This window comes from Sardina pilchardus, chromosome 10 (genome assembly GCF_963854185.1).
Source record: "Sardina pilchardus chromosome 10, fSarPil1.1, whole genome shotgun sequence".
Taxonomy (NCBI): domain Eukaryota; kingdom Metazoa; phylum Chordata; class Actinopteri; order Clupeiformes; family Clupeidae; genus Sardina; species Sardina pilchardus.
This window is the reverse complement of record NC_085003.1, coordinates 12,007,204-12,079,292: the sequence shown is the minus strand read 5'-3', so window position 1 is coordinate 12,079,292 and position 72,089 is coordinate 12,007,204. Positions and strand designations below refer to the sequence as shown.

At 43.2% G+C, this 72,089-nt stretch overlaps 2 protein-coding genes across 2 annotated transcripts; one reads left to right on the top strand and one right to left on the bottom strand.

Moving 5' to 3' along the window:
* Nucleotides 1-53,453: 53,453 nt before the first annotated feature.
* Nucleotides 53,454-54,817, top strand: LOC134094425 (leukotriene B4 receptor 1-like). The gene has a single exon (XM_062547937.1). The coding sequence runs from the start codon at nucleotides 53,454-53,456 to the stop codon at nucleotides 54,399-54,401; it is 948 nt and encodes a 315-aa protein (XP_062403921.1). The 3' UTR covers nucleotides 54,402-54,817.
* A 7,981-nt stretch (nucleotides 54,818-62,798) lies between these two features.
* Nucleotides 62,799-66,076, bottom strand: lysmd4 (LysM, putative peptidoglycan-binding, domain containing 4). The gene is made up of 3 exons (XM_062548280.1): nucleotides 66,002-66,076; nucleotides 64,805-65,097; nucleotides 62,799-64,393 (listed from the first exon to the last, which is right to left on the bottom strand). Exons 2-3 carry the CDS (start codon nucleotides 65,072-65,074, stop codon nucleotides 63,809-63,811), a joined length of 855 nt encoding a protein of 284 aa, XP_062404264.1. The 5' UTR covers nucleotides 65,075-65,097; nucleotides 66,002-66,076; the 3' UTR covers nucleotides 62,799-63,808.
* Nucleotides 66,077-72,089: the final 6,013 nt, after the last annotated feature.

The window sequence follows — 72,089 nt, the reverse complement described above, 5'->3', positions numbered from 1 at the left end:
AAAAGATTGGGGCGCTCTCTCCGTGGATTATTTTCTCCCCCCTGAATACATTCCTTATATATATTCACAGAACTCAGCTTCAAATGAGAGCAGAGTTTCCACTACAGATCTAAACTCCGCTGGGATTTCTTCCAATTCCATTGTGTACTGTGCGACGCTGCACAGCAGATACTCCACCGCACCCCACACCACACCCCACCCCACACCCCGTCCTGAGAGACCTAAACATATTGTGTAGACAAGGGAGGTGGAAGGGCCTTACACTTCCATTTAAGATGCCATTCCCTGCGCTGACAGAGCCTATCACTTTCAAGGGGGCCTATCTTCTTGGCATCCAGCTGCCGCATTTTGTCCCTGCAGAAGATGGGTTGGTGCGCGCTCCGTGACAAATGGCATTTTATATACCTTTATATCACGCCTGTGTGCCCCCAGGGACACACTCTCTTTAATATCTCTGCAGGGGGGAAATGTTTTTGATCATTGCAAGGGCACAAGCGTGCGCGCGCACACACACACACACACACACACACTTATACAAACATGTAGAATTATGCAGCCCAAATATTATTGTTCATCACCAACTTTATTGCGTTTTAAATCTCAAGCAATATTGCAAGTGTTGTAACAGCACTGTTTTTATAGCCTTTGAGAATTGAGCTGCTTGACATATATATCAAAAGGAAAGTGCGACATATTTTAACCAAGAGCTGGACTTCTCAGTAGTGTTATCTCTGGAGACCAGCACCTCCAGAGTAGGCGGAAAGCTCTGTGAGCAGAGGCAGGGCCAATGTCTGGCGTCTGGTCAGAAAGCAGCTCTGGATAGGGCAGACAGCGACACAGACCCCATCTGTATGATATTTGAATCATCATCCTGGTGAGCGAATCCTTTCTTTTTTCACTGTTGTCTGTTAATACAACCCACCCCCAGCTTAGAGAATCATGTTTTTATTTATATTGGAAAATTATGTAAATGTGAGAGGGCTGGGGGGTCATAAATAACTTGTTAGGATCCGTTGAGGCAGTGCATTTCAAAGTGGGGTAAATTTAGCAAATAAATCGCAAGTATTATGGTAGAGCAAGCACATGCAAATAATTGTGTTTCAGCCAGACATTATAGCAGAGAAAAGCGCTTGCAGATGCTTGATCTGTTTAACTGATGTGTTTCATATGCGATGGAGTTTCACTCTCTACGTGAGGAGGGGAGTTAGACAGTGGTTTTAGTATATGAGCATCAGGACACTAACACATTGGTTGACATCTGATATTATGACATGGAATCATTTACAATAATTGTCCTAAATGTCTGGATTGACATACAACATCTTGTACACAATCAGAGGATGGGAACAACTCGGAATACTGGAAAGAAAAGCTCATTGTTTATTATGAAAGAGAATATTCACCCACGAAATTACAGAATGTTTAAACATCAGAGAAGCCATAATAGGTTTTCTTTTGATGTTCTGTAACACGGGACTGAAGCCGGACATCTATCAAGAGAACATATTAAAGAGACGTAATTGTTTACCTTATTCATGACTTGGCCGGATCTACAAGCTCTCCAACTACAACACATATTCGTCAGTGGCTTGTCTTTTCTACTCTTTTACTATTTATTGACCATAAGGGCCTGTTGGCTTCTGCAGAACTTTACATGAGGACTCCAGCTCAGTGTTCTCCTCATGAGAGGTCAAAGGTCAGACGGGATGGATTAAACAGGTCCAGCGTAGGGATGTTATAGGATGTCATTCTACACCAGGCTCAAACGGCTGGCATGAAATCAGACCGCAACTCTTACACAATGACAGATCTAGACCTGAAGAGCTATTGCAATCCCAGTGTGGTAACTGAAATACACTTGAAATGAATATTCTGGTCTATAAAATGATGATATGCAGGATCAGATATCCATCTGTATTGTCACTGATTTATGATGCATGGAACTGAATATATTTAGGCCATTTTTTTGCCGGGGAGTATTACACAAGGCGTTCTCACAGTAATGGCCAGAGGGGTTGAGAACAGAGTGTAAAATATACAATGGATAAAGATCTATCTATCTATCTATCTTGTTATTCGGGGCTCTGGGAGAGCAATTTCTTAGTGAGATCAGCCCAACAACAAACCCCATGGAACCCACTTCCTGGGTTGAGAAGATGAAGGAGAACAAACTGTCGTATGAAGTCCCTTCATGTGAGGAGCCATTCACTCAAGGTCTCTTGAAAACATCTCCACAGAGAAGCACACAGCTGTGCACTGAGAAAAGGGAAGCCGGCGAGCATCCTAGTTTTGGCAATGCACAGCGTGCAGTTCTGGGTCATATTCAGAATTGTCTTCTGGCCAAGCCAGAGTCAGGTTCTGAGGACGCGGAGGATCACTGTGGTATTTCATTTAAAATGACTTAAGGGGTCAGGACCCTCCTAGTCTGCGGATCTGTAAGGTTAGGATCTGTTTTATGAGTTTGCTTGAGGTCAGCTAATCTGACTACAATCGGCAGCATTGCACAGGACCTCAGGTAACAGTGCTATGGCCGCTTCGGTAAACAGCAGGTTGTTACAGATCGAGAGAACAGAAATAAAATTGTTGTTATTGTTGTTTTTGTTTTTGTGCCCTATTCCAACATTAATCCCCAATGTAGTGCTGTTAAGCACAGCCCCCCTGGCGCATGTTTGAGTCCTTATCTTCAGGAGAGAGCCTACTGCCTACACGCTAAAGCCAAAGAAATGTCTGTACTAAACATGAAGGTGTTACTGAAGTCAATGAGGGTTAAGCTGCCGTGTGCTGTCGGTGTATTGGTGCCTTCACTGCAGCCTCCCTCTGGCTGTATCGAGTGTCTGCAGCACAGGATGTGGTAGAACAATTAATCCTCAGATTGATTCACTTCCTGTTGAGTTGCCTGTCAAAGCCGAGGTGTAATCCAACCTGTCCTTGTGAATCGTGGGCCACTGTTTTCAACCTGAGAGCGATGAGGCTGTTTTCATGTTGTGTTTTATTTTTGTTCCATAGTAACGCCACTGGGGGATGAGCATTTGCATAGGGTTTGGCTGTATGCAGTGTGATTCAGTGATGAAAATGCCTCTGCATTGTTATTGAGATTTAAGATTAAATATTCAATTTATATATCAGGTTGTGTCATTGCTTGTAACATACAGTACAGTATTGTGAAACAGAATAGTCAAACCAGCTAGAAAACCCTCCAGCACTGAACTCAGACTTGGGTGATGAAAAATATCAAACATAATTTGCATTCCCAGAGAATACACAACGCTTCCCATCACTGGCTTCGTTTGAGCTCAGAGAATGACCACAGACGACTGAAAATACATTTTTTTTTCATCTTCTTCCTCAATGAGGCTTCCTGCTGGGCTGGTTGGCAGAGATTCAAAACGGTCTCAGTTTCACTGAATGAGCAGGGTAAGCCCATAAAATCTAATCTCCTTAAGGCACAGAAGAGTGAGCCAAAAGTGTGTGCAGTTCATTGTAATTGCAAGCGCTTCAGCCTAGGGAATGTCAAATGCTGTGTCCTGAGCGACTCGGATCACCTCTCCATCAATAAGACTCCATCGTGGCTGCTGCTCACAAAGGTGACTACCGCTGGGACACGGTCAAAGCAAACATGCTCCACAAACGAGGACTACAAACAAGTCAATCCGTTCAACCTGACATACAAGCACCACAATCAAATCAACCCATCCATCCCTGAATATCAGTTCCAGAGTAAAATCAATCCATTCACCCCTACCTGAAATTACGTTAGAATGTCAAAGGCCAATACCGGTTCTGTTTAAAAAATCAATCTACATTTGTCATACTTGCTGAGACAAAAATACAAGACTTGCATTTAATCCTTTATTTTCACTCGTGTATCTTCTACAAATAATGAAAAAAAGAGATAACTGTTCACAGTTAATTCCATCAACTTCACATGCCAAACGGCATTCTGGAATGTTATTCAGTGCAAGAATTGTAACCAGGGAAACAATCCTCTTCAAAGGGGACGCATTTTTTCACACGTCCTTCAGAAGCCATTCATCCCTGGTTACATTGGCCCAGAGGACAGCCACGCCTGCTCTTTGATCTCCCGAGGTCCATCGCTTTTGATAAGGCTAACCAAGACAAACGCATACACCAAGACACCCACACAGCTACAGTATTGGAACTGTCAACAGTTACTGTACCGATAGCTCAATCTTTTGTTGGTAATCATTTGTCAAGTGAAGTCAAGTTTATATAGCGCATTTTATGCACAGAGGTCATTCAATGTGCTTTACATAAACAAAAGCAAGCAGTAATAGCAAATAAAATATAGAAGGACGATAGTCAAAGAATAGTTTAAAAGGCAAAGATCATAATTGAAAAGAAAACATAAAACCTACAGTACAAGGTAAAAGCATTTAAAAGAAAAGAGAAAAGATAAATGGCATAAAAGATGTCTGAGGTTCCAATGTTGGTTTACTATGCAAGAAGAGGCGTACATTGTGGTCTTTTTTTTTCATCCCTTGGAGTCAATTATCGCTTGTGATGGTAGAGGAAACTTCAATAACTGTGCATCTCCTCTACACAGTCTATTTAACTAATAATGCATTTCTAAAAGCCCTGACATTTGAGACAATCAGAGTCCTACGAACACTGTGATTTATTTACTAGCAAACATAATACTCCCAGTGATTGGTACAGCACCTCTGGGTCCAAGAGGAAATAGAAACCTGATTACTCTGGCCCCCACCGTGGTGGGTTTTGGAATAATGATAGGACATCAGTTTAATGCATCTTAAGATATCTCAATTCTGCACACAGTACACACTGTGATATTGATTCCCTGCCAACAGGCCACTGTACTCCTGCAGACTCTCCCCCCCCAGCACCCACCCCGCCTCCCCCTCCATCCTTTTCCAAGGGTAAAAAACAGGCACATCAAATTAAAATAGGGGCGCTTTGGGCCAAATGATCCGCATGCATCATTCTGGGCTGCCATTATAACGCTCCCTTTAAAACAACCAGGAAATTTGTTTTCAAATTGTGCGAAGACATCATTGGAATACAAAATATCATCTCAGCAGACAAAGAGCTATGCATGGCACTGAGTAGATTATAATGGAATATCCAGAAGCGAAATGAGTTTATTCCTTAATTTGTCTTCTTCACACATTGGTATTCATGTTGGTCTAAAAGAAAAATCACCAAGAATATTAAATACTTGCAGGTAAGGCTCTATCCTTTTACAGACTATTGTCTGCGAATTCTGCAGACTATATATCTGGTGTTCTGTTTGTGCCATTTATAGGGGCAATATCAATATGGGGTGAATGACACTCGCATCAGACTTAGCCGAAAGGGGGAGAGGGGAAAAAGCAAGTGGCAAATCTCTTTGGTATTGTTACAGCCTGCTCAGGACTGCAGGTATTGATTGCTGTTTGCCGGAGACGAGACAGTGTTGCTCTAAGCTCTTTGACGTGTGAAATGCCGTATGGATTTTCTTTCTCCTTCCCTCTGATCTCCCGGCCGCTTGCAGCACTTGCAGATGAGACAGTGTTACCGGAGTGGAGGCTCTTGCTCAGCTCCCCTTCCGTCCAGAGGAGACTAACATTCCTCCGGCGTGCACCTATACCTCCACACCTGCCCGAGGGAAGGAGGAAAGCTATAGGTCAACAAGGAAGACACAAAACAATACTCTTAGGGGTGCCACAGAGGTTTTCATAACCCACTGAATGCTACTGCTATTCTTCTTGTCTTCTCCAGAACAGCGCTCGTGTGACGCATAACTAAAAGGTAATGTTTACCTTCCAGAGCACCCCTATCTGCTATAATGTCTGTCATCATCTACTCCTATACGGGTGAGACGTGATCAATACCACTAATCAGTTTGTTGCCTCCATATTGAGTGGCTGGCTAATCAATTGATATCAACTCATGTACTATGCATTACGTTGATGTTGTGTGTGTGTGCGTGTGTGTGCGTGTGTGTGTGTATGTACATTTAGCACTTTGAGATCATAGCATTTTGAGATCATTTATTTGATGTAAAGCGCAATGTAAATACATTGCATTACTATTATTACATTTGTTTGTGTGTGTTTTTAATTATCTATTTAACACACACATTGGTTTGACAGTTTGACCTTTTACATCTATTCCTTCCCTTTCAGAGGTACTGTAGGTATGTTGAATGGCGTGAATATCATTTGTTCCTTCTTGAGCGAAAACAAAAAAAAACAAAATCACAGCAATGATGAATACGTCAGAACAACTCCGCCCGTGGAAAACAAACATGCTTAAGGGCCCCTCAGTGACAGAATGAGCAGGTCCCTCCATACGCAGACGGGCCTCTCTCTCTCTCTCTCTTGTGTGCGGTCTCTGGGGATGTTGACTAATTAAACAGAAAAGTGGAGCTGCTCAACCTAGCAGGATAACGGCTTTCACAGTAACTGCGTCGCAGAAACAAGACATGCATAGGAGGTATAGGTGTGTGTGTGTGTGTGTGTGTGTGTGTGTGTGTGTGACGTGGGGGCTCGTTCATCCTGTGGCACTACTTGCTCATGCCCCTGCAATCGAGCGTGCGCAATTTGCGGTAATTTCCTGCCGCTGTTTGTACAGTGCTTGAGGCTGTGTTTGGACGGCCATGTTGGAAAAGCAATACCTGTTCCCAGTGGGGGATCGCAGGGCGCCCACACAGGCTCCCCTCGTCAGACCAGGCATTATAGTAGCCAGACTTGAAGGCTTCAACTCTCCATGCCAGCTGAATGCTTGTTGGTCTTTGGAATTCCAGCGGTTGCCTAAATTGATTAAAGGATTGCCACAGGGCTAATAAGGGGGCAAGCTGGCATGGAAATTAAATGGCACTATCGCTCTCTGCCATGCGAGCCATAATCTATTTATAATGTAAAATGCTTCAAATAGTATAATTCGGGCCATGATTTGCATTGCAAATTATTTTTTTGCATGCTTTCAGAATGTGTCTCTGGAGCTAGCGTGACAATTTACACGTTCATTGCCTTTGTTCAGTTTGGGAAAATGGAGCACAAAAAAAAGAGAGAGAAAGAAAAAAATGTCTCTGTGTGTGACCTACATGTTGAGAAGTTTCCTCTCTGAAAAACAGAGCATGAATAGATGGGCTTGGACAACCAGCGCAGCTATCACAAAGGGCTTGGGCTAATCAATAATGAGCTTATGACATTGATGGACTGCCGGAATCTCAGGAGAAACCGGAGACAAAAGTGTGCAGTGCTCGGAGAGCGGTCCCTGTCCTTGTGCCAAGGTCACTCCGCGGCTGTACAATCACTGGAAATAAATGGTTGTGATAATGTTCCAGTTTTTTTTTTGTTCACTGTGTATTGTCATCAACCTTGACCTACGGGGCCGTATTTTTCCACACTGTGACATTTTCCCTAAGACCTTTCATGTCTACTTTGTTCATTAAGGCAATTAGGATGACAGTGCAGTCGTCTCTTGAATTATGTGCCCTGTGTACTTCCAGAGCATCACAATGCTGTCACAGGGGCTATAAGAAAGTCAGAGTATGTACTACGGGTTCTCCTCTGCACCGCACCACTTATTCAGTATCATTAGCTGTGTGAGTCTCGCTCTCTCTTCCAGACACGGTCTTGTCCAGGCCCCTGTGGTTTCGCCTCCACCACATTACCAAACAAATATATTGCATTGGTTTGACACTTGACCCTCTATGAAAACAAAACAAGCGGAGAAAGGCAGAGTTTAACTCACTGTGGGGCTGTAGCACTGAAATTTATTTCCTTTTGTTGGCCATAAAAATAAATTGGCTTCCTATCTCCTGTTAGATGGAGTCTTGCCGTATGAGGAAGTATTCTCCAGTGCCTACTCTCATCAGCACATGCCAGGTGGTATGGCATTAAAACTCACCACACAGCACTGAATGGCTGATAATGGAGCCCCCCTTAAGGGTCTGACCGCAAAAGCAGCAATATCTAAGATTATATTCCAGTTGGGTGTTGGAAACAAAGCAGCAATATCTAAGATTATATCCCAATTAGGTGTTGGAAACAAAGTAGCAATATCTAAGATTATATCCCAGTTAGGTGTTGGAAACAAAGCAGCAATATCTTAGATTTTACCCCAGACACAGTAGGTGTTGGAAACAAAGCAACAATATCTTAGATCGTACCCCAGTTACAGTAGGTTCCGGAAAGCAAATTTGCAATATCTAAGATTATATCCCAATTGGGATATTTTAGAGGAAGATGTGTCTCTGTTAAGTATCGGAAAGCAAAGCCACAAGATCTAAAATTGTCTCCCTGTTAAGAGTCGAAAGCAGAGCAGCAATATCTAAGATTATATCCCAGGGGTCAGGGGTTTGGTGCCGGAAAGGGCATTAATATGCAGATCTAAACTGCTCACCCAAATGGGACTTCAATAGTCCAGTTTTGCTGCTTGGTTTGTTCAAAACTAAACTGATAGGTCAAAGCAGCATGTTTCCTTGCATATAATGCCGTTGTGATGCTTAAAAGCTGATGTCGATAAAGTTCTCGGAACAATATGTTTTTTTTTTTTTTAACAATATGTCTGCGCAACAATATAGTGCCCATTTTGAGTTCCATCTTACAGTCTGTATGTGTGTGTGTATTGGGGAGGCTTGTCGGTATGTGCACATGTGCATTTGAAGGGGATAAAGTTCACGTTTCATCAACTCTGTCAAACAGTTCAACTCTAATGCTTGTCAAATTTTACTTTGAACTATCAAAACAAAGATCGACTGAAGTCTCTTCCCAGCTTTGTAGCAGCACACAATCATGTCTATCTGTCGGTATTTATGCATTTGTTCTGATTGTAGCTCACTTTAAAGTCATTCAGAATAAAAATCAGCTGTCAAATGAATATTTGAAAATGTAAAATACCACAAGTTGTGTGTCCTTACACCCTTCACAACACTATAAAAGGATTAGATTTAAGACATCTACTCACTGAAGTTGATCATATGAAAGACAGAGAATATAGTTTAGTATGGTCTGCAAAAACTAAAGCAAAACTTTCTCCAGTGATGTATTGCATTTTGAACACGACATTATTCATTGTTGCCTGCGCACACTAAACAACACAATAAATTGCCAGTTACAAGGTCAGGCAATTGGAGGGTGCCATTAACTTAATTGTTACTGTGAGTTGTGTCTGGTTGACGTATTAAACATGCATTCGTATTCAGGGATGTTTTCATAATGCTGCTCTTAAATTGCTAACATATGTTCCCAATGAGTGAAGCCAGACATGATAGATTATTCTGCCCAGTCTCTTAGCATAGTTCTCATTGTATAGGGAAGGGCAATGCTAAGAGGCCATATCGTAACCCAACAAGTCATCCATTATCCACAGTGTGCTGGTGTCTTCAGCTCTGGTGACTCAGGGGCGAGAGACAGAGTGAAATATGAAAGAAAGCAAGAGAGAGACAGGGACAAAGAGTGAGGGAGAGGGTGAGAGACAGAAAAAGAAAGGAGGGAGAGAGGGAGAGAGAGAGGAATTCCAGCCTGCAGGTAGAATTATTTCGCTTCAGGACCGAACTGATATAAAATATTACTCAAATCTTTGAACAAAGAGGACAACTACTTCAGTCTGACATGCACATTATTTCTGCTTTCATCCCCACCCTCGAAGCTCTTTCTCTCTCTCTACAGTCTAGACTGGGGGAGCGAGAGTCGTACGGACTTGAAACAATGAGAAATGGCTAAATGCTGAAAGCTCTTCCCTCTATAGCGCAAACAATGTGCACTTGGCTCGACAAGTTTGTAGCAGTAAGAGCAATAGAGTGGATACGCCAAGCGTTAACTGCTGCATACAGCCATGTAAACTGCACTTGGGAAGGATTTGGCATGTGTTTGAGGCGATAAGCGCTCTCTCCCTGAGCTGACATTCAGCAGGGGGTGTTGCTGTGGTCGCAGGTTCAGCTGCTACTGACCCTCAGTGGTTAGTGGTGTTTGCATACTATGTGTGTGTGTTTATCTGTCTGTCTCTATCTCTCTCTCTCTGTGTATGTGTGTGTACATGAATGCTTGTGTATTAGTCTGTTTAATTTAGTACATGAGAGTGTGTGCATATGTGCGTGAGAGAAAGAGAGAGAGAAAGAGAGAGGAGGGGGTAAAGAGATAGAGAAAACAAGAGTATGTGTGTGTGTGTGTGTGTGTGTTTGTTGGTGACACAGGGCAGGGGGTTTGGCAGGGAGCTGAGCACACAAGGCGACACTCGTAGCCGTGCTCTGTGGTGTCAGCCACACTCGAGCGGGTCATGAATCCTCACCACAGATATTAATCAGAGCGCCCTCTGCTCTGCCACACGTCCACACACACAAGAGAGACCGACGGATCCCTCGAAAATCTCCACCCCACACTTTTTATTAAAGCAATATTTCACACAGACACACACACACACACACAGATACAGAAAGTCTGGAGGTGCACCATGCATGAAAACATCCAAAAAGACTATTATAGAGGGGGGTGAGAGAAACTGAGGGGGAGAAACCTTGGACAGACTTTGGAAAAACACCCTCAGTCACAGCTCTAAATAAGAACAGTGGAAATCAGAGAGGAGCGTCTCGCCAGCAAGGAGTCGCAAATGCAACACACATGTTACAAAAGCCCCGGTAGAGCGCTGATTCTGCCAGGCCTGCAGACAGCAGGAATTTTGCAGAGGCCTAAACGACGGCATGGGTGACAACAGAAATTATCCTCAGTGCAGCTTGTTTGTTTGATCATAAGCCTTGGCCATGCAGGTTTGGCATCCTGGTAGAATGCCACAAACCTAATATCGCCACTTTGTATGTGGTGCATAGTCCTTGAGAGTCAGACAATGCCTGTAGTTCATGTCGGTAAAGCATCTGAAAAGTAATGAAAAGCCTCATAAAAGCCAAAAGATGGGACACCTACTCGCCTCTGATTATCAGGGGCAAGATGAAACTTGTAACTGAGTCCACCCAATTCAACTCTATTTTACTGTCTTTAAGTTTACTGTAGTCTAGTTGTATCACTTCCAACATCATGAGATGACTGTATTTAACCGAATAAATCTCAAGCGCCAATCAACTCATGTGCAGTACAATCGCTGGCACACTGATTACGATTAATAATTAAATCAATATGACATCTTATCTTGCCAACTGTATTGTGATCGACTAAGAATGTGGAGGAAATGCACGCTTATGTCTGGCATTGTTCAAGCCATCTAACTGGGCATGGAGAGATTTGAGTGATTTAGTGCTGATTTTGGGCTCCCTGTCATATTGGACACCGAAAGAGCCATGAGGTTATTACTGTCGAGTCTCCCCCTTTGAACTGTGGCCATTGTAGAGGAGCCGTTCGCTTGGAGACATGCCCCACTCCCACTTATTGCCTCCACTTTAATCTTCGCCATAGCCATATCCCTCACAAGATGATCCCCAGCTCGTGTGTGGCTCTACAATACGAAAAAAAAAAATGGATTCATTTTCGTTCTTCAGGTTGAGCTGCTTGCGAATCTTTCCAATTTGTTGAGCTTTTCAGAAAGTGCTCCAGCCCGACTATACACAATACACTTGGCCACGCTATTGTGTGTGTGTGTGTGTGTATGTGCGTGCGTGTGTGAGATTGAGCAACTGCATAAAAGAATGATTTGGGTGAAAAAAAAGGAGAAAGGAATCTGAGCCCATCTTTCACTGTTGCACAGGGAGGTAAATCCTTCGCCAGTGGATAATTAAAGTGACATAAATCACACTCGGCGCGGTGACGCAATTAACCACAAACACATTTTGTTTAGCATGACTGTTCTTCTGCGGAGGCATATGTGTGGGCCGTGAAGGACGTGGAAGAACTGTGGCTCACAGAACTCACGGCATCCTGTGAGAACCAAGGGACGTAGGTCACCTTTGTTAGGCCACCTTTGCGGCCTTTCAATTTCCCTGTAGACAAAGCAGACCTAGATTTATACTGGAAAATCACCTGCACTGCAGTAATGGCAATGGCTCTCTACTTTCCAAGAGCAGCTCTCTTGGCGTATTTGGTGGCAACATCTATTATCGATTCCAGCATCTCCTTTATCTTTTGCAGAACTGTATTAGACAAGACAGTTGTGGTTCATCAGATTCCCCCTGACGTGGACATGGAAGCAAACGCTGCGGTGGTTGAATCTATCTTCGCAAAATTGTCATCACAAACTACCACGAATACGAGAGGACACAACAGAAGACGAGGAGAGACTGAGAAATACCTATGATGCAACAAATGGCTCTCCCAAACATGGCTTGAAGGATATTTATGTCTTTGGGCATTGTCTGTCTTCATCTAAAAAGGCTTTGCCTGTAGATCCAGCGACACAACACCCCCGCCAAGCCTTGAATGCGGGCGCCCTGCTCATCTGCGTCTGGTGGACACTGTGTCTGGTCTCTGGGACTGGCGATGAGTTATGGAAGAATAAATCCCCCGCTCTCTCTCTCTCTCTCTCTCTGGCGCAGAGTCGGGGCAGCTTCACTGGAGGGCCGTCCCAGCAGACCGCGCCCCGGGCCAACATGTGTGCATTCCTCACAGGGCTGAAATCCCTGTGGCATGTGGTTTCAGGACCTCGTCCAGAACTCCACCCTCCCCGACGGAGCCGATTCGACTTGACAGTTTTCCCCCGGTTGAACCGCTGCCTCTCTTCTCCAGGAGTGAACATGATAAAACCCACATGATTAGGGAAAAAAAGGAGAACAAATGGCGAGGGAAAAAAAAAAAATGGCAAAATGGTAGAAAAATACCCAACGAGCACACTAAGATATGCTCCAGTGATAACATTCCATTTTTCAACTAAAGACCAGACAGAGCTGGGGTTGACAGATGGAGAGTGTCTGTGTTGACAGACTTCTGAGAGGTGGGCACAAAAGCGATGCCAGGGAGTTCACCCTCTCTGCTAGCTCCGATGGCAGCGCATTAACTCACGCTGTCTTTCAGTGGAAACAGAAGGCAGAGAGGAGCAAGAGACTCCAAGTCACTCGCTTAGCTTCAGCACCACAGCGTTTCTGTTAATAAAAAAACTGTCTCATGCTGAGAGAGGTGCTGCAGTTAGGCATGAAGAGAGAGCCTTGCTCAAACATGCACTGCACAAACAAACTAGGGTTCAGCCCATTTGGAGATGCTGTGATATGTTAAGTATAATTAAATAAGTAATATCATCCAAGTGAACAGGACATATTGTACAAAACATTTTAAAGCATGGATGATTAGATACTGTATGTTATAGAGGCAGAGGTATTTAATAGTCCACACATAATCAATTTATGCGGGTATAATAAGACCACCATTTAGCCTTCCTTCTCCGCTCCTGTTTAGAATAAAAGTCACATAATGGCAAAAGCGGTTTGCTTCATATATGAAACAAAAATCTCATTTACACAGGCCTTGCAATGTGCAATCCAGTGAGTGGATGAACCATGTTGCCTGCAAGAATAATTCCAGAGTATTCCAGATAAAAAAAAGCATGAACATTGTCAGACCAGATCATGTTAACAACCAGTTAAATCACAAATATGAGTTTAAGCACAAACATTTGAAAGATTTCCATTTTCACAATCCCAGCTTTATGTGATGAAACTCGTCACAAATAATGAAATACATAAAAATGAATTTATGGGCACAAAGCAGACAATGCAATCGTCTGTTGCCACCCGGGAAGAAGATTTGCTCCATGTTTGGGCATGACATATTTTCCTGAGTTCCAGCTCCAAACAAAAGATAGCCTAAAAGCTAGATGGGACTCCTCAGCTTTTCCATGAGAGATTTCCATTTCCAGATTTTGTTGCTAGTAAACAATAAAAGCCAAGAACTACACAACAAAGATCACAGCTCCATTTTCCGATTAATTTCCATTTCTATTGTAATTTCAGTAAATGCAATGACTGCTGCCCTTTCATTTAATGTCTTGTATGGCATCTTGACAATCCAACTACTATGCCGGCACTAAATAATATGAATGTGCTACTAGCCTTTATTTAAACTTGAATAACTGGTTCACTTTGGATTTTGGAAACATGAGAAGGATGCATACTGTAACTGTTACTCATAGTAACACTTCACCTGAAAACAATGTGTTCAGGGCCCGTATTCACAAAGAATTTTAGGGCTAAAAGTAGCTCCTAACTGGCGAATTTAGGAGGAACTCCTAGAAATAATGGGCGTGTCAGTCCTAACTTTATGACTCCTATTTTTTTTTCACTAAAAGTTATTCACAAAGCATTTTAAGCCTAAAAGTAGCTCCTAAGTCTAGGACAGCGTAAAAGAACTCGAGAGGACTTCTAACTCAATAAGACCTATTCACAACCCGCTTTTAGTGGCATTTCACGTCGCGATGTTTTGAAATGACCGTGCAGTGCAGGAGCTCGCTGTCATGCAAGGGAATAAATGTGCATTGCAACTAAGGATGCAAATGCAATAATGCCACCGACAACCAAAACCACCATTGCATGTAAACTAAATGTAACGTCTCATTGTGCCTAATTAAATTAAATCGCTTCTCCTCTTTGCAAATATAGGCTACGTGTTTTCATACAGATTAATTTAAATCATGTTGCAAAGATACTGTTCCAGTCCATAGTGTTTCATTAAGCCTAGGCTTGCTTTACTCTTTATTCATTACGGCTATGCCTATTTATTCATCATCTTCCATCCTTCACAGCCCGACATAACGCACGCATTCTCACCAGCTAAGACCTAACACCTGTCACTCAACTCGTCATCGTAGGGGAGGTTTGCCATCATTCCCGCGTTATAATCACCAGCCAATCAAGGTGGTCACTTTCATCAAGCTCGTGCATGAGTAATGACGTCAACCATAGCAACGAAGACTCACTTTTAGTTTAGGAGTGGGCGTTTCTCCCTCTCGCGTTAGGTCTGAAAGGCTTTGTGAATAACTTTTAAGGGAAAACTCCTAACTAAAATCTTCTAGCGCGATTTAGGAGTACTCTTAGTGGTAAGATAAGATGCTTTGTGAATACGGGCCCAGATCACATTACCAAACATACAGCACAAAGAAATAAGCATGCTTTGCTGGTACAGGAGAGCCTATGCAGAACAATGAGCAGAAAAGGAAACACTGAGGCCAATGCTAATATGATTGAAGTCACTCAATGCAAAACCATTAAATACCCTTTACAGGTATACTATGGCCCAATCCCAATGTCAGCCCTAAAGACTAAGAACTAAAGACTCACAGACTTAATTGATCTCAGGTGCTAAGTGAGTGAGTGTGTGAGGCCACATAGGCTCAGATAGGTATTTGGGATTGGGACAGCACTTCACGAGATCACATGTACCTTGGCGATGTTTACTAACAAAGACGTTGCTAACATTTGCACCATGCACGTGTGTCGTGCGTGCTGTTGTTTACCTTCATTTCCGGATTTTTCTATGATCTCCGCGGTAAACGTCACAACACTTTGAACTGTGGGTAATTCCCTTAGGTTAAGTCTGCACCGATGCAGACTCACGGAAAGGGCTCGGTAAGTCTGTACTCAAACCCTCCCGCCCGTTGTAATTCGACATTGGGACAGCCCTAAACCCTTACGAATTTCGCGAGAACGCGCACCAAAGTCCGTGAGTTCGTGAGTCCGGACATTGGGATTGGGCCTATCTGTCCTAGATCCTCTGTTTCAGGTGAGTCTTGACTCTTCAGTTTGTTCTTCCTCTTTGAAATGGGCAAGTGTATTATATGTTGACTACCTTCCTTATAGGAATATGCCAACTTTGTTGGAAATACGTTTCTTTGCATAGTATATAACCTTCCACTCTGCGTGTCCAATAACCCAATCTGACATTGTTAGGCTAGCTTAGCATAGTTCACTGAAAGTGGGAGGACCAGATAGCCTGTAGTTCCATTATTGCTATAGACAGATGCGGACATCGCGGTTCTAGAGTAAAAGTCCTGCCATATATTCTTTCTACCTATGCACTTAACATAGGTGAGATCACTAATTATCATGTCTATAGACTGCAGGCTAACTGGTCTGACCCACTTCCAGTGAATTGCTAAGGTACAGTAGGCTAACGGTGTTAGACTGGATTACCCCATACGCAGAAGTGGGTAGGTCTATGTACCCACTTATCTAACTCTAGGGTAGATGGCAGATTAGAAAATTTCCCCAAGAGAAGATCGGCTACCCTTCCATCAGTGTACATACAGTATGCGGCACACATTCATCAGCTCTTCTGTCCTGTCTGTAGGCCCTGTGGGGTCTTTATCACCCTGCTAATCCCTTGTGGAAAATAAGTATGCTAAAGTGTACGCAGTCCTTTCCCTGGTGGATTGAGGCTATTTAGGACATCAAAGGCTGCATCCAATGTGCACAGGAAGTGAACTGTGGCTGCACATCCGCTTAACTGGGGATACTTCAGCTCCTGCTCACAAGACTGAAGGGCATCAGCCACACTGCTGCGGAACAGCTGCTACAAGATGGACCTTATTTTTTGGGGGGGGTTGCCTCTCAATGTGCACCATTCTAAATTTGTTTCAAAGGCGAAAACCCTCCTTCTCATGAAGCTTGTGAAGTTCCTCTATGGAGCCTACAGCCATTTTATCATCATCTTCTCCCACCAGTATCTCAGCTGAGTAGACACTGCACAGAGGCTTGAAGCATGTGACTTGGATCTAAGAGCACATGGATGTTTTGTGTGTGCGCTCCGGATGGAAAGCGTAGGGTTTCTTGTGCGTGCAAAATGCTTCCTTTTTAGTGTTCTCGCAGAACCTGAAACAGCATAAGGCCCTGTGTCCATCAATCGCGTTTTTTTGCGCTGACGGCGACAATTTTCAATATAAAGTCTATGTAGCTCAGCATTCACAGCGCTGAGCGCCCTTGGCGGAAAAAAGCTCTCGGCGCTGACCTTGTTTTACCACAGCACTCAGAGCACTCAAATTTTAAATCTGTTCAACTTTTAGAACAGCGCCGGGGTCGTCAATGTCACTTCTCGTTATAAACCATCTTTGGTTTTGGTAACATAGCAACAATAAACACTTCTCGAAGCACCGAGAAAAGGAGGTTGAGGGCGTTCTCAGCGTAAAAAACGCGTTTGGTGGACAAAGCACCTAATGGTGATCACAGAGAGAGAAGCTAGGTGTTGTAATGCAGTTTCCTATCTGACATTACCACGTACCAACTACTAACTACTAGGCTCTGTTTTGGAGAAATGCTGCATATTCAGAAGAGCTTGTCACTCCTATTGCAGAAAGTGCAGCTTGCTCTGCCTTCAGAAGCTATTGAAACATGTTACATATTGTTTACAAATATTTAGAAAGCCTGGTAAATCAACCCTGAAGTCCATTTTTGCTACGTAGGCACTTATCCTTTCAACATGAATTCAAAGCAGAGACGCTGGCTGAGTTACTCTCTCTCAGACACACACACACACACACACACACACACACACACAGCATTGATCTTTGGCTACCACCAAGATAATCCAAGTCTTTTGTTATCTAATACACTCTGATCTATTACTTATCAAAGCCGGCTTCCTACAGCAGGAGTTTGAATAGGATCCCAAACCTCATTGATCCCCTCTCACGAGGCCCATGGAAACAAAAAAGAGGGCAGCTTTTGTGATTTTCACAAAGAAACACGTAGCACTGAATGGCAGGGGAAGTAACCTAAAGGTGAAAACATGATTTCCTCTCCGATAAGATTAGCTCTTGAGAAAGATCAGAAAGCAGTACATGAACAGCATGGCGGCACCAACAATACTTCAGAGGAGGCCTTAGGGAGCTGACCCTTTTTTCTTGCTATTTATGTAATGAGCATATTAAATGTAAAGTGCAACGATAGCCCCTAAATATATAGTGTACATTACCATGATGAGATGTTTTGTTGCTCTTACTTGGACTGCTTTCAGCTGTTTACAGCATTGAAGTACACCAAAAATAAATACATTAATAATAATAATAATAAAAAAAACCCTCTTATGCCCAGATCATAAGCAAATATAGAATCTTGGGATTACATGTTCTGATATATAGAAATTGAAAAACAACTACAAAGAACACGTGTATAAGTGAAAACTTGTTCACAGCAGAAAAATAAAATAACTGCACACATAAAGTGTGGAAAAGTATTGCTTAACCAAACACCTCTGTTGTGTAACCACTGACAATAAATCATTCATGTGATCAATAGTTAATAATAGCCTAAAACTTTCCGCTGTAACTGAAGTAAATTGCTTTGAGCACATTCAAGAAGATATATGGTGTGTTTGTTATTTCCCTACGAGTAACGATTGTTTACTCTCAGGAGAGCTTCCTCTGATTAATCTAATCTGTTTTTCTGTCCAATATCAGGATTCACGTTTTTTGAGGGAATTGGGTAAACCAACAGCTGGGAAATGGGGCTGTAAGTATTTCTCACTAAAACAAAGATCTCGACAGGTTTTCAAAGAATATGCTGATTACATCTAGAACATTTTCTGTACAAAGTTACCATTATCCTTTGATCTAGTATACCCACGCTGCCTTTAACACGAGGTCTGGTGTTAGCCAGGCTAGTCTTGATCTCCATTTTAATGTAATTTTGATGATCACTTTTGCCATTAAAGGATAAAACATCTGATGGTAGGAAGAGTGAGATTAAGATGTCTGTGTGATCAGAAAGTAATTCATATAGGCACTTGTTACAACGGCAACAATCAAAACCTCTGGCAAAGACCGCATGAGACCGTCATGAAGACTCTCAGATTCATCCCAGAACAGTGCCAGTGTTAGACAGCAGGATGGTTACCAGTGCTGGTCCCAAGTCAGTGTTGCCAGGTCACGTGAGCAAAAGTAAGCTGCAGGTCTCTGAAAATAAGCCCTAAAGAAGCGACCAAGTCAGCATCCCCTCTCTGAACCCTTGAGCTTACATTTCAGGGAAGGTCACGTTAGAGGAGCCGACAGTTACAGCGTAGTCAACGCAGAGGCATTGGTTTAAAATGCCCTCTGAGTACGTGTAGGCGCTGCGTGGATTCTACACAGAAACAACAAACAAGAAGCAAGCCCAAAAGAAGCGACCACATAAAATACACGCCTCCAAAACCGCAACCCGCAACTTCCCAATAACAGCGAAATGCGTATAGTCACATAAGCAAATCCAGTAAGTCACACATTCGCAGTGGCCTATCCACTCAAGCGAGCAAGGGAGAGGGGCTACCACGCCTCCAGGAGCAAGTCAGCATGGATGATGTCTTGAAACGCAGGTGCAACCGTTTTCAAGTGTTTGTGCAGCTCGTGTAATCTCCCTGCCAGTTGTTTTTTGGTCTGTATGACAGCATTTACAGACAAAAGCGTGATTTAAGCTACATTGTAACAACTCATGTTTAGTTTGATACTCAGTAAAATGTGCAAGATCGTACAGAAGTAGGCGGTAATATTTAAACACATGTGCAGGTCGCATTTACAGCACTTTTATAATTTGATGTTAAATAAAGCATAAAATGCAACTCCTCACTCATAGTAATGAAAGGAGAGAAGAGGGATGTACTGTATATCCTAAGTGTGTGTTCACACCGCCGGCGACTTGAGCTTCCAAAGATTCCGGAAGTCATTCATTTTCAATGGAAGCCGGCTTCTCTCAGCTGCCAGCAGCGACCAATCCTTCGGCGTCGCGTTTTGGGCGTCTTGAGCGACTAGAGAAAGTTGAAAGTGGTTTAACTTTATGGTAATGAGCTATGACGCGGATCAGCGACCAAATGACTTTCAACGAACATAGAATGCTACTACGTCAGAGCGGCCAAAGGATCCAAGCTGATCCCAGCTTCCCACAGCGTCCTTTACTGGGCGTCCTGAGCGATTTTGGAAGCTCAAGTCGCCAGCGGTGTGAACACACAGTAATACACAGGGGTGTCCAGAACATCTTAATTGGCTATTTAATATATATTGCCTTCATCATTTCTATGAAAACTAATGTGACGTCAATTTCCTTCTCCCTTCAAGCGCATCCGAAATGTAGCGCTGTTTAACCCCTACCCCTTCACACACACACACACACACACACACACACACACACACACACACACACACTGAGTAGATCATGTTGAAATGGGAACACATAAAACACACACACAAGCAGACAAACACACACTCACAGACAGAGAAGCACTCATACACAAAAGCAAGCGCACACACGCACACATGCACACACTCATTTATATACATAAAAGTTGCAGTAGGGGATGGAGTAGGTGATGGAAACAAAAGCGTGATTGATATTTGCGGAGAGAATGTGCAAGAATGAGCGGCGGTCATATTGTGTATCGCTTTGCGGTACATCTAATTTTGCTCCGATGTTGTATGGAAGTATTTCCCCTTCTTGCAGCGTGTGTCAAAGGACTTTACAGACTTGCAGGGACTGTTGAGCATGAAGCCACTGCTGTCTGTAATGCATGCCAAGGTCCATTCATGGACATGTGACATTTTTTTTTCTTTCTTTTTGCATTTCAGTACGCTGTAGGCTAACGTTTGTTTTTTTTTTTTGGCAATGATTTTGCATCTCCTACCTGTTCCGTCTTCCGTAGGCCTGCTGTTAGTGTACCATGCTGGACACACATGAGAACTCTCCTTCTCAGCTGTTTTGCTGCACGTCTTCGCCACTGCAAAATTACGAGCATGGTATTGTTAAACTCATGTTGCATCAAACGGTCTTGACGCTCGAGCACTTCTGCAAAGCTGTAACTGTATAAACTATATTGCTAGGATAATAACGAGTACAGGCTACGCAAAGTTTCCATAGTATTTACGTGGGCCAACTTTGACTTCCTTATTCTTTACCCCACCTACACGTTTACCGGCCAATGGTTGAACGACCTTAGCACATGTGTATTTGTTTATAAATTCTGGTCCGGTTGCAATTAATCACAGTGTGAAAGCGAACCGCACGAAGAAAAAAAAAAGAAAAAAAATTGGTCCGGACCAAAGCAAGTGAACTAACGGACCTTCCTGGTGTGAATACGCCCTAAATCACTTACTTGGAATACCGCCCTGTGCATTTCATGAACAGACGGTACAACATATGTGCTTACCAAAATTCGTCTGAAGGAATCAGTAGATGTGGAATGACAGAATCCTCAAGACCAAAAGGGTAGCACATCCGCAGGAGATGGTACTAAAAGTGAATGAAACAAACTTGAGTTCACTGATAAGTAGATCCGTCGAACTTTTAAAGAGACCTGCATGTCTTTCTCTTGACTTGTTTTGCCCACAATCCCTTTTGACACTCATTGAGGGATGTTTTGGAAAAAGACATTGCCCAATGCCCATAATGGGTAGACCGATATGGAAGAGCAATAGGGCCATGGAGTAATATATTTATAAATATATTTAAATATATAATTACATAGAAAAAAAACTCAATTTCAGAGAAAAAAAGTCAGAAATCTGTAGAAGGCAGCCATCAACGTTGTGATTGGGATACTGTTCCTACAAGCGTACAGTGTTGAGTGGCGCAACGCCAGCTCTCTCATCTAGCACTCAATAGACCCGGGTTCAATCTCCGTCATGAAACCAATTTTTGTAGTTTACAGTACATTGACTGAATTCAATGACCGTTTTTCAACGGCGGCGAACAATTATTTTTCATTAATGGTTTTTAATAACAAACTATCTGAAATAAACAGATGAATAGACAAACATTTTGAAATAAAGACAAATAAGCAGTCCAACAGATCGTCACAAACTCGCCATCGGGCAGGCAAATCTCCCCTCTTCCTGCACTTCTCCTTGATGTCGGCGGGGCTTGATGTCAAGCCTCGCCTTCCCGAGGGCCGCAGCAAGCTGTACTTCAACGATACCCCTGCATCTATCCATTCCCAAGCAGTTCCTCCTGCACGAAGGCTATCACATTGTCTATGTCCGACTGATTTCGCCTCCTGCACAGGCCAAGTTCACGACACCGCCTCTTCAAGGTCCGGATAGACATCACAATACTGTGATTCTGTGCCAAGACTGCAAGGATCTCTTTGTTAGTTAATCCAATCTCGAAATAACATTTAATTAAGTCGTCCATTTCAGCAGCACTATGCCAGGAGACGAAGTCTCTGTCAGCTCCAGCTCTGAATGACCTGGTACTTCCTGGTAACCTACAAAATTTATTAGCCTAAGCTACAAGATTTAGGTCATGGCGGTTATTGCAAAAGTTATTCCGAGGGAATGCAAAAGTATTGCTAGGTAACGCAAAAGTGTACTTAAAAAATATTCACCCACCTGACCCTTCCCGGGCTCCGTACAAAAGCGTTAGTACATCTGCCCCTGAATCTCTAATTGTGGATGATTAAGCGAAATCAGTCACATTGTTCAAATTTTAAAAATTATAGTTATTAAGTTTTCACGAAGGGGCATAATCAACCTTCAAAACGATACCTATATCTAATTAATTCAACGTCATATTACTGAAATACAAACATTCAAAAGAGTTGAGTTCATCCTGTCATGCCAAGAGAAAAACGGAGAAATATGCCTCTGAAGTTAACTCATTGAGTGCCAACAACGTAATATTGCGTTTTTAGTAGGGCTGGGCGATATGGAAACAAGATATAAGCTTGAAGAAACAAGAGATTAGTGCTGAGTAGTATGACCAAAAATGTATATCACTGTATTTTTCAAAACGGTTTTACAGTATATGACTTTTCCATGCATAATCAGGTGTTCTCAGCATTTTCTACTGGATGAGCGAGGAATTACGGCAGTAGAGACTTCAAATGGTCTATTACTGTAATGATGAGTGAATATTGTAGAATAATTCCACACTAGTAGTAAGAAAGGTTTACATGGCCCCAAAAATGATGCTGTTTACAAAGAAGAGACACTCATGATTCTAATGAAGTGAGGAATCAGAATGCATAGACAATTGTAGTCAAAATACAGATCTTTTACTGTGCAAATTTCACAAACATATTTTCTAAACCAATACTTGCAATAGCCTACCAACTTGCAATAATTATACTTTGGTTCAAGTTCAAGCTCAGGTAGCCGTACATTACAGTTTTCAAGTAAATCTAAAAAGGAAATATAAAGTGTGACTTAGTTAAGAGACCATTTGCATGGGCTTGACTACTTTTAACAACTGAATATGAAATTCTCCGCTAATGCTTACTCTGTCAAAATAGGCCTATCATAAACATGCTGTATTGTTATTGTGTGGTTTACATATAGCGTTAGTAGTGGGCTAACGTTAACAGAATTCACATGGATGTCTTGTTAGCCTACACAGCTTCGGTTCGGTTCACTAGGCAAAACGTTAGTGCACTGATGCCAGTCAGGATCATGTCACTGCCAGCTAATAATTGCTTTACTTGCTACCTGGATAATTTCAGCGAATATTATTAAGGTAAGATGAATGATAAGATCATTAAGCTTTGCTGTGTTCGGTGGGTTTTTAACTAACAATATCGTCTACTAGCCAGCTAGTTACAGCTGTTCAGCAGAACAATCTCTGTAGGCTGCCGGAAAATAACTTTCAATGCAGTAAGTCCCATAAAGTTTTTCTTTAACTAAGGAAACCATTTAAGGCATTATGTGCATACAGCCATAAATAAATCCGTTATCAAAGTAAAAATTAAGCCTTAAACGTCATACTGAAAGGGAAAAACATCCAGGTGTTTCTGCAACTCTACTGTTTACTTTCACCACGCCTCTCAGTCGCATCATGTGTGTGTTAAGAAGCGCAGCTTTGAAAAGGGTCCATCTGAAACACTGTCGCTCGGTGCAGCTTTCCGAACGTTGAATATTAAAAATTCATATCGAATTATGTCCCAAGCATATTATCGAAATCGTTAAATTATTTATCGCGATCCCGATTCGAGATCAAATTATCGCCCAGCCCTAGTTTTTAGCTCCCATGCGTTTTTCGCTTTGTTTTTAAATTACGAAACTAAAAAACGTTGTAGTGTAAACAGGGCCTTAATGTACTGCACTGAAGTTAACACAGACACACACACACTATAGTACAATAAGTCATCGCTGAGCATACCTGAGCGCCAGAGGCTGGTGTGTCCAGAATGGGACGTTCTGCTGGCTGGGAGAGGGAGAAGGGGGTCACGGCTGGTGGGGCATGCCTGCACGAGTCGACCTCCATTACGGCAGCGAGCAGTGGCATCTGATGGACCCTCGTCAACGGGTAGACCGACAGTGCCCAGGAGCGGTTGTGCTGCTTGGGCTCCCTTTTCCACATCTCTGATCAGCACATACCTCTTCAGGTTTGCCTCCTGCTTCTCTCTCTCCCTTGTGGGATACAATGATGGTCACAGCGTATCCCACATCGTTGCTGAGGAGCCACCGGAATGTCTAACCACTGTACTGGCCGAGCTGCAGCACGCTGGCTGGTGGTCGGTGGGGTCACCTCCCATCTTGGCCACCCTAGCCCTCGCCTAAGAGCGCACCAGTTTGGGGTTCTTTACCAGGGCAGTGGCAGAGACCCCTACCTTCATGGAGGGGTCAACTCTGAAGTTGAGTCCTTCTCAAAGCGGAAAATGGGCTCCATTTTCTAGATGAGATAAGATTTCAATTACCTTCTAATACACATCAACAGTTTAGATCCTACTAATAGCACATTACTGTACACAATAATACTGTTTGCACATGTAAACCATATTTACACTTCGAATTTCAACTCCAAACTGTGCAACTATCTACGTGGTATAAGGAAGATACCCAAGAAGTCTGATCAAAGATTAAACACATTTTGAGAGATCCCCAGCCTTTGAAAAAGACGTAGCTAATGTGTCCATTCACCTCCTTGTATTAAGCTTGCAAAAATCACGGCAGGTCTGTTTACACGCCTAAAGCATGTTTATACCTCACATTTCGACACCACATAGTTGAAACACCATGCCTGGGGTCTTAAGAAGTGTACCACGCTGGCTGGTCAGGTGTTTAAAGCATTTCCATGGATTGTCAGGTCATTACACAGCAGTGTCAAGCTCATTTATTTTCTATGTTTAGCTGCTAGCATGCTAATAGCGATTTACGCTAACGAATCTAAAGCACAGTTACACTTTACATTTCGAGACCACAAAATAGTAGTACAATACCTTAAGTCTCAACAAATAAACCCAATAGTCGGAATAGTATTTCAAACACATTTCACCTCGATGAGGTTTGAATGTGACAGGCTAACCTTTACCACGATAACGCTAAACTTGACTGGCTATTTCATAGTGATGTTATCCGTGAACCCCCTGCTTCGAGGCGTGTATCGAAAACATGAACCAATTTGGGATGAAGCTTGTATCGGAGCTTGATTCGTTTGGTGATAATCACGTGACCAGTGACGTCCGAAGCTTCGTTTCACACACACCCATGTGACTGCTTCGAAGTTTGATTCAAAGCCGTAGCGCGACACTGGGCGGGGGTTTAGGTTCACTGTGTAAAAGCACTTCGCCAATCAATTGACTCAAACTGACTTGCCGACGCATCAAGTCTGCTGATGGCACACAAGTCAAGTGTTTGGACTCGTGGCCTTCTTGTGAGCACGCGCGATCCCCGATCAGTCTCTACTGTTTTGCGAGTTCGAGTCCGGGCGTGTGCAAGGCGCGACTGAATCGCGCAGGTTCAACACAAAACAAGTTAGAAGATCCCTAAATAACCTTAATTATCCATGTTATTATTTATTTATCCATTAACTCATGTTCAAGATGTATTCATCTTTGACTCACTGACATTCATAGCTAATAACTACGAAACAGTCTGTGACACAAGGCTATCCTAAACTTTCACCACTAGATGTCCTCATAGAGTTCTGAAGCTTCGAGTACTGAACCTTTTTTCGATACAATTGGATTGAATGCCTCACTGGTTCAGAAAGCTTCAGTTCGCCATCACTACTATTTCACTGCTAACTAATTGTTTTCTAATAGCAATAAAACTACGTTTTCGCTGTAGCACATACTTTTACCACCAATAAAGTTAGTCTACCTTGTAATAATAAATATCCGTTCTCAGTCCAGTCAGATAACTCCATCCTAGGTCTCACCTTCGTCTTTGTCGTCGACCTTTTCTAGTCTAAAAACGTGAGTTTCTTGAGGTGAGAAATTCAATTCCAGCAGGAAGTTAGAGGCGTCTCGTTTTTGCCGCTCTATTCCAATATTTACGGTAAAAACGAGACGCCTCTAACTTCATGCTGGAATTGAATTTCTCACCTCAAGAAACTCACGTTTTTAGACTAGAAGAGGTAAGTTTTTCGGCGAAATGTATTCACGGCCGTACAGTGTAGACCTCCCACTGTTTCAAGACACACACAAAACAAAATCCACGATTTTAGCACAAGTAACATAAATGGTCATTTTTCTCAGAAACGCCTGTTGACAAGCCACTGGTTTTGCCATGGAGAGTCATGCTGGAATATGTTTCTGGGGTGTGAAAGATTAAAAGAAAAAATAACAACAAGAACCGTACTGAACCGAAAACTGTGACCCTAAACCGTGATACTAACCGAACCGTAGATTTTGTGAACCGTGCTTTATTAAATATAGCATTAAATATAGCATTAAATATATTACTCCGTAGACCGAAGACCAAGAAGCAGAAGCACAAATCACACAAGGGCTACTGCAAGTCATCACAATACTAGCTTCTAACTAATAGGTTGACTACTGCTAGCAACATGATAAGTCAACTATACAATCACGCCATGTTTAACTAGCTATATTAGCTACAGTAGTTAACTTCCTTAATGAGGTTGAAGAAAAATATGCAAAATATACAACACTGATTGCCCCTATTACCTAACTAACCAAGGGGGTATTCCATCAACCTCGCTAAAGAAGGCGGTGCTTAACAGAAATAGCCTTGAACTAGCGTAGACTTTCACTTGAGGCTGAAACCGTTCCATTAACTCAAGTTAGCCGCATCTTGCCCTCGTTTATTCAAACAAGGCTTAAATCAGCTTCATGTCTGCTTGTGCAAGAGGTAGAAAAGTAGATTGGCACCTATACTAAACAATTTAGTTGACGGGAGCGTGCTGCAATTCCAGTACAACTGCTTTCAATGATGTAAAAATCATCATTTTACATCATTGAAAGCAGGAGGTCATGGGTTTCATTGAAATAGGTGGGAGAGAGAGAACAGGATATGACCGCAGGCCGGATTTGAACCTGGGTCTCCGTGGGCACTCGGACCCGTATGTGGTATGAGCACTATACCCTGGTGCGCGACAGCACCCCCAATTGTGACTTTTCTCTTGGCATTTAAAGTAGAAAAAAAAAATGAGTATGGAAAATGAAATGAGATTAAGAACTATAGCCTATTGCATTTTGGGGCCTATTACTGCATCGTATATCGAATTGTAGCCTATCGCATCGTATCGAATCGCACCGAATCGTTCTGTATTAAACGCATCGTCTGTGAATCGTATCGTAGCTTTATGATTCGATTCTAATCGTCTTAAAATGGAGAGATTCACACCCCTAATATGAACCTTTTCCATTTTTGGAGTAATACAACATTGTGAGATTGGCTTCAATAGCCTAACTGTCTTATCGGCTGAGTAATAAATGTTTTTACGAAAACAATGCTAAAGACGTAGGTTAGGTAATGCACATGCGTCCAGAGAGAGTAAAGTGTTGCTTTAGGTCCGACCTCGGTCTGACTACGTGCCTATGTCACATGTACGTTCCTTGAGCCTGTGTAGAGACACGTAGCCCAACAGGAAAACGGTTGAAATTTGCTTCATTGGTCTCTGCTGATGTCTACGTGATAGCTCTGTCCATATCTTTTACTGTCTATGGTGTTACTCGCTTGAGCGGATAGGCTACTGCACATGTGTGACTTACTGGATTTGCATACAGTATGTGATGACTGTACGCATTTCGCTGTTAGTGTTGCGTCCAATTTCATACACGTTGCTTGTGAGATCTGTCTTTGGTTGAGTTGAATCTGGAGTCAAAGCTTCCTTTCATGTTTGTTAGAGTTTTCCAAAGATTTTTCAAAAAGATAAAACTTCATTCAAGTCATTTGAGATATACCGTTTATTGTGACAATGACAGCTGCTCTTATGAAACAGTGAAAATTAATTAAAAAATCTAGAAAACCCTCTAGACAACACAGAAAAGAAACTCTTACTCCGCTCTGAAGAAAACTTTTAAGTGAGACGGGTGGAAAACATTTTCAAGCTTCTAGAGCCTTCTGTCTTCCTTGAGGCTCTCTCTACTAAGACAGCTAGTGTTTGTGTGGTAGTCACATGCTGAGCCATCATATTAGCCCACCCACGCCTGGTTCGCCTCCACTCTGCCTGTAATAGCTGATGAAGCTGCCTGGCCAACCTCACACAAGACAGGCAGTTCTGGCAGTGCCCACCAAGAAGCAGTCCATTCAAGGCAACTTCAGCAGCACAACACATCATAGGCACATCTCTTAGGTACTTTGGCACATTTCGATTTTAGAGGCAATTACACGATGCCATAAAATACCTCACCCAAGCAAATAGTGTAATGTACACGACATGATTTTTTTTTCTCTCTCCTTCATAGGAAGGGCACTTGGCTGAAAGCCTATAGCTGATACAGGCTTTTTCATAGTGAGCTTCAAAAATATAAATGTGTTAGCAAATTCCTTTACCTTGGTGCCAGTTTTGATGAGGATACAGACACCCCCCCTCTCTCTCTCTGGCACTCTCCCTCCCTTCCTCTCTCTATCTATCACTCTCTTTCTTTTGCTCTTTTCAAACGTGTCATTGCCTGCACGGAATGCTAACAATAAAGGCATATGCATACTCCCGGAACTGAACAGTGCTAACATTTTTCCTCTACCATAGGTATATTTACTGTACATATCTTGTGTCCATAGTTTTTTAAGTATCGTGTTTACATTATCTGTGGCCCATAGTAATTCAACCCTTTCCTGATCCGTCTTTTCATGGAGTTGCTTATATGTGTGCCTTTGTGCATGATTCAGGGTCCTGTGACAAGACGTTTGTCTTTTAACAGCAGATTCCAAAATTCACTTTCACCCCCTCTTGAAATGTATTCTGCACCTTTCTTAAGCGCAAAGAGTGCCAATCAGATAGGATGCAGTCTAGCATATGCCAAAACCACATATCTATAGCCCTATCTGTGGACGATCAGTTGTGCGGAAACCAATCTTATTTTTGGCTCCTGTGATTGAAATCAGTGTTTCTATTACTTGGCTGTAAACAGATGGCTGATAAGTTGGAGGAAAGGCTTTTGAAATTATGTTCAGGGAGGCTGCGGTCAGCCTCTTATGCACGCCGAAGTAGTTTAGCGCTGCTACGAGAATGATTAACCCCCCAACCCTGACAGGCTAGTGAAAATCGAACAGTCATACCCACAAGCCCACCAGGGGCCAACAGGGCATCCATTTTGGCCCCTGAAGGCCACTTCAGCATCTCTTTGAGTCAGAGGGGTGATAGGCTTTAGAGATGGTGCCCTTATGGTAATTTTCAGAAACAGGTTACCACCAGACTCAGATTCACACACATACACCTACACAAACACTCATACAAGAGGGGGAGGGAGAGAGAGAGAGAAAAAGGGAGTCATCTCTCATGCATTTTGCAAATCTGGATTGAAATGCCAGGCTGGTCATGACCCCTCCCCTCAGGCCGCCACATCGTAATGTGGAAGTGAGACGATATATAAATTCAAGGTGAATGAATGAATGAATAAATAAATAAATAAACTGCATATAATGCAATGCTACACTGATGCACTTTTTCTGAAGGACACGAGGGGTCCAGAGAGACCAGCTGATTGCGGGTCGGTTCTGGGCCAGTTCTGGGCCACATCATAAGCCCAATCCGGGACCAGGTCCGTTGTCGGACTATTACAGTTTCTATCCAGGCCATGTGCAGTCAGTGTTCCATTTGTCAGTGCTGGTCTTTTTGAACTCGCGCCGAGTGTTCTCTTATTGATGACATCCACGGCAAGGTTGTCACTGATGAAAGCGTACCCTGGGACACCGGAGAGCCGTCATATGAAAGGTAGACATTTCATAAATCATTAAATTACGATTCCATTAGCGAATTAATGTGCCGCCTGCTCGCGGTGATAAGACAGTTCAGCCGAGTGTGTCCAGAGAATTCACTCAATTTGTCCCTGCTCTCCGTGTCTACTTACCTATCAGGCTGGCAGCCTCGGCCACCCCATCTGCATAACAAAACCAGCCTGTTTCCCGGGCTGTCATGCTGCAGGGTTTGGGGGCCTGGGCAGGTAATAGACGCCTTAGCTTGTGAACGCGCGGGTCTTCCACAGGCATGACAGCAGGCAGATGGCTGCTTCTTCCGTTCTCTTCCCCCCCCCCCCCCTTCTTCTTCTTTTTTGTAGCCGTGGGCATCTTGAGGCACTGTCTGACATCCTAATCAGAGAGACCTTGTCTGTCAAGGGAAAGGAGGCTCATGGCTGAGGATATCATTGCCGACAGTCTCTATTGCAGCCTATTTGTCAAGTAACTATTGCGGCTGAACAAATAACAGTGGTTAAAAGTATGCAGCTTGTGGTTATCTATAATTTTAGTCGTGTGTTCACTGGAACATGCATGACCTTGGGTAGCATTTAAAATCCACTGTCCATATTTGAAGAGGGAAGGATTTTAAAGGATTATGCAGAGGCTGCTTTGAGAATCTGCGCAATTAGTTCACACGCATCTGTACACAATAGCTGACAATGGGATGGGGGGAAAATATGTTTTTGAGGAATTGTTCTGGTATTTTACTTAGGCCCCAGAGAATGCATCAAAGACAACAACAGATCTTATGAGTTACTGTAATGCAATGACTGTTAAAAAAGAAAATATGCAGGGCCCTCTTTGCCAAAGGCAACATTTGCTGGCCATAGTTGAAGTTGAAGTTCAATTCAGTCCACGTCCTCCACAGATTTGGAGGAGAATTAATGATGAGTGTTTACAATGTGTTGTGGTTCGTTCTGTGACACGAGAGTACAAGTCTGAGACCTTGCTGAAGGCCGGGGCAGAGAGAGAAGCAGGATGCTCTCTGCCTTCGAACTTCCCAGCCCAGCATGGGCACCCTCATCTTTAAAGCATAGACAAGCTTTTAGGAAAGGAATACACTTCCTTCCATCATGCACTTTAGTGGATGTTAGTAGATGTTAAGAAGGCGTATTGATAGAACTGCTATTCATAGTGCACATCATGAAAATGAGTCAATAGTAATATTAAAATGTTTATATTTTGTGATTCAAAATGACCTTTAGCTTATCAGGCTCCAGGCTTTTGTACTGTGCTATAAGTGTGTAAGTTTGCATACATTTTTTTGAATAAATTAATTGATCTTTGTAGAATGGGAAAGCTGAACGATGCAAGTACTGTACATGTAGGTGAAGGACTACCAAAAAGGTAGAGAACATTATTTTTCATACGAGAACATTACAAATCCCCCATGCAATGATTTTATTCAAGAGGGCCGATATCCAAAGAGAGACTCAACTTGAGAGGAAACTCAAGCATGGCTAAATAACTTGATACAAGTTACAAGATGAATCATTTCAACAAGACACAGCAGAACTCTGTGTGAATCCTTCCACGCATGGGCACCAGCCATTGAAATAATATGGGTATGACAAAGAGGCCCGAGATCAAAATGCTTTGACACAAACACAACCCCAGGAAAGCTGGCAGAAGAGGTCTGTCTGATGGACGTTCTGGGAATCATCCAAACCAGCAAAGTACATGAGAGTCATTTAGCAATTGGATAGCCACTCATACCCCTTCTCTGCTTCATGTGCTAATGCCATTAGAATCACAATTTTTCATCACACACACACACACACACACACACACACACACACACACACACACACACACACACTTACACACAATTACAACAGATTGGTTATCACCAGTCATTTCCACTGAGCCACTCACAGTGTACATACATTTCAATTTAAATACACTTTGCATGCAGATATGAAAATTCTGCATTATCTTGTCCGTGTAACGTGTAATATGGACAATTATCCCCGGGCCTAGCAGTCTCCCAAACCATGTCAGGGGCCTGTAAGTGTAAACAGCCACAGGCTAGCCTGATGATGGAGCCATAAACAGATAACAACTTAATGGCAGACCAATTTGGAGGCAGCTGGGGGCTGGGCTGTAGAAGCAGCTGTTTCAACACACATACACTCTCACTCACAAGCTAAACTAGCGATACATGCTGCCGATATATATTTACCGTTAGTAAAGGTGAAAAAAGATATTTGTTATAGTTCGGTATCAAACTTGTGTCTTCCACATTCAAAGCATTGACCCTCAGCGCAAGTGGCCATGTATGGTATAAAGTGATACAGTACATAGCATGAGGTAGCATGAGGTAGCATGATGTATACTGTACATCATTGTGGTTCAGATGTAGATACATAGGAAAATAATCATGTTTGTTATTCTAGCCTCCCGTGCTTCTCCTCTGAATCGGGAAATGGTCACAAATAGTTAAACATAACATTTTCTGTTGAGTTTTTATGCAGGATCAAGTGAACAAGTCAAACTATATCTGCCCCAGTGGGCTCAATTAACAGTGCAAGAACATCACTTGGGATGTAAACCTCAATGTTGCTTCATTCAGTCATAAATTAACAGTGAATAAATCAAGGTCTGTGGACAGCAAAGCCCAATTGATACAGCTTAATAGGAATCTGGAAATAATAAAAACAAATCTACAGGTGTAATTACTCATCGTGAGAAAGATTAATATAGTTTGCAGTATACACTCTCTTCTCTCTCTTTAGTTCATATTACAGTAAATACAATCTATAAATACTGTTTAATTTATTACTGTAAACCATTTAGTCAATTTAAACAGAAAATATTGCTAACAGATTGTAAGTGAGGTTACTCATCTTGTTTGTCTTTATGTGACGTTCTCCAAACGTGGCGTACACCGAAAAAAAATTAGCAACACATGCAGAGTTACATGCCTTTTTGCAAAACACGAGTAACGATAACCTACTGGCCTAAAACATGTTATCTGGATGTAGGCTCTTGTCCATGTACAGTATTGATATACAGCTACTCATATTTTGTACTTTAAATACATGATCCCGTTATATGTATTCCACTGCACACACACACACACACACACACACACAGGCAGGCACATGCACGTATACACCAGAAAGAGAAAGGCGATTTTCATTAGGTGCTGGTGACTCACAGGTCATCCCTCTAAGCCCTGCCAGGGCAGCGCCGCCATGCTTGGAGGCCCTCAGAGCCAAAGATGTGTTGATGTGTTTATGCCGAAGACGTGAGACCTGGCCCCTGGACGCACTTACTGGAAATGTCCAGCCTACTGCAATCACTGGACAACAAGCAGCCCATTGCACAGGGAGTGAAGGGCTGTAGCGAGGGGCCCTTGAGTTTGAATCAGCACCTGCATGAGAGAGAGAGAGAGAGAGGGAGAGAGAGAGAGAGAGAGAGAGAGAGAACACAAAGCGCCTCTGGTGTTGGGAGTCCAAGCATGCCTAACCTCCCGATTCTGCCTGAGGAGGCCACGGCTTTGGCATGTTCCATGTTCTGCAGGCAGGTTCCTGTCAAATGAGATTCCTTTTACCTCCATGATCTCGAAGAATGAGGGAATTAATTCAAGCTGAGCTTTGAAAATCGACAGCGTGTTTTGTAGTCGTTATTTGCTTGGCAAATAAATGTCAACCTGGATTCTATCGGTCTGGTTAACCTACGATCAGTGGGGCTGATCACTAAAAAATCCCTTTAGGGTCTATCAGAGCAGTAGGAGCCACAGTGCCCTCTGCTGGCAGCAGGTGCAACAGTCTTGCGGTCGCCGGGAACATGTTGAAGGTCCTCATTAGAAAACCCTTGCTCACATTCCCCCGGCCACAAGCTTAGATACTGTAATTTTGCGGCTTGGACAGAACGTGTGTCTTGCAGGAGTGCTCCACTCACGTCTATGATTTAGTGATTCTAGAGCTGCGCGCGCGCTCCGAGATCTTTTTCCAACCCAGAACACCTCCCCCTTACACACAGTGAGAATATTAGTGTTTCGTGTATTCCCTGTGATGGTAAGATTTATCATCCAGTTTATTAAATCATGTTTAATGACTGCCCATCAGTGAAGATAGAGATGCAGATAATGGACTTAGCACAAAGGAAAACATTGAGACAAACGGCACACACTCAACTGTAATTAATGGCACCCTGAGTGGCGTGGAAAACTAACTGCAACAGTTCATACCATCAAGCCTCTACACATGCACTGGCTGAAGTGTTGCCTCTCTGCACAAGTGACTATTGTATTTCTCCAGGTTTTAACACCTCTCTCTCTTCCTCCCCCCCCCCCTCTCTCTCTCTCTCTCTCTCTCACTCTCTGACTACATACATACCTCCTCACACACTATGACTAACCCATAAGAACACACCCTCTCTCTCTCTCTCTCTCTCTCACACACACACACACACACACACACACACACAGACACACATATACATGTACACATGGCAACACACACACACACACACACACACACACACACACACACACACACACACACACACACCTACGCATACATACATGACCCTAGCACCTATTTAATTAATAGTGTGTCTGGAACAGCTCAACAAGAGGAAAGCTTACTCTCTGTTCAGATGGTGTTAAAAAAAACGGTCTTGTTTTCCGCTAATTATGGGATGTCTGTTTCCTTCATAATCCCTGTTTAATGGTTCTGCGCCATAGGTAAGAAAAGAAATATTGTGCACTGTAAATGCCAGCTAGTGAACAGTTGAGAGTGGTATTGCCGTAGCACCTACTTAACTGACACCAGTAAAGGCTCCACAATAAATGTGGCTAATTAAACACAATATAGTGTGCAAATTGTGTGGCCTCTCTAAGTGGATTGTGTATGAATGAACAGATTTACTGCAACACTATACCTTCCTGAGCACTCTCCTAAATCCTGGAAGAGAAAGGGGGATAGAGGTGGCAGAGAAAGACTGACACAGAAAGAGATGGGGGGGGGGGGGAGAAATTGAGAAGTTATACTTCTCCCCCTATCAAACATTTCACTCCATGTGACAGGAAGCCCTTCATACAATAGCAACTTCATAACTCAGCAGAAAACAACCCCAGGCAAAATACCTGACTAGGTCTTATTCACAGCTCTGAAAGCAAGGCGTATGCTCCCCCCAGCGCCCTCCCCCTCCCCCTGTGTTCTCCAGAAGTAACATAAAACATCCCTGTATGGGCTGATTTTCGAGGGCACTAATAGGTCTTGGCAGCACACGTGTAAGGTATATTGAACGCAAATGAAGCAGTGATATATCAGTAAACACCGGGGCGCATTATGAATGTGGCCATTTAATGATGCGTTTGCCAAGTGGCAGAGAGAGGGAGAGGGAGAGGACGAGAGAGAGAGAGAGAAGTATTTCTCTGGTAGAATTTATTTTACTTTACCTCAAGTCAAGCTACAGCTCGCTCCTGTGACCTGTGAACATGACTAATAGGAAGTAGCCTCGCTCTCGCAGGCACGGACTATTGCAGACAGCCAACGACAGAGAGCTCACACTCAGGCTTCTCTGTCTCTCTCCCTTGTGGGAGTTCAAATCAAACCGGCATTGTTCAAATGCTTTCAGTCAGAGAGAGCCGAAGGCAAACGCTTTGTATGGCACTGTTAACCCTGTGCTGTGCAAATGTTTGTTTTGGGGCTGAAGCGTCGCTTAACCGCACACAGCTGCCTCTTTACCTCATGCTGCCTTGATTTCCTCAGGCTAGGGAGATGCAAATGATGGCAGCCGCACCACTGCGGGCCAGAGATGCGTGTTTACCGGGGAGAGCAGGGCTGATGCAAACGGGGCGTCATCTTTAAAACATGGATGACTTGACCTGACTGCATGAGCGGCTGTGACACGGCAGACTGGGATGGCAGTCTGACTGTCTGGTAGTCCGGCGTTCCGTAATGCAATTAACATCAATGCGATCAATTAGGATTTCAGCTCTGGCATCTTTTTGAAGAAAACGCTCTCCAACATTAATCATTGAAACTTGTTTACTGCTCTCAGCAATTAAAAAATGGTCCCTCTCAAACGGCTCCATTCGTTGACAGCCTGGCTGACAGGAGAGCGTGACAGGCAGGCATGCACACAAACAACGCTGAAGTCGAGCATCGGAGGCCCCGCTGGAGCACAATGGCAGCGCTAAATTATTGAGGAGGCCGAGTTCATCTGTCTTCAGACTGCCATGGGCCCGCGCTGCTATTTCCATCCATCCAGCTGCTCTGATTTCACTCGGCACACGCAGGCCAGGACACAACAGCCTCCCCTCCACCGATACCGAGATGTCTGCCTGCAGAACTCTCCACTCTCGTTTCTTTTTTGTTTTTTTTTGTACCCCCTCCTCTCCTAGTGTAGCGCAGCGTCACTGAACACCACTCGCACTCGCCTCAGTGGCCTCAGGATGCAGCCTGCCTCAGAAGAAGAAGAAAAAAAAATATCCATTCCCGGCCTGACAAGTTTAAACAAAGCAATTTCAGGGGCCAGCTGCACCTGCAGTATGGGACTGCGGCCCTCCCCTCCCCTCACCACCCCACCCATCACCTCGCCTCTCCTCGCTACCAACTCAACGTTCTCCTCCTCCTCCTCCTCCTCCTCCTGCTCTGTCTAGCAGGAAGACAATCATTTGTCTCGTTACATGGTTGAAATGAACACAGCGTCTGTGAGCCAGAGGGACTAAGGACTCTGAGGGAATGGGCTGCAAGCTTAGTGGTGTGTGAGAGAGAAAGAGGGAGAGGGGAATGAGAGGCTGAGATGGATAGATTTGGACAAGACAGACATATAGATGAACATATTTATTATTATATATAGAGAGAGAGGAGATAAAGACAGTGATGAGAGACTCATAAATAGCTACAGTAAACCGACAGAAAAGAGAAAGTATGAGAGAGAAAGAGACAGACAGAGAAAGAGGGCACTCTGTCTCCCAACACAACACTTCACCCCTGCGAGTGAAAGTGTTGTGGGGTTTAAGTGAGCTTAATGTAGCACAAAGGCTCCGGGCCCGGGCCAGCCTCTCCTGTGAGAGCGGCCATAATTAGCCTCGCTTGGCCAGATAAGCCCTCACTGGCACTGCCAGGCACAGCACACACACTGCATTATTGGATTACTCTGCCCAACATCACAGTGTGGGAAATCCTATCACTGGACAAGCAGTGGGTAATTAGGCCTAAATGGGGTGGTGATGTGATAGTGAACGGTGCTACTGTATCTGCAGGGCATAGAGGACAAATGCAGATCCTGGTATGAATCGGTCAGGAGAATCGAGACATGTTCCGGCGTGACGTATTATACAGGGCATTCAGTGTGCGACTCATGCAGTGGACACATCCTGTATCTCACTGCCTCTATCCACACAGGCCTTTTCTCTTTTTGACTTTGCTCCATCCAACGTATTTGTGATTTTTAAATGAAGCTGACAACCAGATCCGTGCATTAACACAGACATATGATGGACAACTTAGTGGCAGCTGGAGTGCAATCTGACTGTCCAACCAATGAGCAGTAGTGTTTTATTTGTATTAATCAATAACGACTTAACTAATTGATATACAACACATTACCTTCTATTTGATGTACAGTAGTGTAGACTATAAACTATATCAGTGACAGATTGCAATGAATTAACTTTAATAAACTATCTATCTGTCTATCTAACTTTTGGAAAGGTAGCATTAAGCCATATGCAAAGACAAAGGGGAGTGGAGAGATTAGCCTATATTAACAGAAATAAATGCCTCATATATTTGTTTTACTAGGCTTAAACTAGTTACCTTCTTCATGATCCAACATGTTTTTTACTTTTTTATCAAATAACACCAACTCGTAGACTAGAAGGACCTCCCAAAGAAAGCAGGAGGAGAAGAGAAGAGTGAGTCAGATAGCAGACTGCTATCACATATCACATGTGACCTGCTATCACAGGTTGTGATAGATACTCCTCAAATACATACTGGTATTATCAGGGTTTATGTTTTCAACAAGAGGTATCCTCCTGGACCTCTGTATGTGAGCTTATACGTAACATCACAAATGGCAGGGGTTTTGTTTAAAATAGGTTTATATAGGTTATAGACTTTTTAAAGATATTTTTTTAGAACTATTAGTTGACTTTGACTTTCTCTAGAACTAGCTTGTCAGTGCTAATCAGGTTTTATCAGTGCTAACTGTGTGGTTGTTCATGTTTACAAGGCAAGTACTGCTTTTGAGAATCCATTTAGCTCGCTAGTTTTAGACAAAAACATCATAATGTCTATCTGAGATGAGAATGGCCTTGAATTATCTGCTGGTTCTTCAGACTCAGTGGAACTAGCTTTATGCCAGAGCAGATGGATTAAAGTGGGCCAAAGATTCAGTTGGTGATTTGTGAAAGCAGAATCCATTTTCCCCTTTTTTTCACAGTGCTTCTGTGCCAGTGGAGACTAATCAAAAGAGTGTGGGGCCAACTGAATGCCTACTCTTTTGACGTTAATCTTAAACATTGATGAAACTATGGCATTGCAATGTGACTTGTGGTGACAGACCTCTCAAAACACAAACAGAGAACAATTGTTTTCTTTTCATAGATTTCTTTTGTGCACAATGTGGATAAACTCTATTTCACCAGGGGGAGGAAACATTGGCTTGGTCAAGGGGTGGCCTACGGGCCAGTTTAAGGGGTCATTTTAAACATGATACGGTTCATCTTGAGAGTCAGTTATCCTTCATACATGCCAATTATACAGAGGGAACAGGCCTCGGCAGCATCAGGGTTAATCTCTTTTGTGTTCCCCCGTTGAAAAGATCCATTATTATGATTTTTTAAAAAGAGGATCGACTTTCGTTTCTCACTTCCTCCTCTGGGCCTGAGGGTGAGGTTGCTAGGCAATGGTGGCTATCTCTGAGGTGACGTGATCTCCCCAGAGCCTGGTTCTCACTCATCACGTCCACACAAAGACTCTCTCTCTCTCTCTCACACACACACACACACACACACACACACACACATTTACACAGAGGCACACAGATACACATACATACATGCACCCACACTCGCACACACATACACACGGACAGAAAGGTAGAAAAAAAAAGAGTGAGAAAAAAAAACTGCTGAGGGAGGTAGAGAGTGTTGAGAGAGCAGAGAGGAGAGAAAGAGATAAAGCTTGCGAGAGAAGGAGTGAGAGTGAGGAGATAGAGTGAGAGGGGCAGGGGGCGGGGGGGGCGGGTTCCACTATCCGGTTGCCTTTTCTCCCCTTGCGCCCTTATCTCGAGGAGCCTGTTCTCACTCACTCATTGCCATGCTGAGAGGGGCTTCCACACAACCCGGGGCCCTGCTGGGATGCTGATGTGACGGCCCCAGAGAGCGGCGATCGGGGGCCGGCCCCGCCGAGCAGAAACAGATGGCGGCCATGGCGGGCAGTAGGGGCCGGCAGGCCAGCAGGCCAAGAGAGCGCGAGGGGCGTCGAGGGCACAGCGTCTGCCCGTCTCTTCTCCTCTCCTCTCCGCATGGTTGGAGTTGTGAAATGGGGAAGGGGTATCAGGGGGTAGCTGCTGGGGCGAGAGATGTGGGGGCGGGGGAGTGGGGGGTATTGAAATATACTACAATTAGATCATACGTCAGAGAAAGCGAGGGAAAGTTATCTCAAGGAGCTTCAAAACATCCCCACAGCCGTGCATGTCTCCACGGGATTTGTTATTTCATCTTCTATCAAAGCAAGAGACGGCTCTGTAAATAATGGCCTCCTTGTGTGTGTGTGTGTGTGTGTGTGTGTGCGCGCACGCACATGTTTGTGAGAGGGGTAAGGGTTGGCTGTGAGAGGCAGTGACTGATGAGTGTGTGACTGTGAGCCAGCGCTGGCCAGACCAGGGGAGGAAAAGTGTATTTACTATGCAGATGTGTTTCTGATGAGCAGCAGTGCTCTTGTGTGGGCCAGCTGACCTTAGTTCCTCTCGCTGTACAAAGGGAGGGCAAGAAAGAAAGAAAGAAAGAAAGAAAAAGCCTCTGTGTGAAGTTTAAAGAGAGGCAGAGGGCGCGTGGTTAGCGGAGTTAGTTCTCAGAAAAAAAGAATAATATGATCGTTTGCCATTAAGAGATTCTCCGAAAAGAATAATATGATAATTTTTGATCCAAGACCAACGAAAACAAAAGGGATTCATCGTGTCAACACCTCTTCAGCCTGGAGCCAGCTAAAGCATGACTGAAGGCTCCATGTCCAACAGAGCTCCTATTCAGCGCAGCTGCTGACATGACAGACTAAGTCATCCACAACTGATGAACACGGCTGTACACACACACACACACACACATACACACACACACAAGGTCTCTCCTGATGTGAATCTGCTAGGCCTGGATGCTGGATAAAGAACTCGTCACTGGGGTGTTTATCAGGGACTAGCATCAGGGGCCACTCGTTTAGAGGATGGAGGGGGGGCTGGACATGCCTTGGCCCCTCACCCACTCGAGCCGCCTCTCCTCGACTCAGCTTTGTCCTCACGCTGAGAGACATGAGGCCAGATCCTCCATCCGTCCTCGCCGTTGTCTCGCCTAATCCATCAATCACACTCTCGCCCGATAACCTCCCCTGTGTTCGGACGCTCTTGTCTTTGCGGCTTTGTGGATTTGCGGGGACATACTTCGCTCATCTCTGTGTGATTATGTGAAGATTTTGAGAGCTAAGCATAATATGTCCCACTGTAGGAATTCTCTGACAAAGGCATACGTTGGCCACCGTCCACCGAGGGTGGATTTATCGTTTTTATTACAATCGAAATTAAATCGAATTTCAAAGTCGTTGGCTTCATTAGGATTACAAAACCAGACAATTCCTGGAGGGTGTGAGAGGAATGTGATGACAACAGATTAGTATTTGTATAAGTAACAGTAGACTATCTGACAAGCTGGACAAAAACAAACCGTATGACTGTGATGTCTGCAGCCATCAAAAACAGAGAGACAGCGAGTCTGTGTGACAGATTTCACAGGCCACCCTCAAAGCCACCAAACAAGTCAAAGTAATCGTGACAGCTCACACAGTGAAACTCCACTGACGATCCTGATTCATTTCCCACAATGTCTGCTGTGGAGGTTCTTACAGTAGATGTAACACACAGTCACTCACTCACTCACTCACACACACACACACACACACACACACACACACACACACACACACACACACACATATACACACACAGTCTATTTACCACACATACTTGAGCACACACTCAGACAGAGCACACCAACAGAACAGAGTAGTATACTATATAGTAACATATACACATATTTACAGATAAAAAAACTTGCATACACACTGAAATACACTCACACACATGTAGGCTGCCTTGTCATAGTCACTCAGCACAGCACACATAAATAGGCCAACACATGCATAGTGCACGGTGCACACTCCAGTGATAAGACCTGGTGTTCTCTTCTGGAGGTGGAGAGCTGGCGGGGGTGTTGGGGAGGCAGAGCCAGCCTCGCAGCTAGAACATTTGCTCCACAGCTGCATGGGAACATCTGGGCTGGATGGCAGGAAACTCGGCGGCTGTCAGCGTGACGTGCGCTGAATGTTTTTTAAGCACTTCAGAAGGATGAGCAGAAAATCGCCCTCCCCCTCCCAAACACACACACAGACACACACACACACACACACACACACACACACACAGACAGACACACACACACTCACACACACACACACACACAGACAGACACATAAACACACCCACACACACACACACACACACACACACACACCCTTCTTCAGAATTTATAGAGTCCAGCAGCAAGTGGTTCTCATTACCCCTTGTCATCTTCTTAACAAATTGCAGCATTGGTCCCGCAGCTGGGGCAGGCAGTACTTATGGGGGAGTTATTATCTTATTTACCCCATGTTGTGCTCAGGTTTGAGTAAATTACCACTGGGGTTCCTGTCTAAGTAGATGTAATTGGGGTGGCCTTTTAAACAATGCACTTTCCTATACAACAGTGAAGGGTTGAGATGTTTCAAAACCCACCTATACAGTATGTCTCATCCTGTCTGGAGACTGATTCTAACAGTGAGGTTTGCTGTTGATACTCTGGTCATTCCTAAGAATTAATAAAGAGTACCACCAGTTTTAAATACTAGATTTAAATTTGAAATGTCTGATTTGCATTGTGCTTGATGAAAGCTTGATGTTTTTTGACTGCATGAAGATCAACACAACTGGAATTTGAAATGTATGTAAGCTAACACCATGGTAAGCTGCAGAATAGTGCGGATGTTGACTATTTTAGAGAGTCGCCATTGTCTCAACGCGGACTGAGGAGATGACACGAGAGGGACGATGTGACGTACGTTTAATAAAACTCAGACGTTTACACGTTTACATTCTCCGCCTGTCAGACAAACCCGGCGGAGCCCTCGGGGGTGAGCCGACGCGAGACAAAATGAAAGTGAGAAATGAGAAACCCACACCTTTGCAGCACGCCATCACGGCTTCAAAAGGCCTGCGCCGCATTAAGAGCTTTCATCTGGTTTTCCCTGGCAGTGGGGTTTACGTGAATTATCCAGCAGGAATTGTGGGAGAAAACTGTTGCAGACGAGAGAAATGAATAGGCCGCACCTGGTCTGATACAGCTGTTTTGCACATAGCATAGATCTGTAGGACTAGGGCGTTTTTTTTCAAAGGAACAGAAAAAAAATATGGAATGGAAGAAAGAACTTTTGGAAATAATACGCCGGAACAAGTCGAAAGAAGACTGGATTGAATTGACAGGAGACACAATACAGACAAATACGTGTATTTTGTTTTGACACGACTTGCAAGGTCGCTGCTGCTGCTGCTGCTGTCTAGTCAATGCTCTGCGGCCTCCATTTGCACATTCCTCCACATCGCCCGTGTAAACGAAACAAGGCCGACACAGTCGCCTTGGTGTGGTGAACGAAACAGCAACAAACATCTCATATCACAGATGTTCTTCTCAGTTTTTTAATGGCAGTGGAAAATCCTGTATCCTAAACTAGAACATACTGTACATGTTGCTTATTTTGGACGTGTTTTGCCTCCGTTCCCTCCATCTTCTAGCCTCCACGGCCTGGTCGTATTTAAGCCTGATCTCTGCATGCTGTCTGCAAATGTATCGGAGATGAGGTAAAGCAGGAAGCCATGCAGCTGTGGGTTCAGGACTGTGCTGCGCTGTGCTGCGCTATACACTCTCCACACCCTTCAGAACCCCCAAAGGCACCTCAGGGGCCTCAAGCACACAACCAGAGCACTGCTTTTCCACTGCATGTCCGTCCAAACAGTCTCCCTCCTGCTGGACACACTAGCACACAGCTGCTCCGCCTTCAGCGTGCATAATTGTGGCTGTCGTGATAGTGATGACAAAATTATTAAAAGTGTGTAAAACAATGAGGTCACGGAAAACACTAATCTTCCTGTTTATGTATGCGAGAGCTGAGACAGATGCCGATAACTGCGGATGGCAGAAGTTTCTTGGGGAAAGTGCGTATACAGTATTAATGCTTGGCAGACTATTGTCCCCAATCCCTTGTTGATCATCTGATGTCTGTCTGAGGTGATGCCAAAATTCTCAATGTATTTGCTCTTACAAATCCATTGTTGATGGTATTTACTTATGCATAAAAAGTAGCATTCAGTATTACATTTACACTTATTTTAGTTAAACCCATCCATTCTTTTATAATAAGAATAAATTGTATGAAAAGAGTAAAAATAGACCACCCGTTCCAGAAAAGCAGACGCGACGACAATTTGATACAATTACAATCATGTAATGATAAATAAAGCACCCAATTCCTTTATCACTTTTTCCATTTCAATAAAGTGGAACAGATGTTCTCAGGTCACTATGCTTTGTTTATACTGGGCTTAGCAAGAGAGCTGTGGCCAGTCCGTATTATAAATCAAACGCTTTTCCACAACCACAATGCTTGGAACAGCCTCCAGTTAAGACCCGCGAACAAGGTGAACCCGTTTAACAGTATATACTGTAAGCCCAAAGACAGAGCGAGAGCGAATGCTACACAGATAAAGACATCACACTGAGTTAAATCCCATTCCGCCCCTCACAGCAACACTGCACGTGCCTTTCCTGCTCAATGTGAACTCTTCCATGTGCCCTTATCAGAGCGTTTCAAGGACACACCGCACTTTTGAAGAGCACAAAAGCTGAATTCAGTCAGACGCACACAGTGCTGGGTGGCATTTCTCTATATGTGTAATAGTTGAGGAGGATGAGAAATTGTGTGCTGTGTATAACCCTGTCTATCAATGATAGAAATGAAAACGCTTTTCCTGCCGCTTCAATCATTTCTACATCTTTTCATGTGCCATTCTATTCGAGACACAGATGGAATGAGGAGAAGGGGCGTATTGTAAGGATGTATTATGCAGTTCTGTCCTCTCTCATGGCTGCAGCAATGGCTACAATGTAGGATTCAGTACCCAGAAAAGGCAGGAAAAGTTCACACTCTGAAGAGATTGTAGACACAAGTCTTTGCTGAAAAATATTTTCACTAAGAGGGAGCAGGCGTTTTAGCCATTAGGCTATTCTCAATGCTCGTACTGAGGCAACCACCGACATGCAATTAACAAATAGGTTACCCAGCGGCTTTCAGGCAAACAAGAGACAGGTGTAGTGGGAGGGTTCAGTACCCACACATGTCCATAGCCCAACCTAAAGTTCATGCCTGTGTTCTACTCCATTGTATACTGTATATTTCAACTGAAAAAGGGTCTCACATTCTATGGTACCCAAGAGCTTGAGTTGGTCATTTCAGAACACACCACTGCCTGTGCTGTGGCATTCAGGCTTGTCTGGGAGTGCTTCTGGGGACTAAGTGGACATGCAGGTCCATTTGCACTGATTAGCCAGCCCAGTGCAGCACCGACCTCCCGGATCTGCTCCACTGGACTGTGCCTGGACTGGGCAGACATGGGCGCAAGTGCCAGTCTGCCTGCCGATAACAGGGAACCAGTCTCCCAGGGAACAGTGAGTGAAATGCAATCCTCACAACCCCCCCCCCCCCCCCCACACACACACACACACATACAGTACATACACACCACCACCACCACCACCTCCCTTCCAGCATGTCTGTCTCGCTAGACTGCCCCCACCCTGTGCCAGCCCTGATGCCAGTCGCCATGCCAGGCTGTTGCTCGGTGTCGTGGGCATGTAATCATATTAGCGACTGGCATCGATGTGTGTTGCCAGGAGGACAAGTAGGCCTTACTGTGTGCTGCTGCACATGGGGTTCAGGTGTGTTGCTACAGCCAGTGTCACTGAGTGAATATGATCTGACAGCTGAAATGCTGAAATGTGTCAAACATGGAAAAGTGTATGGATTTACACATGCATAAGCATGTGTGTGTGTGTGTGTGTGTGTGTGTGTGTGTGTGTGTGTGTGTGTGTGTGTGTGTATGTGTGTGAAGAGAATGAGAGAAAGGAAGAATAAGAGGGAAAAAGAAAAACTTGAACTTCATGATGTGGCCAAATGATATGAACAAACTCACAGGCTCACAGTGAGGCATAAGATGTCAAAACAGAGCCCCGGTGCGGTGCCTTTCTCAGCCGCATGTTTTGCTGGCCGTGCGGCCCACGGCTCAACACACCGGGCCTGGTTTCTGGCCGTGCGGCCCACGGCTCAACACACCAGACCCAGTTTAGTTTCCACCACGCAACGCAAGGCCTCCCAGCGGAATGCAAAACAGGTGCTGCGCCACTGGCTCCCCCCACAGTGGGGGAGGAGGAAAAACAGCCGCCCACGCCGGCCTCCAGACATGACTGACAGCACATCACATTCTCCAACCAGCTGTGTCTTCTGCTGATCTTTAAGGAAAATCCCTGCAAGACAGAGAGAAAGAGAGGGAGAGAGAGAGAGAGAAAAGGAACAAAAAAAGGTAAGGAACAAATGGCAACGAGTCATGGAGGGAGTGAGAGAGAGAGAGAGAGAGAGAGAGAGAGAGAGAAAGCCAGACTGGAGAGAATAGAAAATCCTTAACTCCAGTGAAATGATGTATGGGGAGACTCCACCACATGTCTGTGAATCACTGACAAGCCCAGATGAGACTTCCCTCCACTGACACCTCCTTAATTAACGCTCGAGTTTCTCCCAAGACTTCTTACTGGACGTATGGGAACACACAGGCTCTTGGACGCTCTCAGGCACCACTGAAGTGATGATGGCCTCAGATAGGACCGCATATTTGCAACTGAAATTGAAACAATACGCCGGCCGTCTCCCCTCCAGACGGCCCCATGTGTGTTGCAGGGGCCGCTCCGGCTCCTGGCAGGACATTATACATGCATAATCTGGCAGCCGATTCAAAGCCTCTAGTTTCTCTTCGAATCCACACCAAAGCCCGGGGAGATTACAATAATTTGCCTGGTGTAAAACCACCCAATGCATAGTCATGCGTCTCATGACACAACCTACAGTGCACTCGCTTGCTTGCTCCGTCTGCTCCCTGGGTCCCCCCGTTGTGGTCGGTTCTACACGCAGCAATTATCTCAGCAGTTGATGTGCAGTCATTGTTTTTGCTCAAAAATGAAATGGGCCGAATAAAATAGAAAAACCCACAAGCGCGTGTCGTGCAAGACCTTGCGGTAGGCTAGAAGATGCCTCTTGAGAAGACTCTGTGTTTTTGTTCGCAGAGTAACCACACTCACAGACATCCTCATTGAGAACATATATACATGTATTTCCTGGGCTTTATGCAACAGAATATTATTACAGTAGCTTTCCCCTGCCTACAACTCAATCCATTCAACACAAACAAACTCAATTAGGCCTAGACTCAATCAGGGCTATTGTAATTAGAACACTACACTTGTATCTTACCTGTAGACCTCTTTTGACCAAACAAAGCCCAACTTTAGTACACAGAATTAGGATGATGAGAAGTAATGACTGTAAGTGTTCACTAATTTACCCACCCCTCAAGGTGACATGGTGCTGTATGAGTCATCTGAATATTAGCATTCAGATCACGTAGCATACCCTGGGCCAGAATTCCTTTTGTTCTTCACAAATTACACAAGATCCTCCCATCTGGTCCTCAGCCTACTGCTGAATACAAAGACCTCGAGTGGCTTCAGACCAGACGGCCTTCCCTTATGTTGCTAAAACTAAAGACTATAGGAAAATTAATTTTAAATCCTTTCTTGGATTAAATTGATAATGAATGAATAATGAAGTGACATCTTTGCTAAAATACAGTACACCTGCTCCCAACGTGGACCTGTACGTTTTTAAGTTCTGCCACTCCACTGGAGAATCCATTTACCGTAATTTCCCAACTAATAGCCACGGCTTATACTGTACATTGATTTTGCAAAATTTCGTCAGCTATGAGGTTAATAGGCGGGGGAACTGTTAATATGGTATTAATATGGGTTTGTCTCTTTTAACTTGCATAAAACACTGTCCTGCGGCTTACAGCATACACAATGCGGCTAATACACAGGAAATGACTGTACAAGTGGTAATGATAATAGCAGTGCAACATTAGATAATTTACGTCATGAATCTAGTGGACGAGACCTAGAGCTACTGTATCGTGTGACCACATCAGGCTTGGGACTTACAGTGGGTCACGTCATATGGAGCCTACCATGGAGGGGTCACTATTTTGAGTTGTTTGTGAACTTTTCCACGCTCCCTGAAATAACATGAAGCAAGCATCGAGGAATCTGCTCAGAAAACACAGCTGCTAATTTGGAACCAAAACAATTGGATGTCATACAGCGCACACACAGTATCCACAAAAAAGAGCCATAAAAGGCTTGTGTTCTATCGCTGTGTGCGTGTGTGTGTGTGTGTGTGTGTGTGTGTGTGTGTGCATGTGTCCGTGTGCATGTGTGTGTGTGTGTGTGTGTGTGTCCGTGTGTATGTGTTTGATAGACCAACTACTTTTTACACATCGGTAAGGGTATACAGACACAAGAAATAGTTGGTGTCATTTAGGCACAATCAGTATCATTCATACATTTCCACTGCACCTGTGATAATAATAACAATAATAATAACGGCATTCACATCCTTTCCAAAGCTCAAGATCATTCTACATCACTCAACAGGTCAGTCCTGACATGAGCTAACACAACTGGCACACCCAAGACTGTACAGTACATAGTTCTCCATACAAACATCAGTTGCTAAAACAGCAACAGAAGAGCAGCACATGTTGGGGGGGGGGGGGGGGGGGGACCAAATCATCTATCATACACGCTGCAAATAGCCACACAGAAATAGCCACATTACAAGGCAATTCATCTGACCACATGGGAGCAAGTCAGTGCCATGGCAGCAGGGGTGACGAGCACCAAGTTAATGTCCAGTGGCCCCTTGTCCTTGTGCCACACCCGTGATAAAGCGCTTCTCTCTGTGGGCGCAGCTCCGGCTCTCTCCGCGCAGGCCAACGGCACACACACACCGAGCTGCCGCTACACAACAATGCTCATATTCAGGGCCCCGCAGACAGCAAATTGCTTCTCTCACTCCGCAACCACGCCCTGTGCTCACAGCCACCTGCAAAACTGACCCTGCTGGAAATTTCACTACAAATTACCCAGTGTCTACTGGATCCCCTTGGGAGCAGGGGAAATCAAAACCCCTGCCCCTCCTCCCCCACCCCACCCTCCTCGCAAATGCCCTCCACACCTAGTGTACACAAACAGGGCAATGATACTCACTAATATACATTTACACTGCATTAGTATGGCAGACACAGACAGCAGTACCTTTATACTATAACACACACACAGGCACACGCACGCACGCACGCACGCACGCACACACATACACACACACACACATACACACACACACACACACACACACACACACATAGTTAAGTTTGCATAATAAGAATGTGCATCAATCATAAATCTTACCAAGCACAATCATACTAAACAAAATAATATATGACAGAGGCTTCATGGGGACTGGTGTGAAAAGTATTAAACTGGCTGAATTGTTATATTTAGGTCATCTACTGCTTCAATCGTAAACAAATCAGACACAATCCATCTTCTCACAGTTAATCTAACCCCCCTGCAAGAGGAGTAAAACTACTGACACAAGGCTTCAGTTTCAGGGGCAAATCAAAGCAAGATGCATACCTAAGCAATGAATAATGCTCCGACAACATGGGATTCTTCACCATAGCAACCAAGGAGCAAGACTGCCCCCTTGTGGCAGCTCGTCTCGCTCGAGGGCAGACTGGCAGGAATGCGAGTGAGTCAGGGGCGAATCTGCCAGAGAGAGATGAGTGATGAAAGCTCCTTGGAAAAAGGATTAGGGGCTGTTTACGTGGCCAAGTGGCCCACTGCCAATTGCACAAGTGTGCAAACTCCCTTAAAGCCACAGTGCCTGGAGTTCGGCTCAAGTCCTGTCTCTCTGTTTACTCTCGACGACTGTGCAGATGGGGGTCTGCTTTGTTCAGAACGACCACAAACACGACTAACCCCCGCCTCTCGCATACTCCCGAGCTCAGCTCCCTATAGAGCAGAGAGGAGCAGATTGATCATGCTTGCCGAGTGGTATTTGTGTGGCCATAAGTCAAATGAAGATAATCCTGCTGAAACTCCCCTAATTTTTATTGAAACATTTGGTGCAACGAAGAGATGATATGACACATACCCCAAATAAATATGTAGACAGTGGGTAATAAACTGGACAAATCGACTCAAAGGGGGAAATCATTTGGTAAAATAATTTCCAAAATGTCCTCACCATGAAAGATAATGACGGGTAAAAAGAACATACAGTAGGATTTCCACAATAATTTCACCTTGATGATAGCAGAAAAATAGACAATGTCAAGATCAAAAGAGAGTCATGTATCTGTGTGTAAATACACTGTCTGTATACATTAGTTCATATGTACTCTATGTGTGTGTGAGTATATGTATTACATCTGTGTTAACGTGCATTTGGGATGGTGGTCTGTTTCCTGGGCCTGGCCGGCAGGAGCGAGTGTGTCTGGGGTATGGCGCGGTGCCAGGCTTCTGAGGCCTGGAGCAGGATCAGAGCGAAGTGTGGTTTGTGTGAGCTCCACTTGAGGGATGGAGCTCACGGGTCCAGAGATCACAGAAAACCTGAGGAGCCCCCACAGCTGCAGCTCTGCTCTCCCTATACCCCCTCCATGTGTGGAGGTAGCATACAAATATACACACCTACACACACACACGCACACACACACATACTGTACATACATACATACACACACAATACCGACACAAACACACACACAATGCCAACACAAACAAACACACACAAATACAAACACAAGCAACAAACACCCACACACACACATAATAAGAACACAAACAAAAAACACACACACACACACACACACATTGGATGTGGTCTTTATCCTTGTATACAAATGGCTTTGTGCATCACACACTTTCTATTAATAAATCATTTAGAAAATATTCAGATGAAGCTGTTTAGCAAAGGAAGAACACATGTTTTTGCCTGGTCCATATCTTATGCATTAGATGACTCTGTAGCCTTTACGTAAAAACAAACACCACCTCTTCACACACAGGAGGGCTTAAAATGGTCTCACCACATCGACAACATATCCAGAAAAAGGCCCAGCAGAGGTTATGCGTCCTGAGATAGCTAAGGAAGTTTAATCTGCCTATAAGGAGCTGCTGACTACGTTCTACTCAGCGATCATTTAGTCTGTGACAGAGCCAGACTGCAGCGGACAGTTAGGGCTGCGGAGAGGATTATTGGAGCTGACCTCCGCTCCGTCCAGGACCTGTACCAGTCCAGGGTCAGGAAGAGGGCAGCAAAAATCTCTACAGACCCCTCACATCCTGGTAACAAACCTCCTTGCCTCTGGTAGACGATACAGGGCACTGTTCGCCAAAACCAGACGTCACAAAGACAGCTTCTTCCCCCAAGCAGTCACTCCGCTGAACATTCAAAATAGCACCCACCCTAACACCGAACATAGTCAATCAATGTGAACCATCAACCTCATGTGTACTTCAATCTTAGTCACAGTATTGCTATCACTGTAATACATTATCATTGCACTGAACTGCCTTGCACTATATTTATATTTAATCCTGAACCTCAGTCTATACTGATATTTCACTATTCTCACCCTCTTGTCAATTGTATATTGCATTTTACTTGTGCCTGTTGAGATGTCCACGACCTGCCCCCTGACCCTACTGCCCTTCATTCTATTCTTACTGTATTTTTATTTCCTCCGCCAAGGAGGTTATGTTTTCTTCATCGGGGTTTGTTTGTTTGTTTGTTTGTTTGTTTGTCTGTTTGTAAACAAGATAATCCAAGGAAGAAATGATACCATTTTGGGAGTGATCCGGATCACCGTCTGAATCCAGGAGGCGCTTGGTGCAGGTCTGCGCTCTTGGAGTGCTTTTCTAGTTATTTCTATGTTATTGTTGAGTGTTGTACTTTGACAGCAAAGATTAACCGGAGTCACATTCAAAATGCCTTATTTGTTTTACGCAAACCTGGTCAATAAAGCTGATTCTGATTCTGATCAGTGCATGTATGTAAAGATGATTGAATTTTGGATAAATGGAAAATCAAAACCCTCTTAGAGGAAGACCACATAACGCAAATGAAGTTCTGGTGGGCCGGAAAAGGCACACAAATGATACAAATGTTGCAGAATCAGGTTAGCAGCAATGTATGGACATGTAATTGCTTACAGTAATGCAACACAACGCTGATGCTAAATTTCCATAAGGTTTCGTGGAATCAATCAGATGTAATTACAACCAGATGCAAGCAGCTGACCTCAGATGGTCTACGAAATTCAGTGAAGGCCTATCTGAAAATTGATAGCATCTAATGAAGGAGACAGTTTTGAAAGGGGAAGCAAAGCAACTGATGGAGAATGCCAGGGTCGTGGAGAGGTCAAAGTATTGAACTGATCTCACAGTGTGCAAACATTTTGTCCAAAGCCAATTTATTTCAGACCTTGGGAAACAATCTGGATTGCTGATGATTCTGGCAAGAAGGATCGTAGCCTTCTGTTTGCAACGACAGCGCCCTCCACTGGCTAAAAGCATAGCCAGCAAGGTTGATGTACCAAGACCAATATTTCACCAAGACTGATTTTTCATTTCTCAGGGGGACCTGACAAGGACCATGATTAAACCCAACCTTAAAGGTGGTACAGGTTGTCTCTGTCAGTTTTTTTTCCTCGAACCATTGATCATATTTAGACCCTATTAATAATTAATGTGCATCATGTGGTTCATGTAAGGTGCCAGTATTGTGGTATACAGATGAAAAATTGTGAATATTTGCTTATATGGAAAAATTCAACTGAATGGGCATAATTTGGCTGTCAAAAGAGGAAACGTATCATGTTTGTGAACATCATCCTGACCAGTCTACCATCCTAAACCATCCCCAACCATAATAAACTGCACTATTGAAATAATATTTAAATTTGGTAACCTCTGACAGACACATACTATAGGCCTAATAGATCATATAGATATACAATACAATACAATAGATAAACACAATATAGCCTGTAAAAACATGATATATATACTGCAAACATACCATAGCCTCTTCAACCCTACAACAACTCCCCCTTTTGTAGGATAACATTCAGGCAAATGAGTGTAGACCTGCACAAACACAACGGCAAATCCTTGTAGAGCTGCTTGAAACATACAAAACGATCCTGATCATCCATCGAAATTTAAGATGAAAACCCAAGAACCCAAGACATCAGCTTTGAACCTGCCCAATATGTTGGGAAAGAACAACAAATCATTTCAAAATTCAAAATTCCTCATGTCTAACCAATCTTCAGCATCTTCAATAACTATGCAAAATCTATGTGTGAAGTTCATCATTTCAAACCAAAGCATAATCCTGCCACGGAATAGCACATCATCACTGTGTCAGGGACGGTTTATAAAGTGAGACGACTCATATGAGGGTCAATTCCGGTTACCCTGTGACGTAGTGCCACTCCCATTTAGGAGGCAAACGGGAGAAATAAACCTTATCTCGGATTATGACCATTCCCTTAGCCCTTACATTCAGCAATGCAAGTAACGAACCCATATTCTACAAGGCACACGTCTTTCTAACATTCCCACATTGAAATCGTATTTTCCAGCGTGATAAATACATAGAAAAGTAACTTTGTTCACGACCTGTCCCTCCTGACCTGACCTGTCTCCGCTAATTGCGCAGGCCACCTGTTATCAACGGCACACTGCTTCTGCTGCTTCTACACTGGTCTAAACCGATTACTCGTCACTGATCATGCCCAGATAGGCGGAAGTGGGCACCATTTCATTCCATTGAAAACCCCCTTTATGATTCATCTTCGTAACTATACCATCTTTGACTGTGTAGTAATTCCAGCGGCTGCGAAGGTGTGAAGTGTGGGCAGGAAGTTTGCTTGGGCTTATTGCATGCAACTTCCTCTTGATTGCTCACACTGCTCTGACGGCTCGTAGTGGTCACATTGTTCCGCCAGCAGTCATTTCTATCATGCAACAGCAGCAGCTCAACATCTCCAACAGCTCCACTGCCCATGTCTCGCTGGAGGTCCAGATGGTCAGTGCCATGCTGGGCTTCTGCTGTGCCCTGGGGGTGCCTGGCAATCTGGTGGTGCTGGCCGTCCTCCGACACCGACTGGCCGGAGGAAACTTCACCCTCTGGCTGATGCTGAACCTCTCTGTGTCCGACCTGCTGACTCTGCTCACGCTGCCTGTGTGGATTTACACGCTGTGTCACGGCTGGAGCCTGGGCTTGATGCCTTGCAAGCTTCTCTCCTACCTGGTGTACTGGAGCCTCTACACCAGCGTGCTGTGCATCACTCTCCTGAGCGTGCAGCGCTACATCCAGGTGCTCTATCCGCAGCGCTGGGCCGAGCTCAAGTCGCCGGGGAGGAAGCTTCTGCTGGGCCTGGTGTGGGCTCTCGGAGGCATTCTATCCTGCCATGCCCTGGTCCAGAGAGAAGTGATGTTGGTGAAGAAGGATGGGCGACTCCACTGCCTGCAACACTACAGGTGGGACGGGGAACAGGTGACCACACTCCTGCTCGAGAGCCTGCTGCTGTTTGTCCTTCCGTTCTCTATCCTTGCGTCCCTATACGTCAGCCTGCACAGGAGGGTGACGCAGACCATTCGTTCGGGACACGAGAGGATGAAGAAGCTGGTGGTCAGCATCATCGTGGTGTTCTTCATTTTCTACATTCCCATCCACCTCAACAATTTGTTCACCATCGTGGCAGTTTCTTTAGGATCGAAGGACCTCCTGCGGTTTTCCAGGGTCACTAAGAATGCCGCTGGAGCATTGACTTTCATCAACAGCTGTGTGAACCCCTTCCTGTACGCTTTCTCCCACCGGGAATTACGTCAGTCCACAGCCATGCCACTGAATCTTGCACTCAATCCAAACAACACACTAGACCCAACCGCATCCTCAAATCTATAGATATTGCTCCTATAATGAACAGCAGGTGATGTCATATTAGATAGTTCACTGCCTGATCAGATCAGGCCTCAACAATTGAAAATGGCCAGATGTACAGTAAGTCATGTCCACTGAGACAATCTATCATTAATGTTTGATGTTTCCATCTGTGTTTACCAATTGTTGCATTCACATTAGTTGAGATTATATTAGCCCAAAACGCTTGAGATTACATTAGCCCAAAACGCTTGATCTCGAGTTTTCATGTTACTTGCCGCTGCCGTTGTTTGCAATTCAACAACCTAATTTGGGTGCTTTCCATACGTCTTCAACATGCTGATTTTTACTTGCATAAAAAACTTTAGACCTTACAAACAAGAATGCATTGTCAACAATAGTTATTAGCAATTACATTCAAGATAATAAATGATAATAAAATAGTCATCAATTTCATGTAACAATGAGACTGTGTTGTACCATACTGATAGTCAAATATATACTTTCTGTGCCTTTACTGAGGGTATGACCTTCACACGAAACCTGTTGGTTTGTGGTTTTTCAGTCAGCACCTTCCTGCCTCATAGTCAAGCCACCTTTACTTTTAACGCTTTCATGCACAGAGTGCAATTCAAAGCGCTCACACACAAGACTTTGACACACAAGACAAAAGATGCCGGACAGACAGCGTACTTGGGCTTAAAAACAATGCACAAACAATTCAAAAGTGTGTGCAGTATAGCTCTCTCCATGTGAGGGTAACACATGTGTGCTATAGGGGTGCTGCACAGTAGCCTGGTTTGACCCAGACAGACTCTCTTAGCGAACTTGTATTTGCTCTACAGGACAGTCTGGAAAGCACCCCATTGACATTAAATTCCAAATAACCCAGGAATGGGTTATTATTCTGACTCGCCCAGGAACCCAGGACTGGTTTATTTCTTTGGAACTTAAACTGCTGGTTTTGGGTGGCTCTGGGGGGTAAATAAGCTATTTTGACAGTTTGAGAGTACACAAGTCCTAAAGACAACTCAGGGTGAGCAGCTAGGGATACCATACCCTGACCTGACACAACCTGATACATGACAACAGAATATGTGTGAACACGATGACAACAGGATATGTATTACGCTCTATCAGTTATTACACCACACAATGATTATGCTCTGTCAGAGTTATTACACCACATGATGATAATGCTCCGTCATGGAGTTATTACGCCACACGATGATGCTCTATGTGTCTCCACAGTAGTCACTGTTTTTGCCCCCAAAGTTAAACATGCTAATATCTGTTGTATATGATATCATTGTTAATGTTATTATTATTTAGAATGCCTTGATGCAGTAATTCTCCTAGCATTATCAGTAAAGGAAGTGACTATTAATTGTCCATGAGATAACAAATCATGTTCTCATGGACAATTACACTTGCATATTGGACAAATGCACTTGCATTTTGGACTCCTGTAAAAATAGAAAAGGGAAAAACACTTCCTGTGATGACAAACGAATGGTTCTTTTATGTTTGGTAAAGCAGCAAGTAAATATGTGTATATGGAGGTGAAAACGGCAAAGCTATGTGTCTTTATGGATACCCCTCCCACTGTTTATTTGCCCAAATTCACACTTGGCAGGTGTATTGCCACACAATGAAGTGAATGCAATGTGGAGTATATTTGGACCTCAACTATATGCCACTCCAGTGGTTCTGAGCATAGCCTACTAAGGCAATTTGAAACCATTTGTACATTCCTGTGGCGTGAGAGACTTGTAGCAAACCAGCTACAGTTTGTGAGGAAGGAAGGTGTGACAAAGCTGATAGCAACAGGTCACCACAAACTAGATACCCAGCTCAGTGGCACATCTCCACAGTTAGTGTGACCTGAGCAATGCCAGCAAGAATACATGTAGGTTCTGTGAGTCAGATGGCGATCATGAGTTGAGATCAGTTTAATTGACAGACAAGGGAAGTCCAGGCTGCTAGCTGTCTTGCCAGCACTAGGCGTCAGGAGGGTGAATGCTTTACACTTTCGGACCAAATCAAGACGTCCCCTTTTGTGTTTGATAGTGCCAGATTGTCTATCATCGTATATCTATCTATCATTGTCTGTCATCATTTGCTCAATGGCGTTATGAGGCTAGTTATGGTAACATCAATATTGTGAAAAGAGGCCAACAAGGTACAGTAAATAATGTATATACCAACAACTTAGGTTAGGCAACACCACTATTTAAAGCCTAGTTTACTTAATAGAAAATACACATGTAAGTTCACGTGTATTTGGACAGTCTTTTTTCCAAAAGGAACTTCAGCTGTACAGTACTTCAGTTATCACAAATGGAGAAAAAATTGAGATATTTGGCCTAGAAATGTAGTGGAGTAAAAGTAAAAAGTTTAACAAAATTGAAATACTCAAGTAAAGTACAGTAATTGTAAAGTACAGTAATTGAGTAAATTTAATCAATTAGTGTTCATCACTTTACTTCCTCTAGAACGGTGTTTCTTAACTGGTGGGTCGGGACCCAAAAATGGGTCACGGAACCGTTGGGTCACAGAGCTTTTATTAAAATGCTACCTTATCAGATCTAATTGTAGGCCTTTATTTTAACAGACTGTAATGTTAGTCATGGCCATGGACATAAACAATGTTTATGTAACCGGTCATGTTAGACATCATTTTAGTGGTAAACGCAAAGGTAATGCCAAACATCAGCATGTTCCAGGCAAGTAAGTCTACAGTAATACTTTGTGTGTTACCATGTAGCTCACAATATCCTTTGGCTTGAACGCTAAATACATATGAGTCCCGTTTATGAAATTGTGGGTCCCAAAGTCAGACCAGTTAAGAACCACTAGAAGAAATGCACTTCCATGCCAGTAAAGTTTGACTAGCCTAACCTACTTTACAAACAAAATAACAAGAACACAGCATAATGATCAACGACACATTTGGTGTCTTATGGTGGTTACTCTGCCAAATTGCAGCTGGTGGCCAATCTGGCCTACTTTCACATTCTATCATTGGAGGAGAGTGTGGGTATAGACCTCTGAGGTTTGCTACAAAAGCGAACAAAGTTCAGAGGTCTATTTTGAAATTTCCCTCCAGAAACAATCACATCTTTATATCAATGCAAGTCCTTACATAGTTTTTTTCTTTTGTTTTTTGTAAAATACTAAAATGAAATAATGAGCAAAATCTCAGATTCATTAATCATGTGCACCATAGATTTTTGACTTAGCTGAATTAGTCTCAAGTTTACATCTGTTAGTTGCCAAGCTATGGATACTTTTTTTTCTGGTGATGTTTTTCTGCAAGTTTCACACGTTTATTTCACTGCAACACACTGATCTTTTCTCACTAGAATAATTACTGGAGCTACGTCTTTCTTGCATGCTCAGAGCTGCCCTCTTCCACATGACAGATAACATAATCACAAGCGCTACAAACTAAAACAAGATTAGATTAACTTGATTAATCCCATGAAAGGAAATCCGGTTACTTTCTGTGAAGCTCAAGCTCAACTAACCAAGCAAAAGCAACAAACCAATGGAAATTAACTGCTGCAGACTGACGAGATCCATTGCCCGCCCATAACTTGGTATGTCCTGACCCATACAGGAAATAAAGTCACTTTATCTACAATCATCATCGTCATCATCTCCAAGTTATTTCCAGCAATACACAACGCAAGTAGTGCTGCCACTAACGACTCATTTTCTAACGATTAATCTTTCGACTAATTTTTCGATTAGTCGACTAATCTAAACAACTACTTTTTGTGGTAAGTCTGAGATGGGTTCCACATGATACTTAAATGTATTTCGTTCTATGTTAAAGATGCCGTCTCTTTAATGACGCGCACCTTGATTGTTGAGATCACGGGCGGCATCATGTTCGTTTCAACAGTTTAATTAATAACATTACAGCCGTTAGAGACGGGAGACCAAAAATAAATAGGGGGTCAATGGCAAAACGAATAATCGACTAAAAAAATTGCCGTCGGCTAATTTTCACAATCGATTATGTCGAATACGTTGACTAATCGCGGCAGCACTAAACGCAAGTTACAGTGGAAACCCTAACCCTCAATGGAAAGATGACACAGCCACCTGAAGCACTCTAACTTTCAAGGCTTTCTCAACAGTATACAGTGCACTCCCCGTAAAAACAAGCCCTTACTGTTCACTTTCAAAGATCCAAGATGAGGCCCAATTTGTGTACAACCCTGGCTTGTGGCAGTTAAAATCTGACAAAAATCGCGGCTCCCGAAGCCTTTCTATGGAGCTGTGAACTGAAGTTGTTGGAGTGTGTCTGCCTGTGCTCCGCGTTCGGTGGGCGGGGCTTGTGAACGGGCCCATTCACTCTCTCACTCTCCACCTCAAGCTGGTGTGTGGTGAAAATTCGGGTGCATAATGGCTGCTGTGCATCGACAGAGATGTTTGCTGTAGGTGACCAAAATGTTTTAGCTTAGAAACAGTGTAACATCACTTAGAATATATTTAAAGTAAAAGTGCATAGTGCTGCTTTAATCCTCTAGCTGAAGACCAGACCAGATTGTTTGTATTATTTTTCAAAAAAAGGGAACAAAGTGAACAGCCAAGTGTTTCTTTTCGTTCACACATGTGTCACACACACAGTGTCATATGTCATCATCTACAGCTAGCACATTTTGAAGTTTGTGAAGTGAGAGTGCACAGCTCTAAGCAATATATTGTTAGGTGTCTTAGATAAAGCAAGACAGATATATCTCAGTACTCAGTAGTACAACAGGGTTTAGAATTTCATTTTTCATACGGTTCATCAAATTTATAGCTATCACATTTACAGACAGGGATGACCTTTAGCCTGCATTACCTTTCATTAAAACTGGAGAAAAAAAATAAATGTAGAAACAATAACAATAAAGGACAACACAAGGGTAGTCTCAAACACGCATGCAGTGCACAATGAGGCTTATTTAATATTATATCTCATGGTATGGCCCCATACACAAAGCCATCAATATCTCAAAGTTGCGACACAACCATTCACTCCCATGTCCAAAAAATGGCGGCACATCCGGTATGTCATGGTCGTTCAATAGTTCCTCTCAATGGGGAAATGAATGAATATCTCAGGTGTTATCATAAGACTTTTCTACATAACTTATGGTCGTGTGCATAATAATGCATTTTCAGTGAGTAATATATGTGTGTGGCAATGCAGTTTATAGTAATTTTCATTGAGTATTTACCGTAAATATTAATGCGATTGCTGCTGTCAGTCCCGTAAACCAGGGACCAAAGGAACCACTAACCACATGACCACTCTAATCTGGCTCTAACAGCGAAGTCAACGGCTGACGCAACTTTGAGATATCGATGGCTTTGCCCCTAGCCTACATATTAAATGTTGTTGTAGACTTTCTGTGGCACAGGAGACAGGCCCAAAGTATCAGATACATTTTATCCAGTGACGTTTTATTAGATTGGCTCTATGTCGGAACAGAGTTCTTACAAAAAACTGTGCTCACACTTGAAGCACTCTGTTTGAACGTCAGTTATAATTTTCTGTATGGTGCTACCAGACATGTAACCGAAGTTCAGTCCATTTCTCTACATAAGTCCGGAGTGGCTCTGTCCATCATTTGTTTTATTGTCTATGTGTTTAAGCAGGCCCTATTTTTAATGACTTTAGGTACAAACGGACAGTATGGACCGCTATGATAAAAATTAATGCAGTTTCAGCATGTTGACAAACTTCTTGCCACCATCACAATAAGCAGCTGCTAAATGGGCTTTGGCAGAGAAGCAAGCTGCTGACATTATAGACCTGGCACTTAAAAAGGAGGTAGGTAGGGGAGGTTCAAGCCAGGCCTCTCCTGACCCTGTCATTGAGAAAGTGTTCTTGGGCAAGACACCAGACTGACACTTAGACTGCTTCTGATATTCAGGTTAGCTCCTTGCATGGCATCCTTGGCCATCAGTGTGTGAATGGGTGAAACTTGGGTGTGCATCTATAGTTTTGACTGCATGCTGGACTAAAGCTCTATATAAATGCAGTCGGTCTTATTTATAGTACCATTTAAGCCATGGACCTTGTCTGTCATCATGGTGCCCAAGAATGACAGCCCTTGGAGGTTGGAGATTGCTGTTTGATGTAATGAGGGCCACTTCAAATTTCACAGTGTATTGTTGTTAATGCTATGGTACAGTATATCAATGCTATAATGTTATAACCGCATTGTAAACTACATTATTAAGTTAATGTATCTTGTAATTGCGGAAGCCTTTGAAAGAAAGAAGCTTAAGAGAGAGGAACTAATAGCAGAAGTGAGACAACCTCATGCAAGACCAGTGAAGATTGATGATAGAATGTGGTTGATTTAGTAACAGCGCCTCTGTCAGGGAGATGCAGTCTACAGTACCCAAATGCACGGCACAAGGTAAGAGTGACAGCAATCAGGAGTACAGTCCAAGCAACATGTGGCAAGAGACTAGGCAAGTAAAAAAAAAAAAAACATGCAACCCTGACAAACAAAGAAATGAAAGGCTGAAATGATACAATACACCAACTAACAACAAATAGAAGGCTGGACTAGATTAACAGGGTGATAGAGAACATGTGAGAGAAGGAACAGATGGAAACTAACATAGACAAGAACTACAAGTCAAAAAAGGGCATGGGCAAAGACGAGGACTCATGACAGACAGTATAGCCTATAGACTGATACAGATATATGGCCAGAAAAGCAGAACACAGAAACATGTCAAAAGACAATCACAAAATGGTCGGCAGGGTGGCTAACTGCTCCAAGGCCCAACAAGATCCTGACATAGTACCAGACAAGTTGTCTGAGACCGTTGACAAATCTAGCCAGCGATATACAGTAGCACCAAAGTCTACCAGGGGACACGTGATTCATGGTGTACTATGTGAAAAGGCCTGAAGATGTTCTGAAAAGGTCGCCATGTTCGAACAGCTTACATCAGGAGGCATGGCCATGGGTACGAGGCCTTACAGAACCATTAGCATATGGGCTGAATTATAGCTGAAGAATCTGATTGAGCTGGCATTCCGTCTTGGTTATTGACAGAAAGTTTCTCCGCAATGCTTGAGGTATATTTCGAGGTGTGTATGTGTTGCCCATGTATGGAAGGGAGGTCGATCTGGGCTGCTAGCACTCTTTAGCCTATAGTGGTACAGTATGATGGTTGTAGAGCAAGTTATACTTTGAGCAGGTTATTGGGTATGAGCACTAACAATCACGGGAAGTCCCTAACCAATGGCAATAGCATTTTAACATCCCCTTATTGTAACAAAATACGATTGCTTTTAAGATTATACCCTTTCACTCAGGTATGCCTTTCCAGTCCAATTCCCCGACACCACTGCACACGCACGGCTGTCACTAATGACACACAAATAGCAGTGACTATACACACATACACTCACACTGACAACACTTGCACCGGAGGTGGCATCCATAACAACATGCAACACAACACAACAACACATAACAACCCTCCCGCAATGCACCCTGGGAGCCAAAGTCTGGGACAGCTATAGGCTCAGTAAAATGTCTGTGTATTCTCTCTCTCTCTCTCTCTCTCTCTCTCTCTCTCTCTCTCTCTCTCCCATCTTAGCTCACCTTGTCTCGGGTTTGAGCTTCATCCCTATTTCACTCCTGCTTGTTTTTCTCTCGTTTACTCGTCACATTCTTTGGGGGATTGTGATGGTGTTTTTTTTTGTTTTTTTGCTCCTCCTCATGTCTAAAATGTGTTTATTCGGACAGATCATCAGGATCAGGACTGAAATGTTGCTACATGTGTTTTCTTTACATTTAAAATATGTCTGACATACAGTATAGTTCATAATTGTGTTGAATCATGTTGAAATTATGTTGCATGAACATCAGCCTTCAACCATCAAATCTTTGAATGGAAAAATTAACAGTATGTCCATGCCATACAGGTTTATCAATTGTTATTCTGACGTAATATATAACAGCTACCAAACACTATCTACAATTCATCTCAGTGTGTCCATATTACATAATGTTAGACTCCCATATTGGTGTACATGGAATAACTATCTCTAATTTGTATAATTGGATATGTTAGATTACCAAGAAATAGCACAATCTGTCTCTAATAGCAGAGTATGTGGGCCATATTAGTGTAATTGCTTTAGGTAGTAGTACACACAGTAAACCAGACTCCATGTTGCTGCTCTAAAGCAGCAATGTAAAAATCTTGAGATATAACAGAACGTTTCTTTTTAGAACTTTTTGGTGATTATTTTGGTCTCACCCTGGTCCTACAAAAAATTAATCACAAACAATTTAGAATGAAATGATGGCATAATCTTAAATGGACGACATATTGAAAACCATCAACCTACAGTATCTATATTCCAAAAGGACAATCAAACAACTGTAAGGAGGTCATTTATTGCACTTTCACACACATTACAGTTTCTGCATAGAACTGCCTGTCAGGCATATACTTTAGTAAGATTTAATACAAAATATATATTGTAGTTTTTGAAAGATTAAATTCGCCTGTTTGAGGTATGAATATAAATTCACACAAGTCAGCAAGCCAAAAAGCCCACTCAATGTTCCAACATCTTAATGAAAAAAGGCAAAACATAGTTTATCTGTTGGCATTGTCATAGGCCTACCACTTTGTGATGATATTGTAGGGTTATTTTCATTTTTCGCATTGAGGGTCTAGTTCGGTATTAAACCTCTGGATGCCCATACCTTATAGATTAATTGATCTTTGAAGACTCACACACACAAATCAGTCATAAGCTAAACCTTCACAAAAGTGCATAGTTAGAATGTAGTGCTATATCACTATCACTGAATGATCTGGAACAATAAGTACCAGATGGTTTTCACAACAAACAAAATGAAAAAGACATAGCAAAATACTACACCACAGTCAAAAATACAGTATGTCAATTGTGTGTGAATTGAATAAGTGAAAGTCCCACTTATGTTGTCATGTTACTAACACAATACACACAATAGTGTTTAATTGTTGAGATATTGGTTTGACATCAGTGGCCATTTTGAGCAGTGAACATTTCACTGAGCTTTGTGGTTAAGCAACACAACCCACCTCGCCAAAAACACTGTTATAATACTGCTGACATAAAGACAAAACTTATCCTCAACAGGCAGCCATCAAAACCACATAGGCTACAAATGTTACAACAGTATTGAAATTGCCATGTCAACGTAATATGTTATATCATGTTAAAACATCCTATGCATTTCTTGATTTTACACAAGCCACTTTCTGTCTTATTTGGTTGAAGCTGATATGTCTTTGGAGACCTGAAGGAGCTCTTCTTGGTTTGGCACAAAACAAAAACGAGACATGACAGACCATGGGTGAATTCCAGGCATCTTTCCCCAAATGTCTGCCACTCCAAATTATGTGTGTGGCTTGCTTAAATGGTCCATCACAGTACTCCCAGGGCTCAACACACTGACACTCGCAATCGAGCTATTTGAGGTAGTGATGGAGCTGGAGCTGTTCACCCCGCTGTCGTTTAAAACAGCTGTTCCACTGTCTTGGGTTTTGAAATAGACCACGTAGAAAATGGGCAGCACGATGCCAATGAGAAGCATGGCCACCACAGCGTTCCACCACTGGATGCCCCAGTCGGCCCCGTAGCTGCCCAGTCGCTGCCCACGAGGCCCCCACCTCCGCGGGTCCTCCTGGTCAACCAAGAACTCCTCCTCCGTGGTTTGAATGAGCCTCTCAATGTCATTGTCCACCTCTTTGAGAAAGTCTGTGTACTCCTGTACTTGAGGCCTGCCAGGAGGGCATTCTGTGGGAGTGTCACAGGTTAAGACAGAGGCAGTGGATTGAGTCGAGGGTCCTGGTTCAGGCTCACGGAGCTCCGAGTTGGTCTCTGTGAGAATGCCGTGCTTTTTCACAGGAATTTTAATCGATTTCAATGCGTACAAGTCCTGGTCCTGAATCAGGTTGTTCACTCGTTTGATATCAGCCACCTGAGTAAGATATGTGAAAATAAATTTAAAAATGATGAAGTAAAATCAGAAGATATAAACACAAACATATATGCAAGCAGTGCATATGATACTGTTCATGTTAGAGTTATTACCTCCGCCAAGGAGGTTATGTTTTCATCAGGGTCTGTCTGTCTGTCTGTTCGCAAGATAACTCAAAAAGCTATGGATGGATTTTGATAAAATTGTCAGGAAAGGTCTGAAATGACTCAAGGAAGAAACAATTCAATTTTGGGAGTGATCCGTATCACCATCTTGATCCAGGAGGCAGTTATGTTTTCACTTGGCGGAGGTCTGCGACCAAATGACTCTCTGACCAAATCTTACCGTTTGAACGGTCAAGTAATATGGTTTGTTTATGCAGCAGAACAATTCTGAACACAGTAGGCTTACCTTGCAACCATACTGCAGTGCCAGTTTGTTGAGATTGTCCCCCTGTGAGATATCCCTCTCCAGCAGCAGTAGCTCGCCCACCCTCTCTCTCTCACGCTCCTCCGAGTCACGGCCTCTGGGCCTCAGTTCCATCACGTTGAACTCATCGTCCTCCGAAGAGCCCCCGGAGTCTGCCTCTCGGCCTTGGAACATGTACACCTGCCCGTCCACACTGGCATGGACATCCACAGGAGCCAGGAAGGCCCGCGGAACAGACTCTCCACGCCGCATCTCCGGAGTGAGGGAAAACCACCCTTGGAACATTTAATAACTTATTAGTATACAGTATGGGCCTAATGACGGACAAATGTTTTGCCCTGCAGAAACTATGTACTATTTATTCCACAGTAGCCTACACAGTGAGACAACTTTGAAACTGTGTAACCTGAAGTTCTCAAATCGTAAACAGATCAGCATTAAGCAAAGGGTATAATAGCCTACAGGAGGCCATAGACTTGAGATTCAAATGGTAGGCTAAATCAGAAAAGGACAAGAGGAAGATTCCTCAGGCAGTTCCTCACTAGGCCTATATACAAATGTTATTACATTTTTAGACATTTAAGACAATTTAAACATGTTGTTGTGAGGGCATAGCTTATTAAAACAACTGATTTTTGAGGTTTTCAAAAGGTTTTCTTCTACTCGTGATTTTTTCTGAGATTAGGATCTCCACCACGGATTACATTCAGATATATTGACAGGCAGGTTCTGGGTGTGTGCGCTTGTGGGCCTACGTGTCAAATCTAGTTACAATATTGCCAGAAGGGCTGCAGCCAACTTTTTAGGACATTCATCTGATCGAATTTAGTTTATTTTCTATACAAATGTATCGACATTTCAGGAGTCCTGTAGCCGTAGCGAGAGGTTAACTTCTATCAAAGTTTGAGACACATGATATGGTCGTTGCTATTGCTGCTCAACACGTTGGCAGTGTTAACGTGTTATCTGTTATATAAAACGCCACAGATAGAGACGGTCTGTTGTGAAAAGACTGAACTTAGTTTTGGATAGTTTTATCCTGGAAATTATTCCTACGATCAACTGTTGAAACATCTGTTCCAGAGCTGACTATGTTCCAGTGCTTTACAAAACAAAATAATTTTCACATTGAAATAGCCTACAAGGTGTCATGCTGGAGGAACTCAGAGCAAAACTCACCTTCAGAGAAAATTAACTGCTACATACTGTTGATAAAAATATCTGTCCATCTCGTCACGGACAGCGAAGGTGCAACCTAACATTGTAGCTGATAGGTATTACATCAGCCAATGAGAAGTCAGCTTATACAAATGGACTGAAATGACTTTCCCAAACTTAAAAGAAAGACAACTGAAAACCAACACAAACTGGTAAGATCCTGTTGTTGTCGTCGTAGAAACAGAAAAAAATATGCGTTGTTCCTCATACAACAAACGAATGTCAAGAAAAACGTGTGGTGTGGAAATATGATTTCTCAATACATAGTTAAGTTCGGTAGACCGGGAGGCACCAATGGAGCTACGTGTCAGTGTCACTTCTTTTAAAGGCATGGTGAAAGCCTAACTTGAAGGATTCTGTTACATTTAATTAGAGAACGATGAAGGTGTGCAAATTTGACGCAGTCGAAGTTGAGGTCTTTGCTGCATTTTAGCCTGCCCCAGTCAAAGCACTCCTTTCCATCACCTATTTTATTAAGGCAGTAAAAGCATTTTGAATGCATGCATGGTATGTAATACTGCCTAATTTACATATTGTCGATTATTATAATACATAATGTTGATGTCTTTTTAAAACAAAATCATGACCTTAGCCTACAACCTCAGGGAAACGAATAATGATAGGCTATATGTCTGTGATATATGTTTCCCTACTGCCAAATTATATAGGCCTACTGGAAGACATAATAGAAAGGCTATTTTGAAGTTGAAGCAATCAGCGTTTAGCAATTAAGAATATAAAATATCCTACTGGTAGGTCTTCAATTCCCATAATTTCACTGATAAAACTCATAGCCATACATTCCATAGCCTCTAGATGGCGCCGTTTCTCTTCTAGAGCTGTTGCTGGCTTGTCATGGTGGTGGTGAAGTGGTTTCAACTACTTTCTTGTGAAGGACCTGTCAGTGCTCTCTCTCTCTCTCCCTCTCCCCCTCTCTCTCTCTCTATCACTTTCTCTCTGTTAGTTTGCATGTCTTTCACCATATCAGAGCATCTGAGAAGCCTGTTGTGAAGGCATGTAAAGTCTGTCATATATTTCCTCTCTGTGGCCATGTCAGGGTGAGTTACAGTGCATGACTCAGTCAGGGAAAGGGCACACACAGCATGCACTTGTAGAGAGGGATCACAGTTTCCTGCTCACGCCTGCTCAAACGACAGGTGACCTGCTAGTCAGGGGAGAGAGACCAGGAAGCCTCATCAGCTCAACCAGAGATGAGCATTGATGTCAAGTGCCAAAGGACAGTCTTCAGTCCTCTTTCCCCTGACTCTCCTGCAATCAGCTCACTACTTTGGGCAGAAATCTGTCCCTTGTCTCAGAGGATGGGTCCGGGTGATAATTATGGTGTTGTAGAGGGGTCAGTGGATGGATTGGAGAGTGTGTTGGATGCGAGAAGAAAGTGTGCCATTTAGAATTAGAATGATTAGCTGGGACCAAGAAATCTGTTTATGAATTTTAAGTTAAATACTATACCTGTTTCTATTGTTTGTGTGTGTGTGTGTGCGTGTGCGTGTGCGTGTGCGTGTGCGTGTGCGTGTGCGTGTGCGTGTGTGTGTGTGTGTGATTTGTATTGGTGGCAGCAAAGACTTCGCTGTGGGAATGTATGGTATGGTATGGTATGGTATGGTATTGTGCAATGTATGGTTTGCCTTTAGTTTGGTGTCTGTTTCAAGGTTGTTTTGTGGATATAAATGACACTGAAAATGCAGACCAGGCATTGATGATTTAAGAACATAGAGAGCAAATGGATTCAGAACAATCAGTACACCCAGTTGAAATACAAAGACTTGCCACAATCTACATGTTGACATATGCCAACATTAATGTAACAAAATATATGTTCTCCTTATCTGTGATTTTCAACATACAGGGTACCCATTAAGCACCCTTGGGATATCCAATTAGTCTAAAACTGCATGCTGAAAAAGGCCATACTCCTACCCAAAACAACGTGACATACAGTTGTAAAATACCAGGCTTTCCGGGTGGCCATAGACAATGTCAGAGAATCCATTCTCCACATTACAGTATTTTCTCACTTATTAACCGATGTTCTTCAGCTATAAGGTTAATATATGGGGGCAGGCGATGCATTTCTTCACTCTTCTTTTGGTTGAAAGCACTGATTCTGATTCATTGGCCTATTGAGCACATTGTGGGCACTCAAACCATAACCGAGTGGTTTCTTGCATGCAATGGATTGCTTAATGCAGGTAACCGTGCAAATGTATTATTTTGTAACTCAAAAGAAGTAATTTAGCCTACATAATGTTAATATTTGCAATATTTGCATAAAGCATTGTCACCAGTGTATAATTCAGTTAATACACAGGACATTACTGTATGAGTAATATAGCTGTTACATTGAAGTAAAATACCTACATTGTGTTGCTTTAACATTTCAATCTGATTTAAAGTACATACGTAAGTCTCAGAACTCAGCATACTGTCTTTCAACAAATGTTCCATCAATTATAATATAATTTCTATCTGAAGGCGGTCATACATAACACATGCAAAACAAAACTACTCAATGTTTGTTTTCTGCTTCAACCTGAATAATAATGGATTCCAGTAAAAAAAAAAAAAAAAAAAAGTAAATCCATCAGATCCAAAACAGATTTCAGGCCTGCATTTTCACTGCTGCTACCATTATGTCACCCAGGCTGGGAAATTTGAGTGGAAGCAAATATGCTGTTCAGCCACTACAGTTAACCTCTTAAACACAATTCCTAGAGCTACACACATGTGCTCCCTGAGTGGCAGATTACTCAGAGAACATGATCTGATGATCTGAGCAAGCTGTCATCTGGGTCAGTGCTAGTCTACAATTTTACACTCCAAAAGATCTGTCACATCGGCATTGTTCCTACTTAGTGCGTCTATTGACCCGAGGTCTTACTAAATTAAATACACAGTCACCAGTTCTTGACCTGGCATTTTAACATAATCAGGTTGGTCTTTGCGACAGAATCAGAAATTATATTTTAGCTTTACTGCAGTGCTTTTAGATTAGTTTTAGATTGAGTCTTGAGTTGGAGTAATGTTACTTTTCCTGAGATGCCAGCATCTTCAGCTAACTCTCACAGTTGTTATGAATACATCGGGCAACATTATTGGGGCAATTGCTCTGTCGCTAGTTTGGAGTTTAACACGGTTTTAAACTCCAACTCCCAACTCAAACTCCAGTTTAAAACCGTGTTAAACTCCAAACTAGCGACAGAGCAATTGCCCCGTTGTGTTCACAACATCAATTCCTGCTGGAACAACAGCCACAGAGGGCTATTATCATCACCTACAATTATTAGCCTACAAAGACAACAATTTAACTGTTGCAAATTTGCTGACACTTAGTGAAAAGACTGCCTAACGTGAAAAGAAAGTCTGTTTATGAGCGTGTGTTGGTTGATGAAAATTGATTGTTTATTGAGTTTTTTTCCCCACGCATTCTGGCAAATCACTCAGGATTATTCTCCATATCGTTAAGATACACCCCCCATCCAGGTTGAGAACTACTGCTTTAAGTTACTCTATATCTTTAAGAGACCCCCCCCCACACACACACACACACACACACACACACACACTGCTCCTCTCTTTCGTAGAGCACTGCCTTGAGCACAGGCTGAGCTAATTGATGTCATGCATATTTTACCGTGTTTTTACCCTCATTTATATCTTACAGTCTCTACTGGAAAGCATGGCTGACCTCCCGATGACCCAACGGACAACAAAAAAATATACCAACAAATTGTCTTATGCCTAATCTGTTTACACATGATTCTGACTGACCTCTGTTGATAGCAATGTTTTATCTCTGGTCTCTGTTTCAGCATGCCTCATATACCCTCTCTTTCTGCACAGACGGGTCAGAATCGACGCCATTGAGGGGAAAAGAGTTAGAGCCATTCCTAGCTCTTGCCAAAGTCGTTGACTTTGTTGAAAGCTTTAGCCTTTTAAAAGAGCCTTGCTGAAGGGAGAGAGAAAAAAGTCACAAATTCCACCATCGCCTTACAGCAGTTCATCATATCATTTACATCATATTCTTATGCAGGATGCCGCTCTGACTGATGGGCAGTGGAGCGGGATAACTTGGTTTGTTTCAGGGCCACTGAGCAGCTTGTCCAACTGACAGAGAGAGAAATGGGGGGGGGGGGGGGTGAAGCACACAAATACATTCATCTCAAAGATGAACAAATTACAGCATGAAATAGTAAAATCTAATGAAGAAAATGTTACAAAATGATCAAGGAGGAATACAGTATATAGTGATATAGGTCTATACTCTACGTCATGTTGCCAGGACATTCACTGGTGTCTTTTTAACCCATGTGAATTTTCCTTTCATTGACTGTAAAACACTTCGCATTATAAACTGACGATCAGACATGAACTAAAGCAAAAAGTAAAATACCTGTACATCAAGACCAGTCATATAGTATAATAGCAAAAAGAGCACAGTAGACTGAATACAGTACACTCAGATAATTATCAGATCATTTAATGATATTATTTGTTTGTGTGATATATGAAATGGTGTTTTTATGTTGTGGTATAATTATCATCATCTTGGTTGTTGTAGGACTGTGCTCTGTAGATGGCAGTATTGAGCTATGTGTTGTGATGGTTTGAAGCTAGAAGTAGTGTTTCAAGAAAGTTTGTGGTGTTATGATGGCATAAAAACACAACAAAAAGAAAAATAAGCTTAAACTGGACTAAGTAGTTCAGGGTAAATTGCTGGTAAACTAATGAGATTGTCAATGGCCTTAATGGAAATGTGCTGTATTATGGTCCTCATAGTAGTAAGAAAGTGGTCTTCACAATAGTAGTGTACACATTACTTTCCATTTAACGGTTACCTCAAAGCAAGACACCATAAACAGAAAGAGGTCAACTGGCTGAAGTTGGCCTTTGTGCTGGGAGCCTATATCTACCAACAGCCAAAAGGCCAAGCACTTACCACTACCACCACCCAGAACAGCTTCTCAGATCTGTATCATTAAAAAAAAATGGAGCGGAAAGATTGTTGTTTCCAGAAGCATGCTGTTTATTTTTCCGCACACTCGTGGACACATGGTGATGTGTCCAAGCACACGATTTGCCGATCCGTCAGGGGGTGTCCAGTCGTTATGTTCGGTGGGGGTCCCTGGGAGTTGGTGTGTGGGAAAACAAAATTAATCCTCGCAGCTCCGGGTCATGGCAACAGGTCAGGAGCTTATTGATTAAATGTCAGCTCCCCAGGTGAATGTGATTCATAACGCTGAAGAGGCCGCAGACGGAGATTCATCACATGACATCCAGCCGAAGATTAAACCCAGGGCTCCGACAACACACACAATGTTTCTAGCTGGATGGACATGACAGTGAACTTCAGACTATTTAGAGACTGTCATTATCCATTGCCCGTCTGACTTTTTTGTGTGATCAGTCAGTTTGTGAACTCCATTAATACTGGGGATTTCATTTATTGGCTTGTTGTTTGTTGACAGTTGGTAACCCCCACCCCCGCCTCACACACACACACACACACACACACACACACACACACACAAACACAGTAGTTATCAGTGCTTTAGACTACTCAACAACTAGAATAGACGATGAGGTTTTTAAACCAAATGAATTAAGTTTAGAAAGTAAATTTTCACGCTGCCACAGAAATAAGATGTTACAGAGTGCTTGAAAGAACGTTGTCCTACTGTACTTCTCTGTTTAATCTTGTTTACCCATTTTATTTGCCTTATTTATGTGTCTGGACAGGACTACACAGACAGGCCATTGTTCCCGGAGGCTCTGTTCCCTTGGCCACTGTTTGAATTACAGTATTTGATTGGCTAATGTACTTTAAGACTCAAGGTTAATGGTGTTGACATAGAGTTGGTTCGGAGGGTTAAGGGCTAGGATGGTGAGGGCTTGGCTGAAGACCCCAGCATATCCTCCTCCTCCGCGGTCCCTCGTCTCGTGCCCTCTGTGTGCTTGGCCACCGCTGGGTGATCGGGGGGCACAGCTGGAGGTGGCGACAGGGCCGTGTGCCACACGAGAGTGTCCGCGG

Excerpts from the sequence above, each read along its gene's own strand:
- LOC134094425 (XM_062547937.1), top strand. The coding sequence starts at position 53,454 with ATGCAACAGCAGCAGCTCAACATCTCCAACAGCTCCACTGCCCATGTC.
- lysmd4 (XM_062548280.1), bottom strand. The coding sequence starts at position 65,074 with ATGCGGCGTGGAGAGTCTGTTCCGCGGGCCTTCCTGGCTCCTGTGGAT. Across the intron at positions 64,394-64,804 it reads CACTGCAGTATGGTTGCAAG|GTGGCTGATATCAAACGAGT; the intron begins GTAAGCCTACTG and ends TATCTTACTCAG.